The sequence below is a fragment of the Strongylocentrotus purpuratus genome, unplaced genomic scaffold, assembly GCF_000002235.5.
Source record: "Strongylocentrotus purpuratus isolate Spur 01 unplaced genomic scaffold, Spur_5.0 spur5_scaffold_19, whole genome shotgun sequence".
Taxonomy (NCBI): domain Eukaryota; kingdom Metazoa; phylum Echinodermata; class Echinoidea; order Camarodonta; family Strongylocentrotidae; genus Strongylocentrotus; species Strongylocentrotus purpuratus.
The window spans coordinates 15,527,996-15,590,423 of record NW_022145604.1 but is presented as its reverse complement, the minus strand read 5'-3'; the positions used below and the strand labels follow the sequence as shown (position 1 = coordinate 15,590,423).

The 62,428-nt window shown below is 38.6% G+C and overlaps 3 protein-coding genes across 3 annotated transcripts; all 3 read right to left on the bottom strand.

Moving 5' to 3' along the window:
- Positions 1-13,803: 13,803 nt before the first annotated feature.
- Positions 13,804-19,429, bottom strand: LOC583414 (dickkopf-related protein 3). The gene is made up of 4 exons (XM_795135.5): positions 18,573-19,429; positions 17,250-17,427; positions 15,448-15,649; positions 13,804-15,193 (listed from the first exon to the last, which is right to left on the bottom strand). Exons 1-4 carry the CDS (start codon positions 18,807-18,809, stop codon positions 15,133-15,135), a joined length of 678 nt encoding a protein of 225 aa, XP_800228.1. The 5' UTR covers positions 18,810-19,429; the 3' UTR covers positions 13,804-15,132.
- A 10,370-nt stretch (positions 19,430-29,799) lies between these two features.
- Positions 29,800-41,886, bottom strand: LOC100889996 (4-substituted benzoates-glutamate ligase GH3.12). The gene is made up of 7 exons (XM_030989802.1): positions 41,709-41,886; positions 39,025-40,050; positions 37,928-38,066; positions 37,133-37,297; positions 35,353-35,501; positions 34,275-34,402; positions 29,800-30,018 (listed from the first exon to the last, which is right to left on the bottom strand). Exons 1-7 carry the CDS (start codon positions 41,818-41,820, stop codon positions 29,800-29,802), a joined length of 1,938 nt encoding a protein of 645 aa, XP_030845662.1. The 5' UTR covers positions 41,821-41,886.
- A 10,479-nt stretch (positions 41,887-52,365) lies between these two features.
- On the bottom strand, positions 52,366-59,806 carry LOC100890158 (4-substituted benzoates-glutamate ligase GH3.12-like). Its single transcript, XM_003728093.3, has 7 exons — positions 59,740-59,806; positions 58,418-59,443; positions 57,280-57,418; positions 55,316-55,480; positions 54,862-55,010; positions 53,136-53,263; positions 52,366-52,584 (listed from the first exon to the last, which is right to left on the bottom strand). Exons 1-7 carry the CDS (start codon positions 59,804-59,806, stop codon positions 52,366-52,368), a joined length of 1,893 nt encoding a protein of 630 aa, XP_003728141.2.
- Positions 59,807-62,428: the final 2,622 nt, after the last annotated feature.

Below are 62,428 nucleotides of genomic sequence, written 5' to 3'. Positions count from 1 at the left end.
TATCGATTGGTTTCGCAGGTTATCCAAAGTTGATGGTAATAATCACGTTATTTACACCGGCTAATCGTCTTATTGTTCTGTCCGTAAATCTCTGGTTGTATTAAATTAGTCATTATTAGGTGTCTTAAAGATACTATGTCCCTTTTGCAGCCAACCTCAAATGCTGTAGAACTTTGCAGGAATTATGAATATATCATTTATGTCCTATCTGTGAAATTTAAACGTTAGCAGTGTCCTCATATTCAAATTATGCAAGGAAAACCGTTTACTTGCTAGACTTAACTGTCAGACACTATTGAGTGACTGACTGGCTTTTTTTCTTCTTTGGTAATAACATACATGAAAAGAGTTGTAAAGGGTACATGAGTATTTGTCTACATCAATAACCCACTTCTTGTGATGGCCAAAATTAAACTGATTGAATCTTTGCGCAGCATAAAACGTATGACCATTCGGTACAATTGTCTGAAAATCAAGACTATTACTTTTGGGCTCTATAGCCCTAAAGTCGATTTGACAACTAATATTCATTATTTTCCCACTTGAAGACATTTTCAAGCCCCACCTTTTTTAGGGAAGTTCTAAATTAGTATTATCTTTCAAATGCAGTTGGAATTTAACTTTTTCATTTTTTTGACCTGCAAATGGGACATAGTCCCTTTAAAACACCTTAGTAAATGGTTTCAAAATTCCCATTACTTTCTTGGTGATGATCACGTGGCTCAAGCTGATTACTAATCTAAGCTGTGAATCCGTGATATTCAGGTGTGAAAAATTAGTAATTCTTAGGTGTCTTAAAACACGTTTTTTAATGGTAGTCAAAGTTGCCACAAGTTCCGCGGTAATGATCTCGTGACTCAAACGGATTATTAATCTAAGCTGGGCATCCGTGATTTCTAGGTGTGAGAAATAAGTCATTATTAGTTGTCTTAAAAAACCTTTGTAAATGGTTTCAAAGTTCCCATTACTTTCTTGGTGATGATCACGTGGCTAAAACTGATTACTAATCTAAGCTGTGAATCCGTGATACTCAGGTTTGAAAAATTAGTTATTATTAGGTGTTTTAAAACACCTTTTTAAATTGTAGTCAAAGTTGCCATAAGTTCCGCGGTGATGATCTCGTGACTCAAACGGATTCTTAATATAAGCTGGGCATCCGTAATTTCCAGGTGTGAAAAATTTGTAATTCTTAGGTGTCTGAAAACACCTTTTAAAAGGTTTCAAATTTACTATAACTTTCTAGGTGATGATCATGTGGCTAAAACTGATTACTAATCTAAGCTGTGAATCCGTGATTTTTAGGTGTGAACAATTAGTTATTCTTGGGTGTCTTGATGGTTTCACGGTTACCATTTAAGTTCCGTGGTGATACCCCCCCCCCCCCCCGCTTATTCAGCGGCTGGCTGAGTCGTTGCGAAATTTTCGGCGTGATTTTCAAATTTTACCCCCCCCCCCCCGAAAAAAATCCTGCGTACACGCCTGCATGTAATACATTTAAGGAACAAAACTTCATGTATTTGCCATTATCTCACAACCATTCACATTTGCCTTTAATATGTCCACGTCAGCTGTCAAAACCATAGATTTATTCATAATGTTACTAGGTTTATTTAGACAGTTTTATAGATGTTGTTTTGGATAAAGCAATTAATATACTTTATAAATCAAGATTTAATATTCTTTCTATTATATATCATAAGGCAACGCACTTTCAATTATATTACCCTATACTATAAAATACAGAAACACCAATACACGGTAAACAAAACATTCTACATTGTACTACCAAAGACTGGGTTATTCCACAATACAAGTTCAAATACATTTTATATACTGGTAGACCAAGGATTTATCAAATTTCTAGCTAATTGCAAAATACTTACGTAAATCATCAGAAAACGAAGCTATATTACTTTATTGAAATAAGTAGTAATTTGAAGAAAACAAATCTTGGTCATTATTTTGTACAGGCTACCCATTGAAACACTGGTTTACTTCAATGTTGACAATATCATACAGAAACTACGATTGATGAGGAGGTTGAGTTCTGTTAAAAATCAAAAATATTTTCCAAGCTTTCTCCTTCTTTCTAGGCATTTATCATTTTAGCACATATCATGTTTAAAAAAAATTGTCTCTTGTAAAGGATTGCTCTTCAAATGCCCTAATATTCGAAATATGACGAGAAATAGTCCTAAACCTAGGACAAAGCTTCCATGCCAAAAGTCCTTGCAATCCCAGATACCCATATCTGTGTGTAGTTCATGCGATTTCAGCATTATAATTAAAAAACACCACGTTATACATCAAACTATTCATACACCTGTACTACGCAATCAACCTTTCAAACTTATTTCCACAGTGTTTCTTTCACACTCTAATTGGATGACCAGATCTGTTTTTTTCTATAAACTATTCACATCGAGGTACTACGCAATGATAAGATTGAACGGTTAAGATTAACATCACATTTATATTAATATCCTTTCACTCTAAGATGATTGAATTGATAGTGCATTTCCTAACAAATTTTTAATGTCCACGATCCTTCTTTCTTGTCTTCATTGATGTTAGCATACCTTATGAGTAGTAGAAGATAGGAATGTCTATAAATCCAGTTAACACTCACACATTTAATAGTTAGAGATTTGTCTTCATATTATTATACTCGGTATAAAATCACTTTAATCAATTCATCACACATCAAAGATCGATTCATTTAGCCAACCAATCAAACATGTCATGTTAAAATGCGTTATAAAATCTAAGGGAAATAGAAGTTTAAAATGATGATAATAATGATGATAATCATAATAGATGAATAAATAAATTAAATGAATGAATAAAAAAATATAAAGTAAGACAATCATCACGATTTATCAAATTCGCAGAAAGGGGGTAAAAACAGCTATTAGATTTTTTACTTTTGCTGACAGTTGTTAAGAAATAGAGATAAATATTCAGGCTAGCGAGGACAAGTTAAACTATTTGCGAATTCCCAATAAAGCTATAAAAATTCAAAATTTGCCACATAATATTTTGAATGGAGTCAAATCCAGATCCTTGGTCTAGCGTTGCCTTTGGTGGGTACAACGATCATAATGTCAGGTGTGATTAATTCGAGCCTATAATCGTTGTCATCATCGACAGTGTTGGTCTCCGTCTGTAAACATATACAGATCCTCTATCACATAGAACAAGTTCATTAGGTGAGAGACTGGCAAGCTGGAGCCACTCGCGATTCTCATGCCACTCCAACTGAAGCTCCTCCACAACCGTCTCAAGGTGATCTCCAGTCGGAGAATACTTCCTGAGGGTGCACCGTCCATCGTTGGTTACCATGGCGACGAAGATGTTTCCCGCCTCGTCGATGCAGGAGAATGGGGAGCATCCCAAGCGTCCGATGATGTGCCCCACCGGACGACCTTCCTGGCTCATGATCTCGACAGCATCGCGAAGGCCTACGGTGCATTCGGTGACTGCGATGTGGCCCGACTTCATGATGGACATGCACCATGGCTGCAGGATGGTACCGATGTTCCTCAAGAATCCTCCAGTCGTCTCAAAGACCTCGATGTTGCTGAACTCGGAGTAACCCATGAATATAGTATCCTTGTCATCGACGCACACGCAGCATGGTTTGTTGGTCTTTTGCGTGAAGAAGAACGAAGACATTTTATGTCCTGCTTGTGTTATCATGCCCAGCTTGTTGTCTGTCGTACATAAAATGATGTGTCCCGAGCTCATCAGAGCCATACTGCTGATTCTGACATCATAGGCTATTCTGCTCGTCTTCTTGGTGTCAAGATCTATGATATCTGCACCACCGAGCCTGTAACCGACCACGATCTTCCGGTCCGTCAACTTGATGCAGACGTTCATCTCTTCCTTCTTGTCGTCAGGGAGATCAAACTGCTCCACAAAGTCCCACCCTGAGACTTCCTCGAGGTGTCCTAGGTAAACGGAAGGACACGCCACCATCTTCATATCCAGCTTACTCAGGTTCATCAGAGGGCCCCTGTCAAGACAAGCATTCAGGATGACATCAATCTTTTGCGACGCGGCTTCGAACTTCGTCACGTCGTTGACAAACTGTGCTTTCTCCTTCACCTCCATCAAGGCCAGCTCGCATTTCTTCAGCTTTGACAAGGCGAACCCATACACCTCCGGGTTTGCCGACCTCTCCAGAACATTGGCCTTCTCGATCAGCGCATCCCTCTCACGGGCCATCATGTTGTGTGCTTCCGAGAACACTTTGTAGATGCCTTCACGCATGACTTGGATACCGACTTGTGTCTTGGTAATCATACCGCTCATGCCGCCTTTCCTATCGCCCCTTATCTTCTCCAGGCGATCCCTGGCTTGGTTCACGCGATCAAAGCAACTCTTCAGCTCGTGTTTGATCTTGATGTGCATGTCATTGACGGGTATGACGTTGTTTGTTTGGTGTTCATCCTCCAGACATCGCTCACATATGTTCTCTTTACACTGCTTGCAGTAGTAGGAGGCTTCTCTGAAGCTGTGTTTCTTGCACATGTATTCAACACGTTCCTTTTCACCGTTTGTCGGTTCGCCTTAATAAAAAAAACAAGAGAACATTATCACAGTCATTTGGAATAAGCAGCATTTTATATATTGTGATATAAATTATATTTTAGCAAATATTATGATAACATGTACCACGAGAAAAAATAGGTTACGGGGTATGGTTATGGCAGAGAAACCGATGAATAAAATCAAGGAAAAGATATCAAGAGGCGAGGTCCTGTACGTGAATAAAACATAAAATGTCTTGTTCAAAGACTGATAAAAAAACGGGATAGGATCTTCTCTGTAACTGAGGAGCGTACGACAATAACATGGAAATTATTTTTAAAAAGGAGGATTGGTTGTCGGATAGTAGAAGGAAAACAGCTTTGTCAAAACATGAATACTACGTACGAGTAATGAGGTCAGAGACAAAACTAGAAAATATTAAATATACAGTTTATAATCAGAAAAAAAATTACAAATGCCAGTGGCATTGCTATACACGTATTGGCACGAGTGTCACGTGCCCCCTTCCAATTAAATTGCAGGAAAAATGAGAAAGAGACAAAAAGAAAGGGAAAGGGGTTGACAACGTGACAAGAAAATGTGTTACGACCCTGCTCTCTCCTCCCCTCCAGCACTCTTTCACTCTATGGCCTTGTTCCCTCGCATAATTATCTGCCATCTGGTTTCCGCCCATCCCCCCCCCCAAAAAAAAAAAAATAAATAAATTAAAAAAAAAAAAAAAACGCCCACCTCAATGAAAGACCCCATGCTACGCCACTAAAAAAAGCCGATGCAAGAAGATAACTTGGAAAGGCTTACCTGTCACTCTGCCGGCAAGATCCTTCCTCTCTACAAACTTGAGCGCATCGGCTAGCATCAATCTGGCAGCTTTGGGTGAGAGTGTGACGTAATTCTCCCAACTTAGGAAGAGAGCCTTGAAAGCCGCGCTTACATCATTTTGATGATCACCTTATATGGAAACATAATGAAAAAAGGGAGGTATTACTTTGTATTGCTGCAGTACTTTCTCGATGAATGATAGATGTAAACGATGATGACGATAATGAGGATGATGATGATGATGATCGCTTTGTATATGCACGGCCATGCTGAAGAACAGCCATTGGCTGAAATATGCCACCGTGCTAAAATAAAATAAACAAACAAACAAACAAACAATGGTGACAAAAACATAAATTTGTTATGTTATGGGTTTTAAAATGATTCTGAGATGGTGTGGAGGTTTAGTGGAAAGAGTTTCATTTTTACTTGACTCTCAATCCAAGGGTTGGTGGTTCGAATCTCAGACAGGCACTAATTTTTTTTGGCCCGAGATTTATTTGGCATTTTTCACCCAGCTGTAAATCTCTCCCTCTGAAAACTTGGAAACTTTTTTTTTCTTCTCAGCTTTACCTTTTTCATCATCATGTTGATTGGATTTGCGATCGTTGTTTTCAAAGTAACCCATAGCTTTTTGTTAGAAATATGATTAAGTTCAATGTCCCCTGTTCCGGCCTTTTCGCTCTGAACGGGCTGATGTCAATTGGAGTCATGATTATGCTTACCTCTGATTTGATTAAGGGTATCCTTATCGTAGTCCAACTTGAGACCGATTGGAAAGAAATCCCCATTCTCTAAGGTAGGAATAAGGTCCAAGAGCTCTTCATCTGACAGTTTCTCCTCCATCTTGTTACTGGATATAGTCAAGACAGAAGACTCGGTTAGCATGGGGGCATCTACAGGGTTTAATGTTACTTCCCCCGTATAAAATTGAAAAGGGGATATATATATTTATATACCTCACTTAAGAAATCCAGCCATCTGATTGGTCGAAATTGCATTCATAAACTTCAACTATTTCTGTAAAATTCCCAGTAACCATGGTTAAAACAGTTCTATAATCCCAGTAACAATGGTTATTGGGAAAATAGTTCAGTCTCCATGGTTACCCCATAGGTTTACATGTTAAAAAATGGTCTGAGCGATCGAGGATACCGTACGTGTGCGAAGAATTGGTCGATCGATCTTACCGACAATTTTATCTTGCATTGTTGACATGAAGACGAAAATAAACTTCCAAAAACAAAAAAACAACATCTGCCGATAGATCTTGATCTAAATTCGTGCCAATATGCATTGCAAAAGTAAAAGAAGGGCCTGTTTAATGGAGCAGCCGCGAAGCATCCACTACGCGAAGCCGTTTTCAACCCATTTTAATGTATACATAAGAAAAAACTGATATGTATGGTAACAGAGCGCGACAGCCGAGCGGTTTAAGGCGGTGATTTTAATTACATCACCTTTTGTACGCAAGAGATCGAATCCCATCTTCGACAAAAGTTTTTTTTTTTTTTTTTTCGGCATATAAAAGTATTAATGACTGCTTTAATATTCGAGAAATAGTTGTTTTTATACGCTCTCGGGAAGGTGACAATTGGGCTATTGCCCTCGGCACGCCTCGGGTAATAGCACAATTCTAACCTTCCCTTGAGCGTATAAAAACAACTATTTCTCTCAAAGCAGTCATTAATACTATAATATATATATGTATATATATATATCTCCTTTTATATATATACAGAGAAAGAAAGAGATAGAGAGAGAGAGAGAGATAGAGATAGGTAGAGAGAGAGAGAGAGAGATAGAGAGAGAGAGAGAGAGAGATAATAAAGAAGGAAAGCCATATGGAAGATAAGTTTAAAAAGAGATGCCCTGACACAAATTTTGAGAGCCCCATTTTCCTGCCATAAGATATGTTTAGACAAGTACATAATACAAAAATAAAAAATGAAGAAAAGTGTTTGATGTATGAACTGGAAGAGAATAGGGTAATCATTATGATAAATTTGTCGCAGTGCTTGGGTAGATGGCAACGTTTGATCTTTCCCCGATGTGTTCCCAGGGATATTGCGTTTCTCTAGTCTTACCGCCCTCCCCGCCAAAAAAAATTCAAAAGATCGGTGGCATCGCTTACAACAGAATCCCATCCGGGTAACTGTAGTATACTTACATCTCAGGCTCTTTAGGCCCTACGTGATTCATCTCTTTGTTCTCCTCACTTGTCTCCATTGTAGACTGATCTGAGCAATACACGAAGCCAAAAGAATTGTAACACATATTAATTTTATTTCCACAAGAATTGTTCTACATGTTTCTTGATTTGTAGGGGCAGATCCGCGAATTTCTGGAATGTGGAGGGCCCGGATCGTTCCAGACAATGATTTTCCCGAAAATGACTTTAGGAATCATGTAGGATCTTTCTAGGGGTATGGAGGGGCAAAACGTCCTAGGGTTATTCTCTTGCCAACCCCAGCGGAAATCCCATAGGCCGTTCAAAAAAAAAAACATGCACACGCGGGCTGCGTTTTCCCCAACTAAAAAAGGCCCCCTTTTTCCCGGCCATTCCAGAAGATCACTTGATAGGTTCAACAAATCGTCTGTTTGATTCGGCACATAATTAATTGTTCTCATTCATCTTCGTAAATTCCTATTCACTCATAAAGTGTTTATTTCTGGCTTAAGAAATGCTTTTGTGTGATTTCACCCTAACCAAAAAACAAACAAACAAAAACTAACAGAAACAAAACAGAGTATTAAACGTGACATTAAAATGTATAACCAATTAACACCTTGTTGATTATATAAATCGGAATGTTAATTAGCATCGCTACTTCGCTAGAAGGGTTGTGGGAGTAAGACATTTCTTTTCAAGGTGTTCCGTCAAATAAAAACTGAATTGAGACCCGTGTCGTCAGATTCAAGATTCCAGAAAATGGTTTTATTGTCCATGATATAATACAGAAATTTGTTTTCTATTGGCGTAACATGTAATATAAGACAAAAACATGGTGTCGTGTGCTAAAAGCCAGAAGGGCGTCAAGACTCTATTATACAAAAAAAAGTCTATGAGCAGGTACGGTCCTCCGGCTTTCAGCACAAAACATGACAAGTCAGTTATATATGACTTATACATAGCAATAATTTTAAATAAAATTCTGAATCACATCATGAATAAATTCAGGTATGAATATAGATGTGAATATGAAAGTAGAATTGGAGCAGCATCACAATCGAAATATGAGCAGAAAGAGAAAGGAAAAGAGAGCACAAGCTCGAAGGACTGATAAAAGAGAGAAATATAGGGAGAGTTGGTAAGGGTCCGAAGGGAAAGGGGAGAGATAGAGAAGGAGAGATGGCATAATTTCCAATTAGATCAACCAAAATCGATTTACTTTATCATTATTATCATTATTTGTCATATTTTCTTTATTTTAAAGTTTCGCCTGACATTTCAGCAAGTGTGGGTCCGACATCGTTATTCAATATGGTCCTGCGGCGTCCCTGGGAGTGTTACCCCCACCCCCTTCCTTCTCCACAAACGCACATATACACCGCCCTCATCTGTCTTCAAGTTGCAGATATTTGGACAACCTCATCTTAAGGTCAATCGGCAAAGTAATATACAGTGTAGAGTGGTAACCCGACCGGTACATCCCTCTGGCATCTGTGCAATGTGATAATGTCGATGACTATGAAACACCATCTTACATTGCCTGGTGTAAGCATTGCATTGTAATGATGGACATTTAAATGTCGTTACTATAATGATTGGGTAGTGTAAGGCTTATGTAAACTGTTGTTTTAAGTGTTCTTAAATTAATGTTTGCCTTCCCATATAATATTCATTTATTTCACTAGTTTATCCTTATAAGCCAATGCATCCAGGTTTCGCTTTTAGATTGTGTTTTCCCATTTGTTTCAATACATTCATGCTGCCCCTTTATTTTCATATATTCTATTTTCCCTATATTTAAATACATTTGTCTCTTTCCCTCTTTGTATCAGTTTACTTTAGAAATCTTGTAACCTTGCTATGAAAAACCTAACCTTATTTTTTTGAAAAATAAATAAATAAATAATTATTGTTTTAAAAATCTGTCGATATTAAGTGATAATAATCACATGGGGGCGTCGATCCTGAGGATTCACTGTACTGTGGACGTTTCCCTGTTAGTTACGAGAGTGTAAACTTTACCATCTAAAATGATACATGATCATTCTTAATTTTTCATTTCATGAATCAATTTCATTTACGTTTGAACAAGTCTGCAAAGTGCAGATTCAAAACCTTCTTCAAAATATTGATACACTGTTGACCATAAAGTTAAAATTGTTTTGTTATTACCTCTATTCGTGAAATGATTGTGACAATAATCGTAAGATTTGGTCTTATATAAAAATTTCTTTCTTCCCTGAATTTATTGATCAATCTAATAATAGTAATAGTAATACTACAGCATTTGTATTGCGCTATCGATCTAGTAAACTATTCTGAGGCGCAGAGGGAGATTATTACCCTGGCTTTTAGCACGGCTGCCATTACGGCGCTCTAGCATTTCAAGGAATGAAATCCTACCAGGTACCCATTTACCTGGGTTGAGTGTGACAAATGTAGATCAATGTAGATCAATCTAAAGGGTCTTATAGATTTATCAATAATATTCTGAGAAGATATACACTTTTTCTATCAAGAATTAACTTTACTGTCACAACTATTATATAAAAAGAAGTCAGAGAAAATATTCAAGATGTATGGGCGACAGAACATTTCTTTCAGTACAATAAAGGCTACGATCAGTTTGAAAAGATCTGTGCAGTTTATTCGCCCTTAGTCTATTACTTATCCGGTGATGGTTTACAATGTGACACTATGGAAGACCTTTCTAACGCGATCGCTTACACTTTCAAGATGTCAACGAAAGGACAATTTTAATGCGCACAAGGCTGACATTAACTGACATTGTCTGACATTAACTTAGTTTGATTTTGAAAGAGACTGTGTAATCATATTCACTAGCTTTTGATGTCCCTCTTGAATACTTACATTTGTATTTTTTTTTACTTTGACTGTTAAAGTCATCGTATTTCAATGTTAAGACTAACATCATAAATTGTTTCCATTGCATTCTGATTTTGATATACATTATACTTTCATACACGTGTCGTTATATTTCGTATTTTTCTAAATTCGTGAAATTCACAAATTTTTGAAAAAGCTGTAAATTTTCCCGCAACAATATAGCAACTTTTAAAGATACTATGTCCCTTTTGCGGCCAACAACAAATTCTGTAGAACTTTGCAGGAATTATGAATATGTCATGTATGTCCTATCTGTGAAAATTAAACATTAGCAATATCCTAATATTCAAATTATGCAAGGAAACCCGTTTACTTGCTAGACTTCACTATCAGACAATATTGAGTTACTGACAGGCTTTTTTCTTCTTTGGTATTCATCAAATGAGCTGTAAAGGGTACATACATGTAAGCATTTGTCTACATCAATAACCCACTTCTCTAATGGCCAAAATGAAACTAATTGAATCTTTGCGCAGCATAAAACGTACGACCATTCGGTACAATGGTCTGAAAATCAGACTATTACTTACTGGCTCTATAGCTCTTAAGTCGATTCGACAACTAATAGTCGTTATTTTCCCGCTTAAAGACATTTTTAAGCCCCCCATATTTTAGGGAAGTTCTAAATTAGTATTATTTTTCAAATGCCGTTGGAATTTAACCTTTTCATTTTTTTGGCCTGCAAATGGGACATAGTACCTTTAATAGAGATCAGAATCGAGTGCTCCCAAAACATAGCTTTCAAATCATCGATAAGGCTAGGGTCGACAAACAATAAATGAATTAAATCGGAAAGAAAATATATTGAATATCATAATAATGAGAAACGCATTGAATAGTGGTGTAATAATGCGTTTGTAATATTGAATATTCTGTGCAAACAAGCTTAATCATTATTCAATTTTGTTTTATGAGTTTAAATTCAGTAATTAATTTTGTTTGAAAGCTTGCACAAGCTGTTATTCGCATCGGTAACTTAATTATCAGTTAAGACTTACCCTGTATCTATCTTATCGTTATCTATATCATTGAAGTATAACGTTTTTAAAAAGTATAACATCCCATCATAATGTAAGACCATTAAACATGTCTGGAACACAAATGATTTTATCTGTACTCGTACTAGTAATAGTAAGTAATTCCGATTTTATTAGGCTAAAACAGTTGTAAGTTGCTCTATAAAATCACAATCCTATTTAGAAAAAACTGTTTCAAAGTGTCAAAGTAATGCAGATTATTTTTTTTAAATCAATGATTACCAAAACTATATTGATATCAAATACAGACTCAGAATGACCTATATATATACATCCATGCTTGTTCCATCAACTATCTCCCTACACAGAAAAAAGTGATTCTCTCTATTCAAAAGAACAAAAAGTAACCCAAAAAAATTATTTGATGTCGTGCTTACCTTAAAACAGCTACAACTTGAACAAAAATGTCTTCGGCGTATTCAGCTAAAGGCTTTTTGGCAATACTGATCACACAATAATAGAAAATGGTACCGTTCAGGAGAAGATCACCGGCATGGGTGTGCAGTAAAAAGCAACTATACCAATACCCAAGTGCACGTTGCATCAGCTTTGAGATACTGAGATGATGGGATTGATTTCATTTCGAGTTAGGGATAGGACTTCATCATCGGCCCCGTTTCTGTCCGGGTTGGGGGAGGGGGGGGGGGCTTTAAGTCGACCTGGAATGCAAGGGATCATGACCGCTATAAGACGGGCTCACGCATTACAGAGATGTATATGACGGCGGAGTCTAGATGTTGGCTCGCGAACTATTTCTAAATATAACACTCACTCACACGATCGTTCTCTATTCTCTTCTCGTTCATACATTATACATCATCAATCTCTGTCTATTTCTATTACTGTCTCGCTAGGTCTCTCTCACACTCTCTTTCCTTCCCTATTTTTGTCAGCCACTTATTCATTCCTCTTCTGACACGGTAACCCATCCTCTTCTCTCTCTCTCTCTCTCTCTCTCTCTCTCTCAATCTTTATTTATATTTTTAATCTTATTCTATATTACTCTCCTGTAAGTTTTTTTCCCCTAAAATTCGCTGCTTCTAATAACGTAGAATTCATGTATATTCCATATACTTGTATCAAATGTATGTAGTCCTAGTAATAAATGATGGAATCTATTTCATGCTCTAGTATTTATTTGTCATATATAAATTTTATATTCTTTATTTTTCTTAAAGAAAATGGAATTCCACGGACAGTAGGGGGAGAGAAGAGAGACGAGAGAAGAGAAAAAGAGAGATATAGAAGAGAGAAGTGAGAGAGAGAAACTATAAGTGAGAGAGAGAGAAAGTGAGATAGAGAGAGAGAGATAGAGAGAGAGAGAGAGAGAGAGAGAGAGAGAGAGGAGGGAGCGATAAAGAGAGAAAGAGAGAGAGAAATAGTTTGTGTGGGTGTGGTTTGGGTGTGTGTGTGTGTGTGTGTGTGCGGGGGGGGTGGGAGAATAGACCAAACAAATATCTCAAGTTTACTTAAACATTCTTGATCATTATATATGAAAATGTACTTTTGTTTTCTTTTTATTATTGCAATATATGTTTAATCGTAAATATCAATTTTGTACAATGTATCCAGTTTTGTTAAGAATGATTTGACAATATGTATTTGATTTAAAAGAAAATTATGTAAAATGTATTTTTTTTTAAACTGCTGTGTGTGTGAGAAAGAGAGAGAGAGAGAGAGAGAGAGAGAGAGAGAGGGGAGAGTGGGAGGGAGGGAGAGAGAGAGAGAGAGAGAGAAAGGGAGAGAGTCAGAAAGAAAGTTAGGGGAAAGATATAGAAAGTGTGAGAGAGAGAGAGAGAAGTATGGTGGAAAGAGAAAAGGTGAGTGAGGATGAAAAGAGAAATGGAGAGGGTGGGATGTTTTCGTGAATCCGTTATTCTACATTCACACGTTCTCGCCCCAGAAACTGAAGCTCAAAACAACTCATTCTCCTAACTCTCAATATTTCTCCCTCTCTCTTTCTCTCTCTCTCTCTCTCTCTCTCTCTCTCTCTCTCCCTCTCTCTCTTCGTTCATACTCTCTTGCCCTAAAACGCATCTCTTTCTTCCTTTATCGCTTGCCGTGTCTAAAGTGTTTTAGAGATGGGATGCCATATTTTTTCTTTTTTAAATAATAGTCTGGGGTATAACACATAATTAAAGTCAGATATTGAATCCTGGTCTTTTAAAAACTATCTTTATAATGAATTTTTTTTTAATGGAATAATAAATTCCCCTATCTTTCACTTTCTAGAATGTGCTTCCTTTGCGTGTGAATATATCTTCCTCTCCTCTTCACTGTCAGTCAATGAGTCAATACAGCCCAAATGTATTAATTTACATATCTGTTTTATTACATCACAATATATAACACTCCACATATCATTCCATCATTTTTGTTGACAGCATGATCAAAAAATATATTAGTCATCACAGTCATATGATATATTACACTCAATGAGACGGCTATGAAGAAGCTCGTTTAATGCTTTCATTTTCCCATGATTTATGAGCAGTTCCTCAGTACAGATCTCAAACCTTAGTACATACCAAAGTTTAAAAACATTGAATCTGGAGACAAACATGACTTTTTGTTTCAAAACAGGTGAATGAAATTCGAATGTAACACTTGCCAAAATAGTATGAGGCGCCCAAAGTCAATGCTCTCTCCCCTATTGCATAGCAAAAAAATAAAGATGAAATAAACAGAGAGAAAGAGAGAGAGAGAGAGAGACAGACAGACAGACAGACAGAAAGAGACATAGATGGAGAGAGGGAAACTGAGAGAAAGAGTGGGGAGGGAGGAAGGGAGAGAGAAGGGGCAGCGTGAAAACAGGACGATCACGGACCGCCATCTTCTATTCGGTGACCTCACGTAAGATTTAACTTCATCCCCTTAATAAGATAAAGTACCCCCCCCCCCTCCCGTAATGTCGATAGTGCCCCCTAAATGCATGGATAATGCTTTACCACTGTCCAAATATAATGCCACTACCAGGCTTGGCGATAAATCACGAGATCATTCGAATCGTGCCTGAAAGTTTGAATTGAAATTTGTCTCTCAGAAGTATTGGTAACTGAAGAGATACATGGCCCAACATGGATCATAGTCATCGAATGTATGGAAAAAGTTCACATAACTTCCTACTACTCAGTTATCATGTCGAATATCTTTACAAATGTATTGAAAAATATGTGACCATGAGTCCAAAACGGTATTGATTGAAGATGTGCTTGAATAGGAGCAACATCTAAAAAATACCTCTTAAATTATCTAATGCAGTAATTTTGTGTCACAGGATATAAATATATCAACGATTCTATTTGAAATAGAGATCGAAGGTTTATACAATACATCAACAAAAATATATGTATATATACACATCTTAATCACATTAAGAATTGGAGAATAACTATGCTGGATCTCGTCGACAGATGGCGTCTTCTAATAGTTGCTTCGGCTTGGTCTTGACGCACTGCGTCTTGTTTTCGGTGAACACTCCGAACGCGTTATGACGAGCTTTCGGGAGCTATCAGATGCCATCGGGAGCCATCGGCACCCATCGAGAGTAATCGGGAGCCATCGGGAGCACGACGGGCAGCACACGGTACATCTTGAGCAAGAATGTATAGCACAGGTTTGTGTTAAGTCCAATAATTCTCACCGGGCTTGGCATCGCATGTGTCCTTCGTCCGTCCAAAAGCGAAGTACAAATTCTTGTCTGCAAAATAAAAAACAAGGAGAAGGAAAAATTGATAAAATTGATAGAAATGCCTGCATATTTCAAATCGATGCTTTCCGAACAGCAGCCAAACATGCTGTGGGGGAAGTTTATAGTAGGCATATTGCGTGTTTGATGACAAACTTTAAACTCCTTATTGTTGACAAAAATCATATTGTTTTTGTATAAACTTATATTTTTCACAAATCATCAAAAGTCAGTACAATCAAGGGAAATAATAGAAAAATACTCACTCTCTTTTTTCCATGACAACCGTTTCGCTGCATACGAGTCCTTCCTCACACGGACACATTGTATCGATGACGTATTCTATTCCTCCCGGTGGGATGAAACATTTTGCCTGAAGGGGGAGTTTCTGCTTGCACACCGACTCGCCGTGTTGCTTAGCACAGCACATGTTGTGGCTACAATCCTTGTTGTTCCTGCATCGCGCCCCTAAAAGAAGAATGAAAGAGTCCGAAAAAATTAGTTCTGCAACTGACCAATCAGAAATGATATCGAATGAAGAGTCCAATCATTAGATATCGTTTCATATTGGTAAATATTTCCTGAGTGGCAAGACATTATATAAAAGGCTATAATGAATAATTGACTCAGAAAATGTTAACTCTCACTATAAATAGAACGGAATAAGTAAAAGTAGTACGTAACAAAGTTTTCTGTTTCGACGGATAATTTCTATTTCTGTTGTAAACTACGATATAGGTACGGGCATGGATGTGTGTATTCTGATTCGAATGGCGTGGACAAGGGCTTTATCACAGCAATGAGTATGACAAGCTTTAGAATAGCCTTAATATAATGGCACCCTACCACCCGTAATAAACAATAATTACGCCCCGTGAGTTGGGATCTCCTTTTGTGTTAACGTTTATTGGTAAAAGGCTGTCAATCATTGGGTCACTCGAACCAGATCAAGAGACCTGTCTACGATCTCCCCAGGTGTTCCACGTCAAAACCACTTGTTCGTATTGAATGAGAATTTGTCTTGTCTCTACCCAATTGTAAGTGTGAGTTCCAGTTACTTCATCAAAACATAATAGTTCACCTTCTTTAGGTTTCTCGATACATAGGCATTTGTATTTAGCTCTGTTTTAAATCCCCTACAACGTAATGATTCTACCTTCATTTCAAATAATTTCGTCTCACTTTGGTTATTGTTTACCATTCCATGTAAAAAGGCTAGGTAAAGACTAATCTGTTCTACAGTCCCGACGTCATTTGGAACTTTCGTAGTGTTAGACCATTTGGTAAAATACCAACTATTTCAAGTTTACATTAAATATACGCCCTACCATTAAATCATATTGATGTCAATCACTTTAGTCTGCTCTTTAAAGGAGTCGAATCCACTCGTAGATAATACCTGTCAATTGCACTGTACCCTTTATGGGTGTGAGGTTTGTACTAAAACGTGACATTTTGTCGGCAAATATTGACACTACAATAACTAATACTCTAGCCAAACGCCTGCAGGTTTTGAGCAAATAGCTATTTCTCGCAAAGTCATCGGGGTATATATGTCAAACTGGAATTGAACGAACTAATTTCATTATACGAGCATCATGAAGTATCCTTTATTTATTTGTTACATTACACCCTTTAAAAAAATTCTCAAAGTCAGAGACAGATTGAGATAGACAGAAAGAAAGAGAGAGAGAGAGAGAGAGATAGAGAGAGAGAAAGAGAGATATATATATATATATATAGAGAGAGAGAGAGAGAGAGAGAGAGAGAGAGCGAGAGAGAGAGAGAGAGAGAGAGAAAGAAAGAGTTAGGGATGGGATGGAGGACTGACATAGAGGAAGAGATGGTACCTTTTATTAATCGTCATTATACAAATTTGGGCAAAAAGGGAATCCACATGCGTTAATATTATCACCAAACTCTCAACCTAAAATGTATGATAAATATATTTGTGACACTCCTCTACAGACTCTTATGGAACACAGGGACTAAAAGTATCTAAAGTATGTTTTCCGCATCTTTAGTCTTTAATATGATCAAGTCCGGCATAAAACAGGGAGATGCTTACCTAGTGTTCTTTCTGGGATGGTGGCGCGACAGGTTCCGAACATGCAGTCATGTCCTTTCTGGCAATGTCCGTCTCGTCTGCACTGGTGTCCTGGTTGTCGATGTCGATGACATCCACCGTAGTGGAGGTCGCAGAAACGACCACGGCCGCACATCTTATCGCTATCACAAGGGAGATCCTAATGGTAGAAGAAGAATACACAAATATAATTTTCAAATTATAATGAATATATATATATTGATAATTTATTTATTATTAGCTACAATTATAAAGAATTCAGTATATTTCCAACAATGATAACAACATTTTTGTTTCACTTAATGCTTGTCAATGGTGGAGGAGACAATTTAACGGATGAACAGTTGTTAGTTCCAAATGCTTTTACCAAAAGTAAATATGAATTGTTAGGATCGTTCTTTAAATATGCTCAGTGTATCAATGTGACTGGTAAGACATGCATGTGATCATTAGGCGGGACAGTGGATGCAGTATATTGATTCATTTTTCGAATCTTTATTCTAAATCGCGTCGTCTGGTCTGTTCTATTTTTGAAACACACGCCAAATAAAAGTGTCGAATAAAAGAGACAGGTTTCTGAATCCTGATGGGCATACATAATGACTGGCCGTTTCCAGGATTAAGGTTCATCAGAAATCGATCCAGTCTGTGCCCTATTGAAATCAGGGGAGTCTAGGACCTGCCTCCACAATTGTGACTGTAACGTTATCTAATCACTCTGGGCCCTGGACCTATTGTATTCGAGCAATAGCCCAACGTGGAAGTGTGAACGCGAACAATAGGCTTTAATTGCGGCCCCGATTAATTGACAGATATCGGAGCGTTGAATGGCTTCCTTCGATAATAGAACGTGATGTCGGATTCCCTCTCAATGTTGAGTTGAGGTGCATGTACATAGAAACTTGTATGCTTTTATTAATTTCAAATTTCATTTTTTTTTTCAATTACAGAAACACAACTCAACGCAACAAAACGAAATACTTATTATTTTGCCCTGAACGCGTTATAATACACGAACTCTGACATGAAAATAAGAAGTTAGTAAGAACTTGGAGGAAATTATTCTTAACGTGAGCTTCATTAAAGTATTGTACCGTATACTGTATGCCAACAGACATATATCTTTTGAAAACTCAACAAGGATCTGTTTTCATTTTGAGATATGCACCGATTGATCAAGATTCCTTGAACACGCAACCATTGGTAAGGTGATGATAACAAAACGACAATTCATTGAAGCAAGTATTGACCTAAAGCTCTCATAAGGTAAATAGAATGAGTAAACAGAAATCTAATTTGGCTTACCTGGTAGTACCGAGCCTCTGTTTCATTAAGAAGAAGTCTTGCTTGGATGTTTCTGGGATGTTCTCTTTCCAGATCGCCATTATTGACCGGTCCGTCGTTGACCATTTCAGGAGGAGCCCGGCCTTGCGGATGAGTTCCACTCCACATCCAGTTCCACATGTAGGCGTTGGCGTCATCGATGACCACGGTCAGGAGTGCGAAGACGCAAAGAATGACGGTGTCCATAATCCGAACCATCTCGGAGGAGTGACGTCGAATCGCTTCGGTGTAACACGTGATATACACAACTCCTAAAATGAGTACTTGTAAAGTTATCCGAGGTACGTCGGATGATGAATAAGAACTGATAGAGATAATGTTCCTTTAGCAGAATTAACAAACTTTATTCACCAATGCACTCTTTCAATTTGCTTGTCTTCTGGCTTCTTTGTGCTCACTTAAACTTTAATGTCCAACTTCTCTGCGGCTTCCAACAAATATTTTGGAAGATCGTTTGATTTATGATTTTTAAAAAGTAAGATGCAGACGGTTTACAAATAACTATGGCAACTCCTCATCGGGTCAAATACGACATTCCAGAGAGCCTATGCTGGTTTCGTCCAAGTTATGGCCGTAAACTTCACGGGATGACCTTCTCCTTACGAGCTTCTGATCGTAAAAGTCCAAAAACAGCCAAGGGTAATTTTTGAGGGTCGTTCTGAAGTTTCTAGCTGACGTGAAGTGAGAAGTATGTTGTTCAAGAGTTAAAGCTAAACTAACGATTCCCGGGTGTTCGAGGGGATAGTCTATCCTTCACTCGTCCGTGGTTCAATGGTTCTCGAATCACAACACAAAACGACAACTACACTAAATCATGTTTTGAGTGCCTTCCTTGTTTCTTTTATAAAAGGTGCGAAAAACATCTGTATTGTTCTCTAACTGAGTGACACGGGGAACAATACGGGAATGGCTATTGTTGGGGCTGGGTTGAATGACTGGACAGCTGTCATTCATAGTGATTGGCGTTAGTTAGTGTTGATTGTGTACGTGTGTTGTATTGAAGGGGCGTGCCATTCGTGTGGGGTTTCTGTCATCTAGACTTTTTATTGGACGTCTTTGCATACTGTATATAGCCCCCTAGAATGATCTGTTTAATTGACGTGTATTAGGATTGTGTTTTCTGGCGAAAGTAGATTAAGTTTACTCTCATCCGTCACATGCTAAATACCTATAGCCCTACAGCGTTTTAATGAAATCCCGGTATAGTGCGGGTGAAACTGTATTTGCACTAATCTGATCGAGTATTAACTGGAAATGTATTTACCCCCCCCCCCTTCCCTATCTCTCTCTCTTTCTCTCTCTCTCTCTCTCTCTCTCTCTCTCTGTTTTGTCTTTCCCTCTCTTTCGCGTTTCATCCCACCATTCTCATCCCTATCACGCTACTTTTCTCATTTCTCTTTCTTTCACAAACTCTTCAAAATATGCCCAGTTTTAACCTCTCTACCTCATTCTCTCTCTTTCTCTCTCTCTCTCTCTCTCTCTCTCTCTCTCTCTATATATATATATATATAACTGTTTCTCTCCTAGTCTCTCTATCCCTCACTCTCTCTCTAGCCCCCATCACTCGATCTTGTTTATCATATATAGATAGTAAATGTCAGCATCGCACAGAACATAGCAAGCCCCTTAACGTTATGTGTACGTTTTGAAACAAGTAACGGTCTTAGGTATAGCCCTGAACACTTTTCACATTAACTTATCACTTAACCCTGAATTGCCCAATTAATTTAATACAAAACTCAAGATTACACCAAACACTTTGGGTAATCAAAGTTAGAAGATAACAAATGCCTTTTTCCACTGTAATTCCGACACCCCCTACGTAAGATTTTGGTGTTTGTTTTTCTTTTCTTCTGGTGGACAGTGTACTCTTCTTGAGCCCATGAGCTTTGATGGGGCATTTAACCCCCATTTTGGGCATTTGACAACTCCATCCCTAGGGTTTTTTCTTTTAGTAATTTTATTTACTACATATTATTATTTCGGCACATTTTGTTGCATGAGTTAACGGGTAAAATTGACCTGACTTGTTATTTGTTTCGGATCCTTTGGGCACTCAACCCGACGGCTTCAGTTGGGCTTGCAACTATTTTAGTTTAATTAAGTGTAAGACTAGTTTAAGTATTATAGGCCTATCGTAGTAATTATTCCTGGGCAGGCTCCCATACTTAATTTAGTGGTTGATTACACTTAATCTTAGTTCATAATTACGTACCGGTCACTTTAGCAAGCGTCCGAATTCCAGGTAATTAAGGATTGATCGGTTTGACGTTTTCCTGGCACGTTATAATAGAGAGGTATCGGCTCACCCCAGGTACGCCCAAAATGATTGACAGGGGTAATAGCTCTTACCCCTGGGGATTAGTTGGTTTAGCACTGTTATGCCCCAATACGATGGAATGCATGATCCCTCTTCAACACAGCAGGGTATGAGGAGAAGATGACTTTAATCATGGTAGTAGGTCCATGCTTTAATAGACCAAGAACCTTTCAGTCTTGAGAGGTACTGTAGGTGGCATCCAGGTGTCATGATGAGGAGTAGGGTATAGCTCTTTCTATTTTTGTTTCTCTCTCTCTCTCTCTCATCATAATAAATGTAATAATTTTAATAAGAAGACATCAATCCTATTTTACATATTTGTGATTATCATACGACACCGTTTTATTAGTGTCTTCAAACTTTGTACAGGGTATTAAATTTAATTAATAATCATTATTGCCAAATTTATATTGAATTAAAGTACCGTTTAGACGTTTTACTTAAATTACACACTTGTTCATTATATGAATTTTAAAATAATTGAGAATGTAACAAATTTGATATCAATTGAATTTGTCTGGATTAATTTTTAAAAATATTGCATTATTCCACCACTCAATTTGGGTTTACTTCCTTTTTTTTCTTTTCTTTTTTTTTCTTCAAAATATTCCTCAATTGTTACTGTTCTGAACAATACGTTGATGTCGTAATATATGTATATGTAATAATTTTAATAAGAAGACATCAATCCTATTTTACATATTTGTGATTATCATACGACACCGTTTTATTAGTGTCTTCAAACTTTGTACATGGTATGACATTTAATTAATAATCATTATTGCCAATGTTATATTGCATTAAGGTGCCGTGTAGATGTTTTACTTAAAATTGCACACTTGTTTATTATATGTATTTTATAATAATTTATAATGTAACAAATTTAATACCAATTGAATTTGACTGGATATATATATTTTTTAATTATTTTTTTTAATACGTATAATGCATTATACCACCACTCAATTTGGGTTTACTGTCTCTCTTTTTCTTTCAAAATCTTTCTCAATTTTAATTGTTGGACAATACGTTGATGTCAGTTGATATATGATTATTGGTCCTGTGAAGTCCTATGTACCTTTTAATTATGTTTGAATGTGATTGCTCTTGAGTGTTTTTTGTTGTTTTCTTCTTCTTTTCATATCTATGTATTTAAAGTGTCAATTTATACAGTTTTATTGTACAAAGTATATATACATATAACTAAATTGTGAACCTGCCTTTTTTACTGTATGAAATCCAACTTATGGTTGCAATAAATGAATGATTTAATCATATCTCTCTCCATATTGACCTCTTTATTTCCTTTACATCTCGAAATGTAAATATGGTAAATGCCTATGCATGTCATGAGTGTGTAGTTAAAACTGTAGGGAATATATATCTCACACAATGATTTCAATTGGAAATGAATTGAGCATGTTCACGTTTCACTTGCACTTTTACCTCTTTACCCCCCCCCCCCCCCCCTCTCTCTCTCTCTCTCTCTCTCTCTATATATATATATATATATCTACTTCTCCCTCTCCCTCTCTCTCTCTCTCTCTCTCTCTCTCTCTCTATATATATATATATCTACTTCTCCCTCTCCCTCTCTCTCTCTCTCTCTCTCTCTCTCTCTCTCTCGCTCTCCCTCTCTGTTTCTCTCTCTCTTCATCACCCACCCTTCCTATCATATTTTTATGTTAGCCGCAATATTTCGAAAGTGATCACTTTCACATTCTTGGCACGTTGGCACAGAACCTCAGCATTCAAAATTTTCTAAGAAATTCTACTCCTCAAGTGCAAAGTATAAGCTATTTCGAGATTTTCTCAGGTGTTGCTTGAGATTTGTGTTTTTAGTTGTAGAGAGGCTCCCCACGAATCGAGAAGTATTGTTCGCCTTGGAGATTGACGGGTTTGAATCACTCACAGGATCCTCCGTTTCGAGGGAAATTCAAAAAGTTTTTTTTTAATCATCATCATCATCATCATCATCTTCATCATCATCATCATCATCACCATCAACATCATCATCATCATCATCATCATCATCATCATCGTAATCATCATTATCGATATCATAACAATAACAATAACAACGAAAACAACAACAATAACAGTAGTAGTAGTAGGAGTAGTAGTAGTAGTAGTATTAGTCGTAGTAGAAATAATAATGATGATAATAATATTGATGATTCATGATATAACAGTTATGATAATAACAGTAATAAGAACAACAATATTTTTTCTACATTTTTTTTGCTTGAGTCCACGAGTGATTTTATAAAGTCACTTGAGATGTTTATTTCTGGTCGCGGAGAGGCTACCTGCGAATCGACAAGTACATGTATTGTTCGCGCAGGAGATTGACGGGTTCGAATGTTGCCACACAAGATCTTCAGTTTGGGTGATAAGGGAAAAAAGAAAGATTCCAAATCGAAAGCAATTGACTCAAGTATTTCTGATTTTGTCATCATCATCTCCATCATCATTATCATCAAAAGAATATCAGTAAGAACAATAATGTTATGATAACATAAATAAGAAGAAGAAGAAGGAGGAGGAGAAGAAGGAAGAGGAGGAGGAGAAGAAGGAGGAGAAGACGGGAAAGGAGAGGTAGAAGGAGAAGAACAGGAACAAGAACAAGAAGAAAAACAAAAAACATTAAAACAAAACTATAATAATAATCCCCCAAAATCCATTAAAAAGATAATACAAAATAATGATGAAACTTAAAATATCAATGATAGGCCCAAATATAATGGTAATAATAATAATATCAAAAGTAAATATGACTTTGCGAAGCACATAATAAAGTAAAGAGCCTCTCTAAATTCCTAACAAAACAAATAGCCCACAGCAAAACATAATACAATTATACGCTTTTAATTCACTTTTTAATTATTCTTAAAGATAAAGGTGAGTTCTGGTAATGCGATTGCATTGTGAAAGAAAAGGTGTGGAATGGATCAGAAAAGTTGCTCATATAGCATGTAAGTATTGGTGTGTACTGCAAGGTTCTGGAGTCATCAAAATCATCATAAATTTGGTTTTGGTAAAGTAACAATCACTGTACACAGAAAGATGTATATAAGACAACACAAATGGTGTCGGGGCTAGTACTACCTTGATTTCCTTTTCTTTTTATGCTCATTACTCAGCCCAGGCGCGGATCCAGGATTTTCCAATAGGGGGGGGGGGCGGAAATTTGAAAATTGCGCAGACAGTTTTTCAACTCAACATACCAATACTGACAAGGTCATATTAGAAGCACCATACCGGTATTTTTTTTTTGGACATTTTCATCGGGGGGGGGGGGGGGGCTGAAGCCTCTTGCCCGAAAAAGTAATTTTCTGGTTTCACAATTCGGCTAGTGAGCGAAGCGAGCGAGCAATTTATTTTGTGAAAGTGTTATTTATCACCAAAATACACGAGAAAAGATATAACAAATTCATATTCGGGCAGCTCGCTGTCCCCTCCCCCCCCCCCCCCCCCCATTACGCGCGAAGCGCAGAAGCTTTAATGTTCATGAAATTATTAGAGAAAGGAAGAGGATTCGTTGTACCGTTCTCGGTTGTTAATCATTGTCTGAATTCAGTTTCCATAACCCCTCCCGCGCGAAGCGCGGAAGCTTTGACGTTTCATTAAATTATTAGAGAAAGAAGACGATTCGTTGTACCGTTCTCGATTCTTAATCATTGTCTGAATTCAGTTTCTATACCCCCTCCCGCGCGAAGCGCGGAAGCTTTGACGTTTCATTAAATCATTAAAGAAGAGTACCGTTCTCGACTCTTAATCCTTGTCTGAATTGAGTTCCCCCCCCCCTCTCTCTCTCTCGCGCGCGAAGCGCAGAAGCTTTGACATTTCATTAAATTATTAGAGAAAGAAGACGATTCGTTGTTCCGTTCTTGGTTCTTAATCATTGTCTTAAATCAGTTTCCCCCCTCCGCGCAAAGCGCGGAAGCTTTGACGTTTCATTGAATTATTAGAGAAAGAAGATGATTTGTTGTACCATTCTCGACTCTTATTCCTTGTCTGAATTCAGTTTTCCCCCTCCCGCGCGAAGCGCGGGAGCTTTGACCTTTCATACTGTAATGAAATTATTAGAGAAAGAAGATAATTCGTTGTTCCATTCTCGACCCTCAATCCTTCTCTGAATTCAGATTACCCCCTCCAGCGCAAAGCGCAGAAGCTTAACGTTTCATTAAATTATTAGAGAAAGAAGACGATTCGTTGTACCGTTCTCGATTCTTAATCATTGTCTGAATTCAGTTTCCATACCCCTCCCGCGCGAAGCGCGGAAGCTTTGACGTTTCATTAAATCATTAGAGAAAGAGTACCGTTCTCGACTCTTAATCCTTGTCTGAATTGAGTTTCCCCCCCCCCTCTCTCGCGCCAAGCGCGGAAGCTTTGACGTTTCATTGAATTATAAGAGAAAGAAGATGATTCGTTTTCTCATTCTCGATTCTTGATCCTTGTTTGAATTCATTTTCCACCTTCCGCGCGAGGTGCGGAAGCTCTGACCTTTCATAGTTTAATGAAATTATTAGAGAAAGAAGATAATTCGTTGTTCTATTCCCGACTCTTAATCCTTCTCTGAATTTAGTTTTCCCCTCCAGCGCAAAGCGCAGAAGCTTAACGTTTCATTAAATTATTCATTAAATTCGAAGATGATTTGTTGTATCATTCTCGACTCTTATTCCTTTTCTGAATTCAGTTTTCCCCTCCCGCGCGAAGCGCGGAAGCTTTGACCTTTCATAGTGTAATGAAATTATTAGAGAAAGAAGATTATTCGTTGTTCCATTCTCGACCCTCAATCCTTCTCTGAATTCAGATTACCCCCTCCAGCGCAAAGCGCAGAAGCTTAACGTTTCATTAAATTATTAGAGAAAGAAGACGATTCGTTGTACCGTTCTCGATTCTTAATCATTGTCTGAATTCAGTTTCCATACCCCCTCCCGCGCGAAGCGTGGAAGCTTTGACGTTTCATTAAATCAGTAGAGAAAGAGTACCGTTCTCGACTCTTAATCCTTGTCTGAATTGAGTTCCCCCCCTCCCTCTCTCGCGCGAAGCGCGGAAGCTTTGACGTTTCATTGAATTATAAGAGAAAGAAGATGATTCGTTGTTTCATTCTCGACTCTAAATCCTTGTCTGAATTCAGTTTTCCTCCTCCCGCGCGTAGCGCGTAAGCTTCTGACGCTTCATTAAATTATGAGAGAAAGATCTGATTCGTTTTCTCATTCTCGATTCTTGATCCTTGTTTGAATTCATTTTCCACCTTCCGCGCGAGGTGCGGAAGCTCTGACCTTTCATAGTTTAATGAAATTATTAGAGAAAGAAGATAATTCGTTGTTCCATTCCCGACTCTTAATCCTTCTCTGAATTCAGTTTTCTCCTCCAGCGCAAAGCGCAGAAGCTTAACGTTTCATTAAATTATTCATTAAATTTATTCATTAATAGAAGATGATTTGTTGTCCCGTTTTAGACTTGTCAAAAATGTTTCTTTGTCTGCTCCTTTTTTCGTCCTATGTCCTCTTACTGCCCCTACCGCCCCTAGCTACGCATGCTTTAAAGGGGAAATGAAACAATCATGATTGTGAAAGCATACAATTAGGTCAGTAGAAATGAAAGGGGAAAAAAGATCTATGTATACACCAACCATGAAATAATCGCGACCGGGAGCGTCATATATCTTAGTTTTGTGTTATCGGGCGAGGGCCGGAGCGGAGCGACCAAGCGAGATTTTGCAATGTAGAATGCTGAAATTATGCATTCTAGAAAATCCTTTAGTCCAATATGTACGTTCTTTCCGTTACATGTATATTTCTTTCTAGCTATATATCTAAATTTCCGGGGGGACGTGTCTCTCTATCGGGCCCAAGATCGCCGCCGCTGTCCATTATCACTACCTACATGAGTTCAAATATAAGCACAAGCGAGTTGGTATGAGCTGAATCCAAATGAAGGGCAAAATAAGAATTGTGAAGCGGCCCTACCGTTAATTTAAAATTTGACTGTGAAGTATATAGCTTCTATTTGAAAGACATCCAAAACATTGTGCCCTTTTCAATTTTTCCAAAAAGCAGGGGCTGTTTGTAACGTTTAACTTTGAATCTGTGGCTCGAGATTGTATGCGGCCGGCCCGGCCCCCTCTATTCAATAACGTTTCCCAAGCCTTCTGGAATGACCCCAAATCTCCCGATTACAGTTTTTCCCTTATTCGTCGTTACTGTCACTTAGCGCCATTTCCTTGTCTTTCCCCCTTTCTCACCCGACTTTTCTCTTCCCCTTCCCACCCCCCCCCCCCCCCCACCCACTCAGTGTTATCTAGGGTATGCGCATGCATGTATGTTCCCTCTCTTAGTTTGAAAGCACCCCTTTATCTTCGGTGTGTAGAGTCAGTACGGGCCGGATTTGTGTGTATTACGGGCCGGACTTTGTTGCGTGAAAAGTAACCCTTCATCGGAAATTTTGGGAATACAAAATCGGTCCCTCCGACCCCGGAGTGGGAGTGAGGTGGGGGGGGGGGGGGAATCTTCTTCTTTTTTTTCTTTCTCTCTCTCTCTCTTCTTTCTTTTCTCTTCTCTTTTCTTTTCTCTTCTCTTTTCTTTTCTCTTCTCCTTTCTTTTCTCTTCTCCTTTTTTTCTTCTCTTCTCCTTTCTTTTTTTTTTTTCTCTTTTTTTTTTGCGCCGCCAATAGGGGGGGGGGGGGGCCGCGGCCGTTTCGGCCCCCCTCCCTGGATCCGCCACTGCAGCCAGTATACATTTTCTTCCAAAATTGTTCGGCACATGACATTTATTTGTAATCTTGAACATTCAGTGTAAGTTTCGTTAGATTCTGTGAGAATTAATTTTCTTTTTTTTACCAGAACTCAAGTTTATCCTTATAAACTAATCTACACAATTCTGAATCGCACATATAACACTTTTTAACTTGGGAACACTTTAATTTAAGACCATTAATGAGAAGAATTTCATAGACATATTTTTAACTTCCCCATAACTCATTCTTCTCTTTAAATTCTATATAAAAGAAAGAGAGAGGGAGGAAGTAATTTATTACGATAACAAACCAATCAAACGTTAGAGTTAGGAAATCCCACTAAACATGATCATTATGATAACATGAGCAATTGTAATAGTACATAATAATTCAAACATATAAAGACCGCTAAAATGATTTATATATATTAAAGTAAGATTCAATACGTAAAAGGCACAACAGTTAACTACGAAGATAAAGACTTAATTACGAAAATACGAAGACGGTAGATTTTAAGGAAGCTCTTAACGTGTTGGAGCCTGGCGGATTAGCAGTGGAAGATAGTTCAAGAGGGTAGGAACGACTTCCATTGCTTTTTCGCCTTGAAAAAAAGAAAAAGAAAAAGACAAATATAAACAGACTACAGTTTCCTAGAAATCAAATTCACCTTAAAGCACACCTCGTAATTACACACACGAGCCAATGTTCAATGCAAGGGAGTCAGATAGACCAGAACTTACTCGATTTTCATCAATATTATCAATATCGATAGACCTACTATGCTAATGCCTCACTTCAAAAACCTGAAGACTGCCTTAGATAGAAGATGAAATCTGATTGAGAGAAAATTGTGTTCCTTTTAAACGATACCCATAAGCAGCGCGGCGTTTTCCCACCTTTTGTTTAGTCACGGCAACCTTTTAAGTTTTTTTTTTTATTTTTTCGGGTCACCCTCAATCCCCAAATTTGTTCAAAATGAACCATTTTGCATTACCCTGACACTCGTGAAGTGCTATGTACACATGTTGCATGGTCGTTTCTAAATCTTGCGAGCGAGCGAGAAAAAAGACAACGACACTTTTAATATGGTAACATTGTTTACATGCGCATAGTTGTTTCTAAAAACATAATGACACTTTTAATATGGTTACATTTTTTACTTATATTCTACAAACTAGATAACATATAATCAAGAGTGCGGACACCTCACTGCCAAATACATAAATACACAAATCATTATGTGTGGCCACCTCGATGCAAAAATATGAGGTTTTCCTGTAATTCTGTTTCTTAATGTTCCGAGCGAAAGGAGCGGATCAACAAGGTAAACATGTAATTTCGATAGAAAATATATAATATATGTTTAGGCACCTCGTTGCTCAAATATGGCGGTATTTAGACACTTTGCTGCCTAAAATCGTTATGTTTCTAAAGGTAATTGCGAGCGAGCGAGGGATAAAGTTACTTAATTATCCTTAAAACGCTATTTGCTCATGAAAAATACCTACTCTAGCGGTATATAATATCGACGTTCTTCAAAATAATAATATTATTTTTGTTATAATACTAAAATTATCACGTGGCACCCCTAAAAATGTCTTGCGGCACCCCGGTTGAAAAACGATGCCCAAGAGAATAAGACATGTTATATGATGGATACATTGTTATTGGACTGATCACGTTCACGAGATAATCTTATCTTCAATTAGATAGTAATACAAGGGGAGATTCACTCCGATATTTCGCTAGTTATAATAAAAACAGAAAATCATAGAAACAGAACAGTGAAACATTGAGCAAAATCTTATTAAAAAACTTGGAAAGTTTCAAATTTTCGAGGTAGAAATCGAAATCCTATGGCCAGTAACACGACATTATATGACAAGTGTGCGACGAAACTTGCAAGGACCGCTCAAAAAATGCATTAATTGTTATTATATCTATATAGAAAATTGACATGCATCCTTTTTTGTTTTGTTTTTTGTTTGTTGTTGTTTGAACACAAGCCTCGGATTGAACCAAATGTATTCTTTCATTAACAACAAGGTAAATGAAAATCCATGCAGTTTTTTGTACAGAGCAAATGGGAGAGGACCTCCAAGAAGAAGTCAGGGCAGAGAGTGTCTACACCGCATGATCAAACATGAAGTTAAGGGTATCTACTGTGCGGAGCCTCTGAGGTACTTTATACTGGTTTGCCGTAGTGTTGGTCGTATTCACCACATGCTGTTTCAAATCTTCAAACGTGCCGGGTTTCAGGATGTGAACACGAGGTTGTGAAATGGCGCCCTCTCTCCGTAGTCTCTCGTAGTCGCTGTTACGACCACGAAGCTCTGCGTCGATCTACCCATTGTAATAGAAAGAAAATGACAAAAGAAAACAATCCTAAATATCCTGAATCAATATCATCTCAGTTTTAGGACTGTCGGCTTTAGGGAACATTTTATTCTCTCTTTTTGAAATTAAACAGCCTTTGAAATAGATCAAAATCCAAAGCGGGCGTTAAACAAGACTGTCACTGTGAATGGGTTCGTAACAAACTCATGGTATACTACTGACATTACTTCAGATCAGAGCAATCTATACACAGAGTTTGGCCAACCCGGTTCGAGCTGAACACAATATGGCGACTACTGCTTTGTTGGGCAAGCGCAAAACCAGAATATACGCCATATGTTGAGACCATACAGCAGGGGCGTAAATCCCGGGGGGGGGGATGGGGGGGCTGCATCCCCCCTGGCTTGAAGTAGGGGGATGGCCTGTACAATCATCCCCCTGATATTGCAAAAACAAAGAGAGAAAAAAAAGGAAGAAGAAGAAGAAGAAGAAGAAGAAGAAGAAGAAGAAGAAGAAGAAGGAAAAAATGTGGTTGTTTCAATTTTAGCATAATACATGAGAAATGAGTTATTTTTTAAATTTAAGTATAACTGTATAGCCTACACGGATATAGTATGTCACGATCATTAAGAGTTGTTGCGCGACGTGCGCGAACAAGCACTTCATGAACTTTAGAATAATTTTTCGTTATTTTGCAAGGTATTATTATAGCCCAGACGTAAAGTGCGCCAGCGCGCGAGCGCTTAAAAAGTGCAATCATGTACAGTAGATGCCCGGCTCCCCCACTTAGTATTATTTAGGGTACGCGTACGCTCGTTCCCGCCCTTTAACCCCCCCCCCCCACCCTATCTCAGGACTGCCAACATTTCTGAATCCCCCTTTCGCCGGCTTTTCGCTGGCTTTTCCTACCTTGGAGACCCCCCCCCCCCCCCCATTTCAGGTGAGCTCTAGTCGATCGTGGGGGACTGGGGGCCAATGCTTTTACTTTTCAAAATGAAATAATCCTGAATGAGCTTTCAGAGCTAGCAGGAATTTTAGGAATTTGATCCCGGGATTTGATCAATTTTTCTATGATATTCAAGATATTTTATAACCTCCTTTTTACATTTCTCAGGAGTCCAAAGAGAGAGAGAAAAAAAAAACACCCCCTTTTTAAAGAAATTAAGAGTCAAGAATGGTACAACGAATCGTCTTCTTTCTCTAACGATTTAATGAAACGTATAAGCTACCGCGCTTCGCGCGGAAGGGGGGGGGGGAGGGAAAAACTGAATTCAGATGAGTATCAAAAGTCGAGAACGGTACAACGAATCGTCTTCTTTCTCTAATTATTTAATGAAACGTGTAAGCTTCCGCGCTTCGCGCGGGAGGAGGGGGGGAAGTGAAAAACTGAATTCAGATGAGTATTGAAAGTAGAGAACGGTACAACGAATCATCTTCTTTCTCTAATGATTTAATGAAACGTAAAAGCTTCCGCGCTTCACGCGGGAGGGGGGAGGGAAAAACTGAATTCAGATGAGGATTAAAAGTCGAGAACGGTACAACGAATCGTCTTCTTTCCCTAATGATTTAATGAAACGTAAAAGCTACCGCGCTTCGCGCGGATGGGAAGGGGGGGAACTGAATTCAGATGAGGATTAAAAGTCGAGAACGGTACAACGAATCGTCTTCTTTCCCTAATGATTTAATGAAACGTAAAAGCTACCGCGCTTCGCGCGGATGGGAAGGGGGGAACTGAATTCAGACGAGGATTAAGAGTCGAGAACGGTAGAACGAATCGTCTTCTTTCTCTAATGATTTCATGAAACGTAAAAGCTTAGGCGCTTCGCGCGGGAGGGGAGGCGGGAACTGAATACAGACGAGGATTAAGAGTCGAGAACGGAACAACGAATCGTCTTCTTTCTCTAATGATTTAATGAAACGTAAAAGCTTCCGTGCTTCGCGCGGGAAGGGAAAAACTGAATTCAGATGAGGATTAAAAGTCGAGAACGGTACCACGAATCGTCTTCTTTCTCCAATGATTTTATGAAACGTAAAAGCTTCCGCGCTTCGCGCAGGAGGGGGGAAGGGAAAAACTGAATTTAGATGAGGATTAAAAGTCGAGAACGGTACAACGAATCGTCTTCTTTCCCTAATGATTTAATGAAACGTAAAAGCTTCCGCGCTTCGCGCGGGAGGGAAGGGGGGGAACTGAATTCAGACGAGGATTATTTTCGAGAACGGTACAACGAATCGTCTTCTTTCTCTAATATTGTTTGTTGTTTGTTCGTTTGTGTGTGTGTGTGTGTGTGTGTGTGAGTTTGTGTGGTGGTGGTGTGCGTGTGTGTGTGTGTGTGTTGTGTGTTTGTGCGTGCGCGATCGCGCGCGCTTGCGTAAATTAGTGTGGGCGTGTGCTCGTGCTAGTATGTGATGGCTATCGCCGATCATCCCCCCCCCCCCCACTCCTCGGTACGGATTTACGCCCCTGCCGTACAGTGAAACCAAGTTGGCCACACTCTGTGTTTAGAAGGCTCTTCTTCAGATTTACGTATACTGCCATCTGCTGCTCACTATGTTTCAATGACGCGCGGAAACCGGAAATCGCTCTTAAATTAAAAATAAATATAGATGGCGCAATTGAAAATATTTTACAACAGTGGAAGAAAATGATGTCGTTAAAAAAACACGTCCTTCAACAAGTTCCAAATGTACAGAACACGACTTATGCCTATGTCACATATACACCGGGCCCCGTACGATTTTCCCTACCTGGCAGCTTGCCGTGGATTTTAGAGACCGTAAGGGACCCTTCCGATTTTCATTTCTACGGCATGTGTGGTCACATATTCTGCGGCGCCCAGTGACAATTTGGTCGAGTGAAAATGCAAGGCGCCCGTAAGGGTGCCGGTCGGGTGTCGGCCGGTAAGCGTACGGGCTCCGTCCGATGAACATGTGCATCCCATGGCTCCCGGGGCTCGGCCGGGATCGCCAAGGTGCGCATACGGTGCACCACGGTCTGCCGTGCGGCGCACTGAACTCTGTGTCCTCTGACATCCGCGCCTCTGTATTCAAAGCTACGGTGTATATTGAGAATTAACAGTAATACTGGTCACCGTCTTGAGCCTCACTACCGGTTCCCCCCCCCCCCCCCCACTCAGTGCTATTTAGGGTACGCGTATGCTTGTTCTCTCTTTTTGAAAGCACCTCCTATCTGAGGACTGCCAACATTTCTGAACTCCCCTTTCGCGGGCTTTTCCTGCCTTGGAGACCCCCCTAAATACGGAAAGATGGTCAATGTACCCCCCCCCCCTAAATTCGGAATAATTTCTCAGGAGTCCAAGGAGATGAGAGAAAAGGGAAAAACACCCCCTTTTAAAAGCAATCTCCGGGTAAAAAGTCAAATACATCCCTTTTTTAAACATTTCTCGGGCCGGACTTTGTTGCACGAAAAGTACCCCTTTACCGGACATTTTGGTAACACGCATGCGGTCATTCCGTTCTCTGAGTGGGGGGGGGGGGGGGCTGGGCCTCACGGGCCCTTTACGGGCTCTCTACGGCCTAACGGTCAGATAAAAACTCCGGGAGAATTGGGAGCAGCCAACTCAGCACCGAGACATGGTACAATACATGTAATCACAAAAACTAACAATGCATGATTATTAACAATTTTTCAGATATACCATGTAAACGCTGAATGCAAATGTGTATTTACATGCAAATAATAATGATTTTATCGAACTTAGGTATGGCCGATATAAAATAATGAAAGATTCACGGAAAAAGATCTCTCTGCCGCCCCATCCCTCCCCCATTTGACCAACTCTATAGACTCCTACCGATTACTAAGTACTAGATGATGTCTTTAAGCCACTTTGGAGATTGAATTATTAGGCACTTAATACGAGAGGTCCCGGGTTCACTTATCATTGGACAAGGTACTTTCGCCCACTGCATCCAGCTACCTGGCAACGAGGCCTAACAAAACAAAAGATGTTGTATTGCCCTTTGCGACTGACCCAAAAATCTTGAAATCTACGGTCGGCTTTTTAAAATATTTTTTTTTATGTTACCGTTTTTTAGGAAAAAAAATGTATTAAAGTATTTCGACCGACCGACCCATGTTTTGGCACCTAAAGGGCAATACAACATCTTTTTTGTTATAGCCTGATGGGCATTATGGTAGTTGCAGTGCAAGCAGGAATAGTAGTACTATTTTTATATGGCTACACTGGGTAAAGCTAACTAACAGGTATGCTAAGTAAGACCGACTCATTGGTACGACTTACCGAACTCATGATCTCATTGGATGCAAGCTCTACCGGCTCCTTCGTCTCTTTATTTTCGCCCGTGTTTCCTGCCTGGTGCAGCTCCAAGAAGATCACGTAATACGGCATGTCTTCAGTCTCTTCGAATGCTAAACAAAGATAGATTTAATATCGAAGTCGAATGAGATTTAAAAGGAACGTACCATCGAAAGGATAATAATAAATGTATAAAAAACGGTAAAATCTGGAGAATTCGCTGACCATACGTATATACGCGGAGATACGTAGGAAATTTGATAGACCCGGTAGGAAGCAGAGTGTCCGATAGGATTTTAAAATAAACATCATTCTGTCATATGTTCCAAATCAGGGTTTATTTCTTTAATTTTTTCCTTTGGGGCCCCAAAAAAAAGTCTAAGAAGACGCAATCCTCAAATAGAGTGTAAAATACCATGCCAGATATAGGGGTCTAAAAATAGGAGATGGTAGATGGGTTTCGTTGTATAATTCCCAGCGCACACTATATGATCGTCCTACTATCCAACTAGTTGATTAGCATAGTAGCATACCAATGCTTTAGCAGTCACGCAAAACAAACACTGGCAAATTAATATTCAATACAATCTGAGGACGTATACTATTATTTAGATCCATTAGGAATAAATCATTGTCAAAATTATTCCATAACTTGGGGTAAAAATAATTATTCCACCATTATGACCAACAGACTTCGATTCTGGTCCAGGGGGCCTTTCAGAAGTGATTTACGCGGATAATGTACAGTGCCCAATCTGACCAGGGTCTCACCTCCATGATGTGACATTACACCCCCAACCCGGCTTTAAACGTACCCTTTGATACTTATAAAGTATGAGTATCTCGTTTTATGACATTAGGGACGATGAAACAATTTGATGGCTTTGTTTAGCCATATTAAACAAGATTAGAGATTAGGAAAAAGACAAACACTATTTTCTGACAAACAATACATGTATACGTGCACCATGGATAAGAGACGAATAAATATAATTTTGATAGGAAAGGTATGTAGTGCATAAACAGATGAAGTTCAAAGAATTTGTAAAAGCTAGGTTAAGACCTGGGGACGACTTCGGAATAAGTGTGCTCTCAGCCACTGCATACTCGACTAGCCCAACATCATTCCACTGCCCCACGGCCGACTGTAGTCCCGCTTTGAGAACGACCTGGTTCATCTTCTCATACCGCAAGTTCAAAATCAAGCCCATCCTGTGATAAAATGTTCATAAATTACAGGCAATTAGTTGTTGGTAGATTTTTCCCAGTATTCTAATTTTTTTCATATTGAATTAGAATGGATGCATTAGGGACGGTCTATGACACTTACCCCCTGGACATCAACCCCCCCCCCGGATAACCACTACCCCATAGGACAACTACCCTCTATAGGGCAACAACCCTCTAGGACGATTATCCCCCCCCCCCCGGGACAACTACCTCCCGGAAAATTACCCCAAGACAACTACCCCCTAGGATAACTACCCCCTAGACAACTACCCCCGGACAACTATCCTAAGACGAATACCCCCGGACAATTACCCCCGGAAAAGTACCCCAGACAACTACCCCCTACGACAACTTCCCCAGACAACTACCCCTACGACAACTTCCCCCAGACAACTACCCCCTACGATAACCATCCTCTAGGACAACTACTCCCCCCGGACAACTATCCTAGGAGGTAGTTGGCCGGTGGGTAGTTGTCCTTGGGTAGTTGTCCGGGGTAGTTGCCCTAGCGGAAGGTTGTCCAAGGGGTAGTTGTCTAGGGGCTAGTAGTCCGAGGATAGTTGTCCCGGGGGTAGTCGTCCTAGAGGATGGTTGCCCTAGGGGATAATTGTCCTAGGGGGTAGTTGACGGGGGCGGTTATCCGGGGATTGGATGTCCAGGGGGTAGGTGTCCGGATACGACAAGGGACATCCCAGGGAAAGCAAACAGTTCTTGAGACGTTAATGAAAGTTCCATAAACGTTTCAACGTCTACAGGACGTTTTTCAAAAATCACAATAATAATTTCATCTTATTTAATCAAGCGAGCCACATCAGTATCAAAACTGCTTTTCATGCGGGCCCTGCAATTATTATTCCTTTAGCAATTGCCACGTACCTATTTGAACCTAGGTGGAAAGTGCCAACAAACTGGGGGGGGGGGGGGGGGAAATCTAGTTTTTACGATTTAATAACTTCTTAATGAAATGATCAAAAATGCGCCTCATGAAAATGTTACTACTAAAATTGATGTATGTAAATTTGAATTGAAATGAATTAACTACCTTTGAGTAATCAAGGCCGGAATTTTAAGAAAGCGGGTTTGTTTCTTCTTCTCATTCTAAACGTTTTAGGGGCAGTATCACTTTGTTTAAAGCGCAGTTTGGTGGGTTCTTTTCAAGTTTGTGTTACATCCGTTTTTCGACAGAACATTTTGTGTGCTTTTATAATTCTGTAATTTAAAGCCATAGCTCTTCCTTCTGACAAAATTCGGTCAATTGGGCTAACCATTGTTTAGAGACCATCTAACACCCCATCCCGACTTTTTTTTTTTTTCGGGAGGGGGGGGGTGTCATTTGTTTGTGCTTTGTAATTTCCAGTCATATTACTTCCTACTGACAAAGGATGATTCGTGGGCTAGACGGGATAAAATCTATCCAAATTTGGGTGTGTATTTTTTTTTTTTTTGGGGGGGGGGCTCTTGGGGCTTAATTCGACAGGTACGTTTCTCGAATTTGCACAGGAAATAAACGTTTGCATATCACTGCTTCTCTGATTTACGTGCTTTATTCAATGAAACTGTAAAATAACTTACAAGACCTAACAAATCGGAATCTGTGGGATAGTGACACTCACCGATACATGAATTCGAATGTAGGACAATTGTAGTGATAGCCAGTTATCCGAATGACATCTCCTACTCTGTATCGATAGAGTCCACTGTCCTGGGTAAAGACGATCTCGTACTCCTGCCCGATCTCGAGTTCGTCAATCAAGAGCGTTTTCGGCTGACTCTCTTTCCTGTGAAAAAGATGAGATAAAAAACAACTTCAATTGCATAATCAAGTATACGTGCAAATTTAATGACGTTTTTTCAATATGTAGTTCAGTGCGTGCATGAAACACCCATCCGAATCCCCAAATGTTTACGATATTCTCTCTCTCTCTCTCTCTCTCTCTCTGTCTCTCACTCTACCATATTACCAATATCGTAACCATTTTTGTCCATGGGGTAATAACAGCCTACAGTGTTTGAATGTTTGGTGTACCACCCCGAAAAATGGAAATAACCATCGGGACTGGGCAAATCAATATCGCACACCCTCTCTCTCTCTCTCTCTCTCTTTCTCCCTTTCTCTCTTTCTCATTCTACCCCATTACCAACATCGTTACCATTTTTTTCCGTGTGATAACAGTCTAAATGTTTGATGTGCCAGCGTAACAACATGGAAAAGATCCATAAGGTGGGGGGATGGGTGCGTGGCAGTCGGTAATTAATTGGGAAATCTGGGAATCGATGTTTAAAAAATGGCGTTAATATGTCGGAAGAACTTGCCTAGTTGGGGTGCATACACCGTGTTTATTCCATTGGACTGATGTTCGTATAGCCACTATCTAACAGTGGAAAATCTAAAATTGAAATATACTCACGAGTCTTCAAGTCTGATGAACTCAAAGAAGGCCATGTTGGTGCAAAACACCATGCTATGATTATCTTCATGGAACCATGGAGAAATAGCGAGAATCATCCCCTCTGAATTCCCGTATCCAATGCTCACGAAAGGTATACCTGTACCGAAGCATCGAATAGCGTAAATTTGCAGTCAAAGGGAAAGATGAAAATCGATGAAAGAATAGAATATAAGCGCAGAATTGTCTCCGAAAAGGATTCCTTTTCGAATGCCCTCGTTTCGGGATTTTCTGAAAGACTGAGTATATATTTTTTCATTGTGATTATTAAAAAACCTAAAAACGTACATTAAGTCTTATGTTCTACGTAGTTAACCTTTCAAAAATACTTTTGGTTACTTTCAGAATTTAACCAATGAGTCAGTCATGACTACGTCTCAACATAATCTTAAATCATGTTATAATGATCACGAACCATATTTGGGCATGGAAAAAATGTTGGCAAGGGAATTCGTATTGAACGATTACCAAAGACCTACACTTCCCGACAGGCACACCAACGACAAGTTGTCCAGTCTAGGTTGCAGCCAAAAACCCTTTGAGAAAGCTTCCAAATATCCCTAGAACCATATGCTCCCGGCCATCAAGGTTAACAGTGGCCATGATAGTGAAGTCGAGAATACATAACCACACAAGAGCAAGCAAATGTTTTCTTAAAAAAAAAAAAAAAAAAAAAATTATTTGCCTAATGCCATGCATATCTATATTTCAGACAAAAACTATTCATTTTCGATTAAACCAAAGAAGGGTGCAGTGACTCGACATTTGCCCCTGCCCCGGGCTCTATTTCGTCAAAGGTATAGGGGTTAAGGTCAGGGTTAAGGTTGCAATTGTGTTTTAGGTTGGGTTTATGATTAGGGTGAGGGATGGATACAGTATTGGTCCAGAGTTGATGTTAAGAATTGGTGGAGGAATCGGTTGGTGAAGGAAATTGACGCAGAGCTATTGTCGCATGAGCAAGACAAATGCCGGCACTACTTATTGTAGATCAAATATGGTGCCTTCAAGCTAACACATCAATAAAACTAAAGTTCATGAAATTAACCTTATTTGCCTACCTTCTGCATATTTTGCCTTGAGATCAGGCCAAATTCCAGTATTATCTACGGCGGCTAGCACCTCAAGGTTTGGCCACACCCTCTTCATGATACCGTTAAAACCTTTCTCGAACTGCCTTCTCAGCTCGCCCGCCCTCTCCGGGTGACCTCCGCCAAGAGCCTGTTCAAGTGATGATCTGATGTCAGCATCGTCGAACTTAACCTTCTCAGTGATTGTTCCATGCTCGATATCATCCACAATGTCCTCCCAACATTGCTCAAGTTTCTTCATCAAAGTATCAATGCCGCCTATAAACGTGCCACAGAATACACCAGTGTTTGGATCGAGGAGAGCAAAAAGAAGGTGGATGTAATTTGCTTCGTTGAAGGATTGAATGCGAAAACCCGAAGGTGGTGTGGTATAACAGGATGCCATGAAGCCATCTTCATATAAAGACATGGCAGACCTGATACTCCCTCCGTTCTTAGCTCTAGACATTACTGGCTGGACGTAGTGAAATAACTTTTTCTGAAGCATCCCCAGACGTGGACAGAGTTCGTGCAGATGGGTATAAAGAACATCCATAATGCTTGTTAAAAGATACCTGTGATCTCTATGCGGGAAATACTTTGAGGGACCTGTCGTACCTGAGGTCTGTACAAATGCATTCGGCATCACCTGGGTCATCACACCTTGCTCTCCAGCCATTACCCGTTCGACATAAGGTTTGTAATCTTCATAGGTCGTCAACGAATGACGTTTTCGGAACTCCTCTGCGCTTACGATGTTCTTGAGCTTGAACTTCCTTCCGTAGTCTGTATCCCCATTTTCCTTGAGAACTCTCATGAGAAACTGATCCTGAGCATATCGAGGGTTCTTCCAAGCTGTCTTTAGTTGACGAAGGTAATACTTTCCCCTTATGTAAGACGTGCCTGCGAAGTACAGATGATTCAGAACCGATATGACTCCCTGCTTAGGAGATGGGCGGAGGGTCAGAATCCACAAGAACAGGACAGAGATGCAGAACGCAACAACAGCAAGGAATCCTGAATAATTAACAAATCAACAAATCAACATAAAAAAATTAACAAATCAACATAAAAAATTAACAAATTAACAAAAAATGTCCAGCCAGCTTTCTTCGAGTTCATGTAAAAGTCAAAGTTTAAATGTAGTGTTTCCCTTTTGCAGCCAACATTAAATTCTGTAAAACTTTGCAGGAATTAAGAATATGCCACGTAATGTTCTATCTGTGTAATTTAAACGTTAGTAGTGTCCTAGTATTCAAATTATGCAAGGAATCCCTTTTATTTTCTAGACTTCACTGTCAGACACTATTGAGTGACCAACTGACTTCTTTTTTTCTTTGGTAATAACATACATGAAATTAGCTGTAAAGGATACATGACCATTTGTCCACATCAATAACTCACTTCTTGTAATGGCCAAAATTTAGCTGATTGAATCTTTGCGCGGCACAAAACGTACGACTATTCGGTACGAGGCTCTGAAAACGGATCTGCATGTAACGCTCCAAAATGTTGACGGCAAACTGTTATCGTCTTTACATCTTAAAAATTAATGCTTTAAAATGTTTTCGTATCCATTCTCGTTTGCTTTTCACTATTCATTCTGCTGGCAGTCATTTGGCACTTTTTCAAGGTTTAAACGTTGGATTACAATTATAGACCTACTGTTTATACGACCAGGGTCTTATTCGTTATAAGGAGTCTTCGTGAACTGCAGATAATTATATTTTGATATATTATCTTTGGCTCAGCACTATTGATCGAATGTCCACGAGACCCTTGTGAAATGAGCAAATTTGTTTTATAAACTGGCGGTCACGTACAGAAAGACATTCTTTTTCGGGGCTAATGAACTTTGTTTAAATTGTAACTCTCGAACCTCAAGGTGTCTAAAATAAATAAAAAAACAAGGAGGTTTCTATTGGCAAAATCTTTAAAAATCATTTAACTATCCTTAGTAAGACTTCGTAGGTAGCGATGTCATGGTATCTCCTAAAATTTGTGTGAACTTTAGGGGATTTAAGCAAATACTACAGAGTTACGTTTGTTTTAGAAGACCTTGTATTTTCAGACGTTATACAGACAGCGTTTTGCATAACATCCTTGCAAAATATAAGAGGAAAATACATGTTGCCTGACAATGTTGTGGTAATTCTTCAATTTAAATCCGATTCTCATCACAAAAGGATGTTTGATGAATATTGTGTACACTAAAAGGAGATTTAGTATCCAAGTTTTATCGAGGGCATGGTGATTATATCATATATAATTGAATACGTAGATTCTTAAAGGGTAGACCTTTTTTCATACATGTACAATGCTTGGTTGTTTCCTTCAGTATATTATTCACGTTAAGGTTGAAATATCAGTTGAAGAAGAAACTAAATCACCAGGGACATCAAACGTGAATTCATATCAATTCCGGTCCATACTCCATACCTATACAATTTCATTGAATTAGTTTAATACTGGTTAATAATAGAAATATTCTCTCTCTCTCTCTCTCTCTCTCTCTCTCACACACTCTTTCTTTCTTCCTTTTGATTTAAATTGTAGACACCCCTAAAATTTTTCATATTTCTTGTTAAGCAGTCTTTTAAAGTTTTGATTGAGACTGAAAGAAAACAAGATTTTGAAATGAAAGAAATGAAAGAAATGAAATTTCTTTCACTTACCAAACCATATCGATTTCCAACTTCCGAATGATGTGGATGTTGTTTGGTAAGCTGACCAGGCTGCCATCGCACCACAAATCACCGAAATCATAAGTAACTTTGAAGTAAGCATTGTAGACTATGCTGCCTTAACTCACTACCTTCTGAATCAATATATAATATATGTCTCTTTTTTCTAGACCGGCTGTTATTTCTTGGCTGTAATGCAGACAAATTTATCATAGATGAAGAAGAGAGAAGGTAGACGAGTTTTGCCTGTCAGTTCCTTTACATTGGAAGCTAACATTAACTCGGATGAAATCGCGACTGAAGAATAAATAGCGATAAAACTTTTATCTGTGCATCTAGCGATTAAATTATATCAAATATAGACATAACCCTAATAGTATCAGAGTAAAGTCAATAAATGTAAGTTTAGGAAAGCACGAGGATCGGGAGTGATGTATTTTGTGACATGGCACCGAATATCAAACGTGTGCAATGTTTGATATTATCATAAGTATAATTTAACTTGAATTATCAAGTGACAGGAAAGCTGGAACAATAGACCTATATAAGCCGATAAATCGATGGAGCATAATTTGTATTCAAAGATTCTGAAATGTTGTCGGTAAATTTGTTACTTTTTCAGAAATCATTGCAGTATTTTCCCACCGATAACTCTACTAACATTGAGTTCCAGCAAAAAGAAATATCGCCAAGATAGCCGGAACATTAATTTTTATTTCATTTTAAGCGTTGCTTTACTGTCGATTATCAACAAATTTCAAAATGGAAATATGTCGTAAAATTAGTCGTAAAATTAGTTGTAAAATTTCGTCCAACTTCTAAAAGTTCATCTACATCTACTTCGACGACACCCCCAATGAAATTGCAGATCAAGCATTTATATTTTCATTGAACAAGGTAATGAGATCAAAGTCCATGAAGTGATTTTGCTTAAGATATGAACTATATGTCTATATATAGTGTGGGTTGATAAGGAAAAAAAAGGGGGGGTGGTGTATTCACACCAAAATCTCAACTAGAATCGCTGAAATATACCATAATGTTATGAAAGTTGATAAAATCGTCTTTAATTGGATAGGCCATCAAAATGCAATCACAGATGACCGAGCACTCGCCATCTTCGTAAAGCATGCGAAATTTGCCTTTGCCCGAATTTTGGTTGATTCGTGTTCTGGCACCCGTTTTACAAAGCCTTTTTTCAATGATAAATGACTCAAATCAGTGACAAATCTGTAGCTAACCAATCAGAAGCAAGGATTTCAGTAGCTTATAACACAAGTTGTCATTTGTCACTGAAGACAAGTTTTGTGAAACGCCCCCCAGGGGTTGCTCTCATCATGTGCGAGTTCCATTTAGAAAGTCAAACCTTGCAAAGTTGCACTGACCACCAATATTTACTCATAAATAAATTAAGCAAATGCAAATTTTGACATTAATCAGTAAAAAAATTGCAACCGTTTAGCTCTCCAGGCCAGATTTTATTGATCAAGTTGACTAACTTAAAGGTAATACAAAGTTTTGGTATGGGGTCGTGAATTTGGTTCAAATGAACATATTGAAAGCATATGCGATCCTACAATATTCACTGATCGTTGTCGCGGTCGAAATCGACTCTAAAGTTATGAAATTATAAATAATAAACATTTTATGTTGTATAGCTCCCTCTCAAGGTCAAGATATTAATTAAGCTGTAAAACAATGTTTCTTGACTAAAATCGGCCGATTAGCTATTCCCGTTCGGAAATTATATATCACAACTACATATTCTGAGATTGTCATGGTCGCAGCTACCATTGTACGGCCGTAGAAGCTATTTTGAAATTTATCAAAATTTACCGGGAGCACCGGTAAATCTTTATATTCAATTTTTCTCGAAAGCAAAAGTGTTTTAGGGACTAAAATTTCTATTGCTTTTAATACATCCACAGAGACATCCAAATATATCAAAATTGTAAAGAATCACTATCCACCCATTTTTCAAAATTTCCCAAAACTTTGTAATACCTTTAAAGGGATCACCACAGGCTACAAGAGGGACTTTTAGATTTGCACGTCGACAGCTTTGACTGCAACGTGTGACGTCATTTAAAGGCACTGCGCATGCGTAACGTCGTCTCAGTCGGCGATCGAGAATGCGTCAACCTTGATTTTCCTAAATCTAGTACAGTACTAGTATATGCCGCGTGCGCATAAAATATACAGTTCCTCAGGTAGACAAAGGAACATATCCCTTCCCTGCTATTATGTGTAGAACTGTAGAACAGGTGTCACATGCATATTCACCTGTTCTACACATTTTTACATAATGGCAGTGAAGGGATGTTCTATACCACAGCAATAGGCCATTTTCGTAATGTAACCAAATTTAATGCATAAGTCTTTGTGAAGTGCCTCAATACAAATTATTTCATTCACCTGATAGTAGTAATAGTATTTCAATAGTCAGAATGCAACTGCATATATTAAGTGTTGCTAGGTAGGTCAAGCCATCATGTTGTCCAACCTTGCAACAATTAATGTATGCAGTTCGTTGTTGAGGGTAGAATGAGGAACTGTATATTTTGTCCTCTTTCGTTGTCCGTCATGTTCATAGTGTACTTACTGCATGCATGTACATCGCCGAGTGCAATCTAAAATATTTCAAATTGTAGTCAACATGGGCAGTTGAGTACGTTGACACGCATGATCAGTCGGCGTTCGTCGTGTTCTCGTCCACTCAATCTAAAAGTCCCTATTATGAGTATCTTTTACTTAATCTAGATAAACTAATGGAAACTATATTTAGGATTAACACTGTATACCGAACCGTTAAAATTATGACACATTACAGTCGAAGTGACCATAGAGGTACGGCTACGAGGGAACGGACTTCTTATGCTCGACCATCAACTTTCCAGTTACATTTTCCGAGAAGGTTCATAATTCCGAAATTAAATTAGGGATCGTAATTTGAAATTAGTTAGGGTTCATTATTCTTAGGTTCATATTTGCAACAATGCCTTCGAACCCTGTATCCCTTTTTTCCAGGAAAACGAACAATCGGAATACCGAAACAAGTATCGGGAATCATGAGCATTTTTTCTGAAGTATGATTAGATTTGCACGTCGACAGCTTTGACTGCAACGTATGACGTCATTTTAAGACACTGCGCATGCGTCACGTCGTCTCAGTCGGCGATCGAGAATGCGTCAACCTTGATTTTCCTAAATCTAGTACGGTAGGCCCTACTAGTATGCCGCGTGCGCATAAAATATACAGTTCCTCAGGTAGACAAAGGAACATCCCTGCTATTATGTAACAATGTGTAGAACAGGTGTCACATGCATATTCACCTGTTCTACACATTTTTACATAATAGCAGTGAAGGGATGTTCTTTTGTCTACCACAGCAATTTTTGAGGGTAGAATGAGGAACTGTATATTTTGTCCTCTTTCTTTGTCCGTCAAGTTCATAGTGTTACTTCCTGCATGCATGTATATCGTCGAGTGCAATCTAATAGGCCATTTTTGTAATTTAACCAAATTTAATGCATAAGTCTTTGTGAAGTGCCTCAATACAGATTATTTCATTCACCTGATAAGAATAATAGTATTTCAATAGGCAGAATCTGAACTGCATACATTAGTTGTTGCCGGGTTGGACAAACATTATGGCTTGACCTACCTAGCAACACTTAATATATGCAGTTGCATTCTGACTATTGAAATACTATTATTCTTATCAGGTGAATTAAATAATATGTATTAAGGCACTACACAAAGACTTATGCATTAAATTTGGTTACATTACGAAAATGGCCTATTGTAGTCAACATGGGCAGTTGAGTACGTTGACACGCATGATCATTCGGCGTTCGTCGTGTTCTCTCGTCCACTCAATCTAAAAGTCCCTATTTTGTGATTTTCACGTCCGTCGCCCTTTCGCGGGGTCTTTGCCGCTACTATACATTATATACTTGATAGATTGAACGATATGCGTATGCACATTATAAATGTTTATTAATTGAAACACTCACCGCCTAGAGAATACACAAAAATACAAACATACAATACTAGCTGTGTTTGTAAAATACACTGCCTTTAATTGATAATAATTGATACTGATTATAATTGATTGCCAGCTTTACATTAAATATGCAATAGGTATACTGAAATAGATAGTTATTACAAACACAATGAAATTTATAACTGGTACTCACAATTCCGTCTCCATCTTTAAATTGTTTATTGTCTTGTTATCATTATGAAAAAATATTCGAATTCCAACTTTCTACATCATTATCAATAATTCAATGGTCAATGACAAACGTGTACATGTATAACTTTAGTATCATAAGCAAGTGTATATTAAACAGCTTTTGCCGGTTTCTTACTTCTAAGAGCTAAGCAGCCCACAGCAAATACATAACACAATTCTACGCTTTTAATGCACTATTTATTGTAACTCTAAACAAAGAAGAAAACGAACAAGAACAAGAAGAAAAACAACAACAATATTAATACAAAACTATATTAATAATGATAATAATTACAATTTAAAAAAAAGATAGTAACAATTAAAAAATCAATGATAATAAGAATAATAATAATAAGAAGAATATCAACAGTAAAGATGAATTTGTGAAGCACATAATAAAGTGTAGAGTCTCTTTAAGTGAGTAAGAAAACAAACAGCCCACAGCAAATACATAACATAATTCTATGCTTTTAATTCACTAATTATTCTAAATCTACACACTTCTTAGGCACACCCAGTATATAACAGTTTTTAAATTGGGAACACTTTCATTTGAGACCATTTAAGAAGAATGCTCATAAGCATCTTTTTATCTCCTCACATTCTTCTCTTTATATTTCATATAGGGTCAATGTCGCTATTCATAAGGACCGCTATTCATAAGGTCCGCTATTCATAAGGTCCACTATTCATAAGGACCGCTATTCATAAGGTCCACTATTCATAAGGACCGCTATTCATAAGGTCCGCTTTTCATAATTGGAGAAAAGGGTCATTATTCATAAGGGTCATTATTCAGAAGGACCGCTATTCATAATCAAAGAAGAGGGTCGGTATTCATAATAGGAGAAGAGGGTCGCTATTCATAATACGACGCGAGGGTCGTTATTCATAAGGGTCCCTATTCATAATATTACAAAAGGGTCGCTATTCATAAAACAGAAAGAGGGTCGCTATTCATAATACGAAATGAGGGTCGCTATTCATAATACGAAATGAGGGTCGCTATTCATAATGGAAAATGAGGGTCGCTATTCATAAGGGTCATTATTCATAAGGGTCATTATTCATAATCAATGAAAAGGGTCGCTATTCATAATAGGAGAAGAGGGTCGCTATTCATAATAGGAGAAGAGGGTCGCTATTCATAATAGGAGAAGAGGGTCGCTATTCATAATAGGAGAAGAGGGTCGCTATTCATAATACGACATGAGGGTCGCTATTCATAATAGGAGAAGAGGGTCGCTATTCATAATAGGAGTAGGGGGTCGCTATTCATAAAAGGAGAAGGGGTCGCTATTCATAATACGACATGAGGGTCGCTATTCATAATAAGAGAAGAGGGTTGCTATTCATAATAGGAGAAGAGGGTTGCTATTCATAATAGGACATGAGGGTCGCTATTTATAATAGGAGAAGAGGGTCGCTATTCATAATAGGAAATGAGGGTCGCTATTCATAACACGACATGAGGGTCACTATTCATAACAGAATAAGAGGGTCGCTATTCATAATACGAAATGAGCTTCGCTATTCATAATAGGAGTAGGGGGTCGCTATTCATAACAGGAGTAGAAGGTCGCTATTCATAATACGAAATGAGGGTCGCTATTCATAATAGGAGTAGGGGTCGCTATTCATAATAGGAGAAGAGGGTCGCTATTCATAATAGGAGTAGAGGGTTGCTATTCATAATACAAAATGAGGGTCGTTATTCATTATAGGAGTAGAGGGTCGCTATTCATAATAGGAGAAGCGGGTCGCTATTAATAAAAGAGTAGAGGGTTGCTATTCATAATACAAAATGAGGGTCGCTATTCATAATAGGAGTAGGGGGTCGCTATTCATAAAAGGAGTAGAGGGTCGCTATTCATAATACGAAATGAGGGTCGCTATTCATAATAGGAGAAGAGGGTCGCTATTCATAATAGGAGTAGGGGTCGCTATTCATAATAGGAGAAGAGGGCCGCTATTCATAATAGGAGTAGAGGGTTGCTATTCATAATACAAAATGAGGGTCGCTATTCATAATAAGAAATGAGGGTCGCTATTCATAATAGGAGAAGAGGGTCGTTATTAATAAAAGAGTAGAGGGTTGCTATTCATAATACAAAATGAGGGTCGCTATTCATAATACAAAATTAGGGTCGCTATTCATAATAGGAGAAGAGGGTCGCTATTCATAATAGGAGTAGGGGGTCGCTATTCATAATGGGAAAGGTCTCTATTCATAATACGACATGAGGGTCGCTATTCATAATACCGAAAAAGTCAAAATGACATAAGCAATAAACTAAATGTTAATAAGAAAGCGACATACTGGATAGAGGACACCCCATGGCTACAGCATAGGCCGGGGGGGGGGGGTAGGCCACATGGCAACATTTGAAGAAAATATTTATTGAAAACTCACATTTCTGAAGAAAGAAAGGCATGCCTAAATAATGAACGTGTCCCATCATTTCGGTCACCAGCCCCCCCCCCCCCCCCTATTGGAAAATTCTTGATCCGCGCCGGGGCGTACTGATGGGGGGGGGGGAGGGGGCTTGGTAGGTAGATACTAAGCTTATGGTCAGGTCCAATCCCGCTCAATAGTTTGTAGGTCCATAAGTCCTAATACAAATTACTTTCTACAAAAAAAGTATTGTCATATAAACAATTACTAGTTTCTTAAATAGCAAGCTAAAATGGATAATGGGCCTGCTTGGCGTACTTAATATCTCAGTGGCGTAGCCTGGATAAGATCAGTCGGGGGCAGGGTGGTGGGGCAAGATTTCCAACAAGGAGGACAATTTACGATAGGACTACATGTGTGTTATGTTTTACTTTTATTTTTCCTCACCACATGAGCTCTATATAATTATCAAAGATAACAGATAAAATATAACTACTTTAAAAAAAAAAAAAACTATTCAGGGTTATATGACGCCCCCCCCCCCCTACAGGACCAGGAACGTAGCCACGGGGGGAAGGGCAACTATTAAGAATAGCGATCCTATACTTCTATTATGAATAGCGAACCTCGTTTCTTTTTATGAATATCGACCTTCATTTCGTATTATGAATAGCGACCCTCTTCTCCTATTATGAATAGCGACCCTCTTCTCCTATTATGAATAGCGACCCTCTTCTCCTATTATGAATAGCGACCCTTTTCTCCTATTATGAATAGCGAACCTCATTTCGTATTATGAATAGCGACCCTTTTCTCCTATTATGAATAGCGACCCTCTTCTTCTATAATGAATAGCGAACCTCACTTAGTATTATGAATAGCGACCCTCTTCTCCTATTATGAATAGCGACCCTCATTTCTTATTATGAATAGCGACCCTCTTCTCCTATTATGAATAGCGACCCGCTTCTCCTATTATGAATAGCGACCCTCTTCTCCTATTATGAATAGCGACCCTCTTCTCCTATTATGAATAGCGACCCTCATTTCTTATTATGAATAGCGACCCTCATTTCGTATTATGAATAGCGACCCTCTTCCCGTGTTATGAATAGCGACCCTTATAAGTAATGAACCTTATTTCGTATTATGAATAGCGACCCTCTCGTCGTATTATGAATAGTGACCCTGATTTCATATTATGAATAGCGGTCCTTATGATTAATGACCCTTAATATGAATTATGAATAGCGACCCTCATCTCACGTTATGAATAGCGGTCCTTATGATTAACGAATCTTTCTTTATGAATTTCTTTATGAATAGCGATCCTCTTTTGCCATTATGAATAGCGGACCAGGAAGTACGGGAATTTGCACGTTATGAATAACGGTCCTTATGAATAGCGGACCTTATGAATAGCGGTCCTTATGAATAGCGAATAGACCCCTTCATATAAAAGAAAGAAAGAAAGGAAGTAATTCGATCATTACGATATAAATGACATAAATCCAATCAAACGTTAGAATTAGGAAATCCCCCTGAACATGATCATTATGAGAACATGAGCAATCGTAAAAGTACAAGTTAATATCAAAAGAAACATTTCAACTTAGTGACCGCTAAAATGATTTATACATAAAAAAAAGTAAGATTCAATACGTAAAAGGCACAACAGTTGGGTCAAGCTCGCTATCCATAAGGACCGCTGTTCATCAGGACCATTATTCATAAGAACCGCTATCCATAACACGTGACAAAATGAATAGCGATCCTTTATGAATAGCGGCCCTTATAAATAGCGAGCAAACCATAGACAATTTACCTCGCTTTTCATAATGACCGCCATTCATAAGGACCACTATTCATAAGAACCGCTATCCATAACACGTGACAAAATGAATAGCGATCCTTTATGAATAGCGGCCCTTATAAATAGCGAGCAAATCATAGTCAATTTACCTCGCTATTCATAATGACCGCCATTCATAAGGACCACTATTCATAAGAACCGCTATCCATAACACGTGACAAAATGAATAGCGATCCTTTATGAATAGCGGCCCTTATAAATAGCGAGCAAATCATAGTCAATTTACCTCGCTATTTATAATGACCGCCATTCATAAGGACCTCTATTCGTAAGGACAGCTATCCATAACGCGCGACGAAATAAATAGCGATCTTTTATAAATAGCGGTCCTGATGAATAGCGAACAGACCAACAGTTATTAACTGCAAAGATAAAGACTTAATTACGAAAATACGAAGACGGTAGATTTTAGGGAAGCTCTTAACGTGTTGGAGCCTGGCGGATTAGCAGAGGAAGATTAGTTCAAGAGGGTAGGAACGACTTCCATTGCTCTATCATATTGGGCAAAAAGCAAAATATAAACAAACTAGTTTCCTAAAAATCAAATCCACCTTAAAGCACACCTCGTAACTACACACACGAGACAATGTGCAATGCAAGGGAGTCGGAGAGACCAGAACTTACTTGAGTTTGCTCGATTTTCCTCAATTTTGTACAATATTTATCAATATTGATAGACCCATTATGCTAATGCCTCACTTCGGAAACCTGAAGACTGCCTTAGATAGAAGATGAAATGTGGGTAAGAGAAAATTGTTTTCCTTTTAAACGATGCCCAAGCAGCGTGGCGTTTTTCCACCTTTTGTTTAGTCATGGCAACCTTTTAAGAAAATTAATTTTTCGGGTCACCCTCAATCCCTAAATTTTTCAAGATGATTCATTTTGCATGACCCTGACACTAAAGAAGTGCTATGTACATATGTACATGCGAGAGAGCGAAGCGAACGTGAAAAAAAAAGACAATGATACTTTTAATATGGTAACAGTTTTTACATGGGCGTAGTTGTTTCTAAATTTTGCGAGCGAGCGAAGCGAGCGAGAAAAACATAATGATACTTTTAATATGGTTACATTTTTTTGCATGGGAATAGTTGTTTTTAAAAACATAATGACACTTAATATGGTTACATTTTTTACTTTATATTCTACAAATTAGATAAAATATAGAATCACGTGTGCGGGCACCTCACTGCCCAATACATAAATACACAAATCATTATGTGTGGTCACCTCAATGCACAAATATAAGGATATCCTGTAATAAAAAGATATAAAATATGTTATAAGATGATGACGTAGATCCTCATCAAAAGATTGGTTGAAAGCGTACACGTGACCGGGCACTTATATTGCCTAACGCGTAATTTGCCCTCACTGCTGTGTATTATTTGTATATTCACGCTCAACTATGGCGGTATTTAGACATTTTGCTGCCTGAAATCGTTATGTTTGTAAAGGTAATTGCGAGCGAGCGAGGGATAAAGTTATTTAATTATCTTTAGAATGCTATTTCCTCATGAAAATTACCTATTATTAATAGCGGTTTATATTATCGACGTTATTCAAAATAATAATATTAGTTTTGTTATAATACTAAAATTGTCTCGTGGCACCCCTAAAAATGTCTTACGGCACCCCGGTTGAAAAAATGATGCCCAAGAGAATAAGACAAGTCATTATGATGTATACATTGTTATTTGACTGCTAAAGTTCACGAGATAGTCTCATCTTTAATTATATAGTGATAAGGGGGAGATCCACTCCGATATTTTGCTGGTTATAATAAAAACAGAAAATTATAGAAACAGAACATTAAAAAATTGAGCAAAATCAGATTGAAAAAGTTTTGAATTTTCGAGATTGAAATCGAAAGCCTATGTCAAGTAAAACAACAGTTTGTGACAACTGTGTGACAAATCTTGCGAGGACCGCTCAAAAACGCATTAATTGTTATTTTATCTATAGAAAATCGACACGCATCCTTTTTTTTTTTCGTTTCTTGTTTCTTGTTTTTAACACGTGAGTCTTGGAATGAACCAACTGCATCCCTTCATCAACAACAAAGTAAATGAAAATTCGTGCAGTTTTCTGTACAGAGCAAATGGGAGAGTACCTCCAAGAAGAAGTCAGGACAGAGAGTGTCTACACCGCATGATCAAACATGAAGTTAAGGGTATCTACTGTGCGAAGCCTCTGAGGTACTTTATACTGGTTTGCCGTAGTGTTGGTCGTATTCACCACATGCTGTTTCAAATCTTCAAACGTGCCGGGTTTCAGGATGTGAACACGAGGGTGTGAAATGGCGCCACTTCTCCGCAGTCTCTCGTAGATGCTATTAAGACCACGAAGCTCTACGTCGATCTACCAGAGAAAGAAAACAACAAAAAGAAAACAATCATACATATCCTGAATCAATATCATCTCAGTTTTAGGACTTTAGGGACTATTTTTATCTCTCTTGTTGAAATTAAACAGTCTTGGAAATAAATCAAAGTCCAAAGCTAGCGTTAAACAGTGCATGTCTACATCATACTAACAATTTTTCAGACGTGCCATGTAAACACTAAATGAACATTTTCATCTACATCCAACTAATAATGATTTTATCGAACTTAGGTATGAGGATATCAAACATTGAATATTTCACACATATGATCTCTCTGCCGCCCCCACGCTTCCCCGCTTGACCAACTCTTTAGACTCCATCATTCCTACCGAGTATACTGAACGATGTCTTTATTTTGGTGACTAAATTAAGGCACTTAATACGAGAGGTCCCGGGTTCGATTATCGCTCGGAACTTGCATCCTTGGACAAGGTATTTCACCCACTGCAACCAGATACCAGGCAAGGTTGGGGTAATTACAATTGCTACAGAAGCTAAATCATACCAAATGATTGTTATTACTTACCGAACTCGTGATCTCATTGGATGCGAGCTCTGCCGTCTTGCTGGTTTCTTTATTTCCGCTCTTGTTCACTGTCTGGTCTAGCTCCAAGAAAATCACGTAATACGGCATGTCTTCAGTCTCTTCGAATGCTAAACGAAGATAGATTGAATATCGAAATCGAATGAGATTTAAAAGGAACGCACCACGGAAAGTAAGAATTATAATGATTTTCTATTTCACACAAAAAAGAATCGAGTGCGAATTTTCTATGGAAATGTTAACAAACATCGTCTTCGTGATTTAGGTTGTAAATTATAATAATAATACCGAAATTTGGGTTAATTTAACTCTTCAAGTCAGAATAAAAGGCGAATCGCACTACTGTTAAGACGTCGATCACCACGTACGATTCTGAGCGGATTTAGCTTTTCCACTTCTAAGAAATCATAAAATCCCTTGAAATCAAATTGTTCATAATCATATGACTATTTAGATCATCAGTCATTAAGATTCTATATGTTTGAATGTTCGTATCAAATGCTATTGCATATCCTTCCAAAATCGGATAGTCGCTATAAATCGTGTAGTTTTCGCCCAGCCGGGGGTAAACGACTCTAGACTTCGATTTTGGTCTGGACCAAGATCTGGTCTGGATCTTAAAGGTACTAAGTCCCATTTGCAGGCCAAAAAATGAAAAGGTTAAATTAAAACGGCATTTGAAAGTAAATACTAATTTAGAACTTCCCTAAAATAGGGGGGGGGCTCGAAAATGTCTTTTAGTTGGAAAATGAGTGACTATTAGTTGTCAAATCGACTCAAGAGCTATAGAGCCAGTAAGTAATAGTCTGATTTTCAGACCATTGTACCGAATGGTCGTTTTTATGCTGCGCAAAGATTCAATCAGTTTAATTTTGGCCATTACAAAAAGTGGGTTATTGATGTAAACAAATGCTCATGTACCCTTTACAGCTCATTTTATTCATGTTATTACCAAGGAAGAAAAAAAAAAAGTTTGTCACCCAATAGTGTCTGACAGTAAAGTCTAGCAAGTAAACGGGTTTCCTTCATAATTTGAAAATTAGGATTCTGCTAACGTTTAAATTTCACAGATAGGATATACATGACATATTCATAATTCCTGGAAAGTTCTACAGAATTTGATGTTGGCTACAAAAAGGACATAGTATCTTTAAAGCTTTTCAGAAGTGCTTTACGCGGATAATTTATAGTGCTCAATATGGCATACACCCCTAACCCGGCTTTTAACGTACCCTTTGATACTTACACCGTATGAATATCTCCGTTTATGATATTAGGGATGATGAAACAATATTTGTTTAGCCATAAAATATTAGAGACTAGGAAAAGAAAAACACTTATCTATTTTATGAGAGGTAATTTACAAAAGGCGCTGAAATGACATGATTTTTCGAGATTTTTCCTCACTTTTTAGTAAATTATACTTTTGCTCAATGTGGCATGCACCCCTAACCCGGCTTTAAACGTACCGTTTGATACTTACACCGTATGAATATCTCCGTTTATGATATTAGGGATGATGAAACAATATTTGTTTAGCCATAAAATATTAGAGACTAGGAAAAGAAAAACACTTATCTAATTTATGAGAGGTAATACACGTATACGTGCACCAAATAGATAGGATACAAATCAATATAATGTTGATAGGAATGGCTTATAGTGCATAAACAGATGAAGTTTAACAAATTGTGAAAAGGTTAAAGACCTGGGGATGATTTCGGAACAAGTGTGCTCTCAGCCACTGCATACTCGAATAGCCTCATATCATTCCACTGCCCCACGGCCGACTGGAGTCCTGCTTTAAGAACGACCTGGTTCATCTTCTCATACCGCAAGTTCATAATCAAGCCCATCCTGTGATAAAATGTTCATAAGAGGCAATTAGTTGTTGGTAGATTTCTCCCAGTATTCTAATTTCTTCATATTGAATTAGAATGGATGTATAAAGGGACATCCCAGGGAGATTTTTTTTTCATTTGTTCGTGCTTTGTAATTTCCAGTCATATTACTTCCTACTGACAAAGGTTGGTGTATGGGCTATATTCGACAGATGCTTTTTTCAAATTTGCACAGATGATTGACGTCTTATTGTTTTATTTATTGTAAAAAAACCCTTACAAAACCTTATAAATCGGAATCTGTGGGATAGTGACACTCACCGATACATGAACTCGAATGTAGGACAGTTGAAGTGATTGCCAGTTATCCTAATGACATCTCCTAGTCTGTATCGATAGAGTCCACTCTCTTGGGTAAAGACGATCTCGTACTCCTGGCCTATCTCGAGTTCGTCAATCAAGAGCGTTTTCGGCTGACTCTCGTTCCTGTGAAAAAGATGAGATGAAAAGCAATTGCATAATCAAGTTCACTTGCAAAATTTAATGACATTTACAAAATATATTTTAATGCTTGCATAAAACACCAATCCCAATCCCAAGACAGATTCTCCATGGCTGTGCGCTGTTCCTCCAAGAAAAATGGTTACGATATTATATTTCTCTCTCTCTCTCTTTACCCTATTACCAATATCGTAACCCTAATCAAATGATTGGGGGTTGGGGGTAGTTGCTCCCCAATCCCCCCCCCCCCCCACAAAAAATATATATATATATATATATAAAAAAAACGTGGTTTATTTTTAATTCGATACCGGTTATTTACAAAAGGCGCTGAAATGACATGATTTTTCGAGATTTTTCCTCACTTTTTAGTAAATTATACTTTTGTATGCGTTTGTTGGAAAATGACAAATTCCTAATTCCTGATTTACAGTCAGGCAAGAAATATGCTTATTTAGAGGCCTACATTGCAGAGCCCGCAGAATGGCGGGTCTCGGGGGCCTCGAGCCCTCTACCCCCCCCCCCCACTTCTTGTGAAAAAGTATATTAACGACTACGAGAAATAGAAAGAAAGAAAGAATAGTGACCTGCCAGTGTCACAAAATATTGTGGTATCAAAATATGCTCATCTGACCGCGATTAAATGCCTAAACCCCCCGAGCTTCTAGGGGCTCCGCCCCCTGGAACCCACGCCATTTAATGACCTGCCAGTGTCACAAATAAGGTTCCAACATACGCTCTTTTAACTTAAGTAAAATTAATGCCTAAACCCTTGCGCTTCCGGGAGCTCCGCCCCCTGGACCCCACGCATTTGTGTCATGCGAGTGTCACAAACAAGGTATCAAAATATGCTCATCTGACCATAAGTAAATGCCTTAAAACCCCTGAGCTTCCGAGCGCTCCGCCCCCTCGACCCCACGAGGGGGCCTAAGGCGGCCCCCTGAATGCTTATCTGACCGTTATAAAATGCCTCAAATCCCTGAGTTCCAGGGAGCTCAGCCCATGGACCTCACGCCAATTAGTGACCTGCCATCGTCATGAATATGGTATAAAAATATATTATGCTCATCTGAACGTAATAAATGCCCATACCCCCTATGCTTCCGGGGGCTCCGCCTATTGACACCCCGGGACTTTGCCATTACGTACCAATATTTGGCTCGCATAGTTTCAAATTTGCCCCCCCCCCCCCCTCTAAGAAATCCTGGATCCGCGCCTGAACTTGAGATTCATTTGTCAGCCATACTGTCACGAAACAATCTTGGATGAATCTGTTTTACATCACATAACAAGGATCTAGGAGTAATTCGTAATATAAAACAAATGATGCATGTTTTATATGATATTGATTTGCCCATGCAGTCCCCAAATGTATTTCGGGAAGGTACACCAAACATTCTAACATTGTGTACCTTCCCGAAGTACCAAATCAATACAGTGGCGGATGCAGAGGGCCCGGGTGGTCCGCCCCTCCCCCTCCCTTGGGTAAAAAATGTGTATTTTTACATTTTTTAACGTTAATTTTACCTTTTTTGGAGATGGCCCCCCCCCCACCTCCTGGCCCACAAGGGGAGGGGGGGCGGGATGCAATTTTTCAAATATTCGAGGGCCTCCCCAAAAAATAGTGCTCACTACCCCCCCCCCCCTCCCCCATGGAAATGGGGTTAATCTTTCGGAAGAACTTGAATAGTTTGAGTGCAGTAACAACCATGTTTATTCCATTGGGCTTGATTATGCGGAAAACCACTATATAACTATAATTTCTTTTAATGAAATACACTCACGAGTCTTCATGTCTGATGAACTCAAAGAAGGCCATGTTGGTGCAAAACACCATGCTATGATTATCTTCATGGAACCATGGAGATACACCGAGAATCATTGCCTCTGAATTCCCGTATCCCAAGTTCACGAACGGTATACCTGTATCAAAGCATCGAATAGCGTAAATTTGCAGTCAAAGGGAAAAATGGAAATCAATGAAATATTAGCATATTAGCGCAGAATTGTCCCTCAAAAAGGACCCCATTTCAAATGCCCTCGTTTTCGGAATTTTCTGAAAGATTGAGAATATATCTTATCATCGTGATTATTACAAAACCTCAAAACGTACATTAAGTCTTACGTTCTACGTAGTTAACCTTTCAAAAATACTTCTAGCTTCTTTCAGAATTTTAACCAATGGCTACGTCTCAACATAATCATAAATCATGTTATAATGATCACGAACCATATTTGGACCTGGAGAAAATGTTGGCAGGGGGATTCGTATTGAACGATCCACTTGTACATACTCTCTTAAAAAAAAGAGTGAATTTTCACTCTATTTTCACTTTCTTGGGAGTCACGTCCGTGATCACTTGTTTAGGAGTGAAAATCGATTGATTTTAGAGTGCTCTCTAAGAAGAAAAGAGTGAATGTTCACTCTATTTTCACTTTTTAGAGAGTACGACCTTCACTTCCCGACAGGCACACCAACGACCAGTTGTCCAGTTTAGGTTGCAGCCAAAAACCCTTTGAGAAAGCCTCCAAATATCCCTAGAACCATATGCTCCCGGCCACCAAGGTTAACAGTGGTCATGATAGTGAAGTCGAGAACACATAACCAAACAAAAGCAAGCAAAACTATTGTTTAACCAATCATTTGCCTAACCCCATACTAGATTTGCGACAGTGACTCCGAGCTCTATTTCGTCAAAGGTATAGGGGTTAAGGTTGCAGGTGTGTTTTGGGTTGGGTTTTGGGTAAGGGTGAGAGTTGGATACTGTGTTGGTCCAGAGTTGATGTTAAGAATTCGGTTGGTGGAGGAAATTGACGCGGAGCTATTGTCGCATGAGCAAGACTGATGCCGGCACTATCCAATATGGTGCCTTCAAGCTAACACTGCAATAAAACTAAAGTTAAGGTTAAGTTATTGCCTACCTTCTGCATATTTTGCTTTGAGATCAGGCCAACTTCCAGCATTATCTACGGCGGAAAGCACCTCAAGGTTTGGCCACACCCTCTTCATGATACCGTTAAAACCTTTCTCGAACTGCCTTCTCAGCTCGCCCGCCCTCTCCGGGTGACCTCCGCCAAGAGCCTGTTCAAGAGAGGATCTGATGTCAGCATCGTCGAACTTAACCTTCTCAGTGATTGTTCCATGCTCGATATCATACACAATGTCCTCCCAACATTGCTCAAGTTGCTTCATCATAGTATAAATGCCGCCTAAAAACGAGCCACATAATGCACCAGTGTTTGGATCGAGGAGAGTAAAAACGAGATGGATGTAATTTGCATCGTCGTAGGAATGAATGCGAAAACCCGAAGGCGGTGTCGTATAGCAAGATGCCATGAATCCATCTTCGTATAAAGCAAAGGCAGACCTGATACTCCCTCCGTTCTTAGCTCTAGACATTACTGGCTGGACGTAGTGGAATAACTTCTTCTGAAGCAGCCCCAGACGTGGACAGAGTTCGTGCAGATTGGTATAAAGAACATCCATCATCCTTGTTAAAAGATACCTTTGATCTCTCTGTGGGAAATACTTTGAGGGACCTGTCGTACCCGAGGTCTGTACAAATGCATTCGGCATCACCTGGGTCATCACACATTGCTCTCCAGCCATTACTCGTTCGACATAAGGTTTGTAATCTTCATAGGTCGTCAACGAATGACGTTTTCGGAACTCCTCTGCGCTTACGATGTTCTTGAGCTTGAACTTCCTTCCGTAGTCAGTATCCCCATTTTCCTTGAGAACTCTCATGAGAAACTGATCCTGAGCATAACGAGGGTTCTTCCAAGCTGTCTTTAGTTTCCGAAGGTAATACTTTCCCCTGGTGTAAGACTTGCCTGCGAAGTACAGATGACGCAGAACCGATATAACTCCATGCTGGGGAGATGGACGGAGGGTCAGGATCCACAAGAACAGGACAGAGATGCAGGACGCAACAGCAGCAAGGAAACCTGAATAATTAAACAAATAAACAAATCATATAAAAATTAAAAGCTAGCTTTCTTCAAGTTCATGTAAAGTCAAAGTAAAGGCCATTAAGTTTAATCGGGGTGGCCACTCTAGACAGCTATAGGTTTATCCTGCCAAGCCTGAGGTCATGATATTTGTTTTAATTATATTTGTAACGCTTCAAAATTTTGACGGTAAACTGTTATCGTCTTTAAAAAATCTTGTAAGGCAGCCTTCAAAAGTTTTGATTGAGACTGTAACAAAATTGATGTCGATTTCTGAAATTTCTTTCACTTACCAGACCATATCGATTTCCAACTTCCGAATGGTGTGGATGTTGTTTGGTAAGCTGACCAGGCTGCCATCGCACCGCAAATCACCGAAATTATAAGTAACTTTGAAGTAAGCATTGTAGACTATGCTGCCTTAACTCACTACCTTCTGAATCAATGTATAATATTTGTCTCTTATTTCTAGACCGGCTGTTATTTCTTGGCTGTAATGCAGACAAATTTATCATAGATGCAGAAGATAGAAGGTAGCCGAGTTTTGCCAGTCAGTTCCTCTACATTGGAATTTCGTCCAACTTCTAAAATTTCATCCACATTTATTCCGACGACACCCTCATAAAAATTGCAGATCAACTTTTTAAAATTTCATTGACAAGGTGTTGAGATCAATGTTCATAGAGTGAGTTTGTTTAAGATATGGGTTATGTGTCTATTTACAGCGTGGGTTAATAAAAATCGTCTTTAATTGGAGAGGATCCTTATGGGATGACTGAATGTCGTCATCTTCGTAATTCATGCCAAAATTTGTCTTTGCCCCAATTTAGATTCGTGTTCAGAAGTTGCTTTCATCATGCGTCAGTCTCATTTGGAATGCCAAATCTTGCAAAATTGCAATAACCACCAATTTTTACTCAAAAATTGAGCAGAGGCAAATTTTGACATGAATTGGTAAAATTGCAACCGTTTAGCAATCCAGGCCAGATTGTATTGATCAAGTTGTCAAATTGAAGAGGTCACGATAGGCTACAATATCAGTATCTTTTATTTAATCTCGTTGAACCGATTGCAACGATATTTCGAATTGAATCTGGGGCACCATTATGTGCCTAACACTGTATACCGAACCGTTAAAATTATGACACATTGCAGTCGAGGTGACCATAGAGGTACGGCTACGAGGGAACGGACTTCTTATGCTCGAACATCAACTTTCCAGTGATATTTTCTCCGAAGTTTCAAAATTCCACCGGTTCGTTATCGAGAAGATTCATAATTCCGAAATTGAACTAGGGTTCGTAGTTTGAATTTATTTAGGGTTCATAATTCTGAAGGTTCATAATTCCGAGGCGACGATGACATAGAACCTTGTATCACCTTTTCAGGAATACGAAATAACAAAACTTTTTATTATTATGAATTAAACCCCTCTGGTCAGAATTATGAGCGCATTTTTTATTTTCTGAAATATGACCACCACCCCCCTGTTACACCCACAAATGTAATAACGCCCACAAATGTAATAACACTTTACCCACAAATGTAATAACACTTTACCCACAAATGTAATAATTTCACCCACAAATGTAATAACCACTTTACCCACAAATGTAATAATTTTGAATCACCCACAAATGTAATAATGACTTTACCCACAAATGAAATAAATTTGAAGTGATATTTTGTCGAATTTGTTCAAAACTAAAACCCTGTAATAAAGCATGGGTATAGCGGGCAGTCTTTCCTCCAGACCCGGTTATTCAAAAGTTAAAAAAAAAAAAAAAAAAAATGAAAATGACGTAATGTCACGTGATTTATAATATGCATATGCATAGACTCTTCTCCATACGTGTTTCTGATTGGTTGAGTTCATTTCGTATTCATGAGGTTTTTTCGTACGAAAAACTGCCACGGATTCATGGTCGATAATAAAAAAAAACAACGACTAAAGCTAGACCAGTGATTATAGGCGGTGAGCCGCTTCGCGACTCACGGTTCGTAGTCTCGCCGTATCAGACGTTCTGCTTAGGGTTAGTCTAGCAGCAAAGAAAAAAGCTCGGCACTCCGCCTAGATTATAGGCTAAACTAAGACCCGATAATAAGGCATGGGTTTAGAGCGTAGTTTTTCTTCCAGACGCGGTTATTTCAAAACTTTTTAAAAATCTTCAAAACTAAGACCCCATCATCTTATTCCTGTGGAAGAACATGAGTATTGAGTGTAGTCTTTCCTTCAGACCTGGTTATTCAAAAGTTTAAAAAGACAAAAAACAAAACAAAACAAAACAAAACAAAACAAAACTTTTAAACGAAGACCCCTCCATCTTCCAAATTAAGACCCAGTAATAAAGCATGGGATTAGAGCGTAGTCTTTACTTAAGACTCGGTTATTTTAAAAAAAAAATGAAAAATCTTCAAACTAAGACCTCACCATCTCATTCCTGTGGAATAACATGGGTATAGAGCGTAGACTTCCCTCCAGACCCGGTTATTTCAAAAGAAATAAAAATTTAAACAAATCTTCGAAACTAAGACCCACTATCTTATTCCTCTTTTTTTTTTCATTTAAAAATAAATTACATTATTACATATGTGGATAAAACACGTCACAAATAAATGATTGGTCGGCGGTCACACGAACTGACGAATCAGTCAAAATGGTCTATATATATAACACACAGAGAAGGGACCGATTCGATGGTTCTTTGACCGTCGACGATTTTTTAATCATGTAAATATTCTAACGCCCACAAATATCCTGGAATTCAAGTTTGTAGAAAAAAAAGTAATCGAATAAGTGACCTTAAATGTATTTACATATTGACGCTGATTGTTTTTGGATGTGATTATGAAATATGTTCACGATATGTACGCTATTAGTGACATTGAAACGTTGCATTGCGATGTTATATTTGCATGAGTGCGTGAATGAATTACCTTTCTTCATGTGATGAACGTATCAATTACTTATATTGAAGACTA

What these genes read in the sequence shown, in the direction of transcription:
- LOC583414 (XM_795135.5), bottom strand. Translation starts at nt 18,809, where the DNA reads ATGGTTCGGATTATGGACACCGTCATTCTTTGCGTCTTCGCACTCCTG. An exon ending in CAGAGGCTCGGTACTACCAG is followed by an intron (nt 17,428 to 18,572) that starts GTAAGCCAAATT and finishes TTCTACCATTAG; the next exon opens with GATCTCCCTTGTGATAGCGA. An exon ending in CATCCCAGAAAGAACACTAG is followed by an intron (nt 15,650 to 17,249) that starts GTAAGCATCTCC and finishes TTCTTCTTTTAG; the next exon opens with GGGCGCGATGCAGGAACAAC.
- LOC100889996 (XM_030989802.1), bottom strand. Translation starts at nt 41,820, where the DNA reads ATGCTTACTTCAAAGTTACTTATGATTTCGGTGATTTGTGGTGCGATG. An exon ending in ACATTCGAATTCATGTATCG is followed by an intron (nt 35,502 to 37,132) that starts GTGAGTGTCACT and finishes ATTTTATCACAG; the next exon opens with GATGGGCTTGATTTTGAACT. An exon ending in TATTCCGAAGTCGTCCCCAG is followed by an intron (nt 34,403 to 35,352) that starts GTCTTAACCTAG and finishes ATCTTTGTTTAG; the next exon opens with CATTCGAAGAGACTGAAGAC.
- LOC100890158 (XM_003728093.3), bottom strand. Translation starts at nt 59,806, where the DNA reads ATGGCAGCCTGGTCAGCTTACCAAACAACATCCACACCATTCGGAAGT. An exon ending in ACATTCGAGTTCATGTATCG is followed by an intron (nt 55,011 to 55,315) that starts GTGAGTGTCACT and finishes ATTTTATCACAG; the next exon opens with GATGGGCTTGATTATGAACT. An exon ending in TGTTCCGAAATCATCCCCAG is followed by an intron (nt 53,264 to 54,861) that starts GTCTTTAACCTT and finishes ATCTTCGTTTAG; the next exon opens with CATTCGAAGAGACTGAAGAC.